This window comes from Coregonus clupeaformis, chromosome 20 (assembly GCF_020615455.1).
Source record: "Coregonus clupeaformis isolate EN_2021a chromosome 20, ASM2061545v1, whole genome shotgun sequence".
Classification (NCBI taxonomy): Eukaryota; Metazoa; Chordata; class Actinopteri; order Salmoniformes; family Salmonidae; genus Coregonus; species Coregonus clupeaformis.
In genome coordinates this window covers 1764013-1835345 of record NC_059211.1, presented here as the reverse complement: position 1 = coordinate 1835345, position 71333 = coordinate 1764013, and the positions used below count along the sequence as shown (strand labels likewise).

The 71333-nt window shown below is 45.7% G+C and overlaps 3 protein-coding genes across 5 annotated transcripts in view; all 3 read right to left on the bottom strand.

Moving 5' to 3' along the window:
- Positions 1-3956, bottom strand: part of myh11a (myosin, heavy chain 11a, smooth muscle) — a 43120-nt gene extending 39164 nt beyond the window's left edge. For 2 of the 3 annotated variants that reach the window (XM_041838920.2, XM_041838921.2), the window contains exon 1: positions 3834-3955. The gene's annotated coding sequence lies outside the window, so the exon portion shown is untranslated. Of the gene's footprint in view, positions 1-3833 lie in introns of all 3 variants that reach the window. The other variant, XM_041838922.2, reaches the window with a different exon arrangement.
- A 15482-nt stretch (positions 3957-19438) lies between these two features.
- On the bottom strand, positions 19439-20763 carry cep20 (centrosomal protein 20). Its single transcript, XM_041838417.2, has 4 exons — positions 20686-20763; positions 20225-20422; positions 20005-20089; positions 19439-19868 (listed from the first exon to the last, which is right to left on the bottom strand). Exons 1-4 carry the CDS (start codon positions 20711-20713, stop codon positions 19733-19735), a joined length of 447 nt encoding a protein of 148 aa, XP_041694351.1. The 5' UTR covers positions 20714-20763; the 3' UTR covers positions 19439-19732.
- A 682-nt stretch (positions 20764-21445) lies between these two features.
- abcc6a (ATP-binding cassette, sub-family C (CFTR/MRP), member 6a) lies at positions 21446-59765 on the bottom strand. The gene is made up of 31 exons (XM_041838919.2): positions 59239-59765; positions 49702-49878; positions 48713-48838; positions 45717-45854; positions 41438-41560; positions 40203-40264; positions 39864-39995; positions 39095-39301; positions 38006-38183; positions 37552-37713; positions 37333-37425; positions 36307-36510; positions 35963-36109; positions 35781-35868; positions 35056-35125; positions 34832-34958; positions 34486-34662; positions 34201-34368; positions 33786-33981; positions 33585-33666; positions 33305-33422; positions 32890-33097; positions 32275-32585; positions 27738-27937; positions 25353-25479; positions 24980-25081; positions 24535-24681; positions 24178-24336; positions 23910-24076; positions 23282-23476; positions 21446-23128 (listed from the first exon to the last, which is right to left on the bottom strand). The coding sequence occupies exons 1-31, from the start codon at positions 59278-59280 to the stop codon at positions 23020-23022; spliced, it is 4542 nt and encodes a 1513-aa protein (XP_041694853.2). The 5' UTR covers positions 59281-59765; the 3' UTR covers positions 21446-23019.
- Between the last annotated feature and the right edge of the window lie 11568 nt (positions 59766-71333).

Sequence of the window (71333 nt, the reverse complement as noted above, 5' to 3'; positions counted from 1 at the left end):
GGAGGGGAGGAGAAGAGGAGGAAGGGTACAGTAAAATTCTGGTGAAATGCTCAGTAGCAAAGTCAGTCTTTCCAAGAAGCAAAGACAGAAGATAAGAAGGAATCACTTCCTTTATCATCTGATAAGAACTCATTGTCGTATCTAACCCATTTAATAATGATATGTAACCATTGATTGTGTCACGCCCTGACCTTAGAGATCCATTTTATTTCTCTATTTAGTTAGGTCAGGGTGTGATTTGGGCGGGCATTCTAGTTTTTCTATTTCTTTGTTGGCCGGGTGTGGTTCCCAATCAGAGGCACCTGTCTATTGTTGTCTCTGATTGGGGATCATACTTAGGCAGCCCTTTTCCCACCTTAGTTTGTGGGATCTTGTTTTTGTATAGGTGCTGTGTAGCCTGCAGAACTTTACGTTCGTTTGTATTTTTGTTGTTTTGTCGGTGTTCATTTAATAAACTAATATGTTCGCCTACCACGCTGCACCTTGGTCCGAGCCGTCTATCAACGAGCGTGACAGATTGTTGAAGAATATAACTTAAAAATGCCTCATGAGCTTAGTTCAACTGTCATACCCCATCAGAAGCCAACATATAAGCTTGTTATATTCCATTGTTTGTAAACAAAGTAAATGTTAACAAACACTGTATAGCCTCAAAGTACGGTTAAAACTATACTTTTGATATCATGGATGGTCAGTCCTTGCATCTCTGTCTATGAATTTGAGAGTGGTTACATTTTTACCGAAACAGGGGCAGGGAGTCCTTTGTTTCTACTTCTGATTGCCGCTTTAAAGCCTCCATAGGATAATCAGATAATAACACTGAGTGGCGCAGTGGTCTAAGACACTGCATCGCAGTGCTAGCTGTGCCACTAGAGATCCTGGTTCGAATCCAGGCTCTGTCGTAGCCGGCCGCGACCGGGAGACCCATGGGGCGGCGCACAATTGGCCCAGGGTATGGGAGGGAATGGCCGGCAGGTATGTAGCTCAGTTGGTAGAGCATGGCGTTTGCAATGCCAGGGTTGTGGGTTCGATTCCCACGGGGGGCCAGTATGAAAAAATATTAAAATAATGTATGCACTCACTAACTGTAAGTCGCTCTGGATAAGAGCGTCTGCTAAATGGCTAAAATGTAAATATTGAATCAATGTTGTTGAAGCTGTATTTATTATAGGGGAACTATAGATCCTGGTTGCATCCCAAATGGCACCCTATCTAGTGCACTACTTTTGACTAGGGCTCTGGTCAAAAGTCATGCACTACAGGGAATAGGGTGCCATTTGGAATTATAGATCCTGTTTTTCATCAAATAAATAAATGGTGGATGAGAGAGGGATGAAATGATGTCCTTGTGCTGTGTATGAATGGGCTGGTTGCCCAGGAGACCACTTGCCCTTTATTTTTAGGGGCTGAATGGTGACCCCTGGGCCTGTGAAAGGTTTTACCCCTCTCCCTCATCATTCCATCCCTTCCCTGATTCCTGGCTTCATCGCAAAAACTAATTTCTTAGTAGTTACTGTACTGTTACTAAACACTGTATCATCAAGCCTTGACGACTCTAATGGATTGCGCTCAGCTATGCCAGGATAAGAGTTAGGCCTAATAATGGTAATTCTCCCAAACTGTCACAGTATCTAACACATTCACTACTCTGGTATATCGGCTGGTATACTGTATCAACTAACACTAAGGCCCTGCTTTTCTTGCCTGATGACTCAAGCTGAATTATTCCGCTGCTCTATGTTCACTACATACTTCAGTCAGACTGCCATCGTTGAAGTCGTTTGTGGTGACATCAAAATGAGGGGTGTTGGACAAAACAAAGTAATCAGCAATAGGATCATTTCTAACCAATCATAGTATCAAACATTTTCTAAACGGGGCAGAGGAACCCATGTGTGTTCTGGCTCTGGCCCAACCCATCGGTTTCTGGGACTAATCAGAACGGTTAGAATGTGTTTGCGTTCTAAAATTGTCGGGGAGGTACTCAGATCCAGACTCATTGCGGAGAAGAAACTAAAGTCTGTGGCGTTGCGTTTGGCCGGAGCAAGGAGTTTGGGTAGCCAGGCAACTGATTTGCTGCACTCCGAGTCCTGATGAACTGCAATAGGCCATATGTAAACACACACACAGTTGTCCTAGTGGGCGAAAACCGATTGTAATGATATCAGATTCAACCAGATTTGCATGCTGAGGTATGTGACGACGAATAAACAACACTACAATCCAGTACGTCCCAAAAAAAAATGTAAATGCCTGGTCCTGAAACATTGAAGAAGAATGAAGCCTATGAGCTCACAATTGTGTTAGGCCATTTAAACACAATTAAGGTTAATGTTGTAACGACCTGCCCAGAGACAGTCAGAGCACCATGCATTTCAGTCTTGGATTCTACTGCTATGGTGTCTCACGTGTTGCTTACTCCAAACATATCTCTTCTTATTAGGCAGTTTGGCCGTTCTCCAACTCTAAAAGTATCTGAAGCCTTTATTTTCTCCTGATGGACCCTCTGACCATGTTGTTTTCACTTGTGCCTTAGAGCAGTGCTTTATTTCACTGAAAAACGAATGAAAGTCAGATGAAAACATCATTTAGATGATGCTGCAGGCTCTCTGTGGTGGATCGACAAAGACCGTCAAAATGAATCTCCAAAGTCAACCAGAGACAATATAGCTGAGCGGTAACAAAGTCCTCAGACTGAGATAGAAAACCACAAGCTTGCTTTACTCAAACTCCCATGCAGCATAACCTTATGATAATCACTTTTCCTGTCAGCAAACTACTAGCTTAGGTTTCAACATCTGGTCAACTTCAGTTACTATGAAGATGACCCCAGTGTCTTTCTGATCACTCACTGACATTTTCCAGTTTGATGCTGGTTTGAGTCACTGCAAACTGGAGAGGATACGACTCTCAAGTCTACCCTGAGCCACCACACCACAAAGTTCAGCATCAAGACAGACAGACAGCTTTAAACTACCATATTAGGAGAACAGGAAACTCCCTGGTTAGCACTCAGCCTGTTTCTTCTTTCAGATACACAAAGTCAACTTCCCCTCACTTCCTATAGCCTATGGCACTACTGGCATAAATCGTTCAGTCAAACTGTTATTCCAAGCTGTTACATAATAAATAACATGGTTACTATATAGATAGCATTACTGGTTAGTGTATAGAAAACATGGTAAAGAAAGGCATTGTTAGGCAATGTTGTGCATCACTGATAAAGTGAAGAATTCTCTGATAAAGATGGCCAACATGCAAAGGTCACAGACTCTTTAACCACATCATCATGTGACTGCATCAGACAGATGTCAGCACTGCAGTTACATTGTATAGGCTACCACTGATAGTAATTTATTCTGGAGTGATTTGGCTTGTTCTGCATTTACATTAGAGTCAGGCAAAACAGCTGTCAAAAGCATGCAATTGTAACAGAGATCAACAGTGATAATTGATATCTGATATCTATTTCCTGGTCATTTTGCTAACTAATACATTGTGAAAGCAGTGTGCGGAATGCCCCCAGCTCATCGGTGCCCTCTGATCTTGCTCTGAAGATGTCTTCTGATAAAACCAGTTTATAACAGGTTTTAAGATCAACTGTGCCATGTTTTCAAAAGCCAAGCAATGGCTGTAGACCTATACACATGAAGGAATGACAATATAGGCTACATTTGATAAACAAAAATGTCAGTTTCAATTGCCATAATCAATGTTGCTAAGCGTGCGTAATGAACACTATAGACGTACGCGCAAAACAACAAGTGCACTCTCACTCTCTCCAACTTGTATCAAAGTAAAACAATGGCCTTGCATAAAAATAAATGACTTACAAATTTGATGAATTCGAATCAGCAGGGGGGTTTGGGATTTGGAAAGTTAGGGTTTGGAGCGTCCTGCGGTTGACGGGGTAGCCTACTCCAAAGACGAACAGTCCAAATTACCCTGGTATAATACCTCGCTTTACCATTTAAACCCGGAGGGTGGAGCCGCACGCGCAGACCCTCCTCTCTCTGATCTGACAGCGCACAGCATCCACTTCTACCGCGGGGTGCGAGAGGTTTGAAAACTCGGTGGTACTGTAGCCTACACGCGTGCTTGACGACTGAAAAGCAGAACGAAGTGCAGATTACTATAAAGCGCACACACTTTATAGTAATCTGGTATGCATAATATACTTAGTACCTCTTCGTATAATGAGCATAATGGAAAACGTTATGCGGTGTGTGTACAGTAGCTATGAATAGCCTACTTGTATAGTTGAAGTCGGAAGTTTACATACACTTAGGTTGGAGTCATTAATACTCGTTTTTCAACCACTCCACAAATTTCTTGTTTACAAACTATAGTTTTGGCAAGTCGGTTAGGACATCTACTTTGTGCATGACACACAAGTAATTTTTCCAACAATTGTTTACAGACAGATTATTTCACTTATAATTCACTGTATCACAATTCCAGTGGGTCAGAAGTTTACATACATTAAGTTGTCTGTGCCTTTAAACAGCTTGGAAAATTCCAGAAAATGATGTCATGGCTTTAGAAGCTTCTGATAGGCTAATTGACATAATTTTTAGTCAATTGGAGGTGTACCTGTGGATGTATTTCAAGGCCTACCTTCAAACTCAGTGCCTCTTTGTTTGACATCATGGGAAAATCAAAATAAATCAGCCAAGACCTCAGAATTTTTTTTTAGACCTCCACAAGACTGGTTCATCCTTGGGAGCAATTTACAAACGCCTGAAGGTACCACGTTCATCTGTACAAACAATAGTACGCAAGTATAAACACCATGGGACCACACAGCCGTCATACCGCTCAGGAAGGAGATGCGTTCTGTCTCCTAGAGATGAACGTACTTTGGTGCGAAAAGTGCAAATCAATCCCAGAACAACAACAAAGGACCTTGTGAAGATGCTGGAGGAAACAGGTACAAAAGTATCTATATCTACATAACCTGAAAGACCGCTCAGCAAGGAAGAAGCCACTGCTCCAAAACCGCCATAAAAAAGCCAGACTACGGTTTGCAACTGCACATGGGGACAAAGATCGTACTTTTTGGAGAAATGTCCTCTGGTCTGATGAAACAAAAAAGAACTGTTTGGCCATAATGACCATTGTTATGCTTGGAGGAAAAAGGGGGTTGCTTGCAAGCCGAAGAACACCATCCCAACCGTGAAGCATGGGGGTGGCAGCATCATGCTGTGGGGGTGCTTTGCTGCAGGAGGAACTGGTGCACTTCACAAAATAGATGGCATCATGAGGAAGGAAAATTATGTGGATATATTGAAGCAACATCTCAAGACATCAGTCAGGAAGTTAAAGCTTGGTCGTAAATGGGTCTTCCAACTGGACAATGACCCCAAGCATACTTCCAAAGTTGTGGCAAAATGGCTTAAGGACAACAAAGTCAAGGTATTGGAGTGGCCATCACAAAGCCCTGACCTCAATCCAATAGAAAAGTTGTGGGCAGAACTGAAAAAGCGTGTGCGAGTGTCACACCCTGGCTCTGGGACTCTATATGTTGAGCCAGGGTGTGCTCATTCTATGTGTTGTAGTTCTATGTTGGGAGTTCTAGTTGTGTTTATTTCTATGTTGGCTAGAGTGACTCCCAATCAGAGGCAACGAGTGTCAGCTGTGGCTGGTTGTCTCTGATTGGGAGCCATATTTAAACTGTCTGTTTTCCCTTTGTGTTTGTGGGATCTTGTTCCGTGTTGGTCTATGTTACCTAGGACGTTACGTTATCGTTTTGTTGTTTTTGTATCGTGTGTACACTTTAATTAAATAAAGTATGTTCGCTCAACACGCTGCGCATTGGTCTACTCCATACGACGATCGTGACAGAAGATCCCACCATACCAGGACCAAGCAGCATGTCCAGGAGCAGGCAGCCTGGACGTGGGAGCAGATCTTAGACGGGCAGGGGTCCTGGACCTGGGAGGAAATCTTGGCCGGGATGGATCGCCGGCCATGGAGTGAGACGGTAGAGGCGCGACGGAGAGAGGAGCAAAGGCGTGATCAGTGTCGGTCGCCGGACGGTCGAGAGGCAACCCAAACATTTTTTAGGGGGGGGGGCACAGGGCATGGACGACGGGGTTGACTGGAGGCAGAAAAGGGGCGTATTCAGAAGGCCACAGGTTAAGGGGGCCACTGGCCAAAGTAGGGAAGGAAGGTGTGGAGGCACGGCGAGAGGTACTGGGGTGTGTTACCAGTCCGGTCCGGCCCGTTTCCAGATCCCGGTGTAGAGCCAGTGGTGTGTGTCCCCAGTACGTCCGGCCTGTTCGGCCCTCGCACCAAGTGTACGGTGCGCGTCGCCAGCCCGGTCCGGCCTGTTCCGGCCCCCTCGCACCGAGTGCGACGGTGCGCGTCGCCAGCCCGCCGGCCTGTTCCTGCCCCTCGCACCAAGCCCACGGTGCGGGCCGCCAGCCCGCCCCGGCCTGTTCCTGCCCTTTCGCACCAAGCCTCGGTGCGCGCCGCCAGCCCGGCCCGGCCTGTTCCTGCCCCTGCACAGCCTACGTGCGCGCCGCCAGCCCGGCCCGGCCTGTTCCTGCCCCTCGCACCAAGCCTACGGTGCGCGCCCCCGGCCCCGGCCTGTCCTGCCCCTCGCACACACAAGCCTACGGTGCGCGCCCAGCCCGGCCCGGCCTGTTCCTGCCCCTCGCACCGAGCCACGGTGCGTGTCGCCAGCCCGGCCTGGCCTGTTCCTGCCCCTCGCACCAAGCCTACGGTGTGCGCCGCCAGCCCGGCCCGGCCTGTTCCTGCCACTCGCACCAAGCCTACGGTGTGCGTCGCCAGCCCGGCCCGGCCTGTTCATGCCACTCGCACCAAGCCTCACGGTGCGGCCCCAGCCCGGCCCGGCCTGTTCCTGCCACTCGCACTCAAGCCTACGGTGTGCCCAGCCCGGCCCGGCCTGTTCCTGCCACTCGCACTAAGCCACGGTGTGCGCCGCCAGCCCCCGGCCTTTCCTGCCACTCGCACCAAGCCAGGGGTGCGAGTCGTCAGCCTGGTCCAGCCCGTTCCTGCCACTCGCACCAAGCCAGGGGTGCGAGTCGTCAGCCTGGTCCTGCCTCGCCCTGCCACTCGCACTCAGCCAGGGTGCGTAGTCGTCAGCCTGGTCCAGCCCGTTCCTGCTACCGCACCCAAGCCAGGGGTGCGAGTCGTCAGCCCGGTAAAGCCCGTTCGGCTCCACGCACCCAGCCAGGGGTGCGGTCGTCAGCCTTCCAGCCCGTTCCTGCCACTCGCACCAAGCCAGGGGGTGCGAGTCGCCAGCCCTGGTCCAGCCGTTCCTGCTACTCGCACCAAGCCAGGGGTGCGAGCCGCCAGCCCGGTAAAGCCCGTTCGGCCCACGCACCCAGCCAGGGGTGCGAGTCGTCAGTCCGGGGTGAGGCCCGCTCCAGCTCCACGCACCGCCAGGAGTGCGCATCGTCAGCCCGGTCCAGCACGTTGCTGCTCCACGCACCCGCCAGGGGTGCGCACCGTCAGCCCGTCCGGTCCGTTCCCTGCCTCCACGCACCAAGCCAGGGGTGCGGCCGTCAGTCCGGCCAACCCCGTGCCTGGGTCACCGGTGCCTAATCAGGTACCGGTCAGCGCTCCACAACGGAGCTGAAGCTATCCGCCTCACTACGCCCAGTTCAGCTCCAGCCAGCGGGGCCAGACCGACCAGGGGCGCCATGGGGGGTTTATTGGAGGGTGGTGGGCAAGCCCGAGCCAGAACCGCGCCGAGGAGGAATGCCCACCCAGCCCTCCCCTGTTTTGTTCTAGTGGAGGCGCGGTCGCAGTCCGCGCCTTTAGGGGGGGGTACTGTCACACCCTGGCTCTGGGACTCTATATGTTGAGCCAGGGTGTGCTCATTCTATGTGTTGTAGTTCTATGTTGGGAGTTCTAGTTGTGTTTATTTCTATGTTGGCTAGAGTGACTCCCAATCAGAGGCAACGAGTGTCAGCTGTGGCTGGTTGTCTCTGATTGGGAGCCATATTTAAACTGTCTGTTTTCCCTTTGTGTTTGTGGGATCTTGTTCCGTGTTGGTCTATGTTACCTAGGACGTTACGTTATCGTTTTGTTGTTTTTGTATCGTGTGTACACTTTAATTAAATAAAGTATGTTCGCTCAACACGCTGCGCATTGGTCTACTCCATACGACGATCGTGACAGCGAGCAAGGAGGCCTACAAACCTGACTCAGTTACACAAGCTCTGTCAGGAGGAATGCGCCAAAGTTCACCCAACTTATTGTGGGAAGCTTGTGGAAGGCTACCCAAAACGTTTGACCCAAGTTAAACAATTTAAAGACAATGCTACCAAATACTAATTGAGTGTATGTAAACTTCTGACCCACTGGGAATGTGATCAAAGAAATAAAAGCTGAAATAAATCATTCTCTCTACTATTATTCTGACATTTCACATTCTTAAAATTAAAGTGGTGATCCTAACTGACCTAAGACAGGGAATCTTTACTAGGATTAAATATCAGGAATTGTGAAAAACTGAGTTTGAATATATTTGGCTAAGGTGTATGTAAACTTCCGACTTCAACTGTATTAAATTAATACTTTTATATTCATATCTTCATAGAAACTGTTGAAAATGTGGGTGATGAGTCATCCAAGGACCATGACCCTCCTATGGACCTACTGTGGGAATATGGCCCAAGGAGCTCAAGGATGCAACAAAATGTATAGTAAACAGTAGTTATAAGTGTCAGTCGTCCGTTTTTAAGGATGATGTTTAGGATTGACACTGCCACTGTGTTTCCCAACTGTCTCTTTCCGAATGGCACACTGCCATCATCAAGAGCCCTTCTCACACATCATATCACGCAGAACATCCTTCTGAAATGACATCAATTCAACTCAAACTTTGCTCCTTTTTCTCTAGTTTGAACTCTAAATCATGGGAATCTCAGTATCTCCCATGGATATACACTGCTCAAAAAAATAAAGGGAACACTAAAATAACACACCCTAGATCTGAATGAATGAAATAATCTTATTAAATACTTTTTTCTTTACATAATTGAATGTGCTGAAAAAATTATCAATGGTAATCAAATTTATCAACCCATGGAGGTCTGGATTTGGAGTCACCCTCAAAATTAAAGTGGAAAACCACACTACAGGCTGATCCAACTTTGATGTAATGTCCTTAAAACAAGTCTAAATGAGGCTCAGTAGTGTGTGGCCTCCACGTGCCTGTATGACCTCCCTACAATGCCTGGGCATGCTCCTGATGAGGTGGCGGATGGTCTCCTGAGGGATCTCCTCCCAGACCTGGACTAAAGCATCCGCCAACTCCTGGACAGTCTGTGGTGCAACGTGGCGTTGGTGGATGGAGCGAGACATGATGTCCCAGATGTGCTCAATTGGATTCAGGTCTGGGAAACGGGCGGGCCAGTCCATAGCATCAATGCCTTCCTCTTGCAGGAACTGCTGACACACTCCAGCCACATGAGGTCTAGCATTGTCTTGCATTAGGAGGAACCCAGGGCCAACCGCACCAGCATATGGTCTCACAAGGGGTCTGAGGATCTCATCTCGGTACCTAATGGCAGTCAGGCTACCTCTGGCGAGCACATGGAGAGCTGTGCGGCCCCCAAAGAAATGCCACCCCACACCATGACTGACCCACCGCCAAACCGGTCATGCTGGAGGATGTTGCAGGCAGCAGAACGTTCTCCACGGCGTCTCCAGACTCTGTCACGTCTGTCACATGTGCTCAGTGTGAACCTGCTTTCATCTGTGAAAAGCACAGGGCGCCAGTGGCGAATTTGCCAATCTTGATGTTCTCTGGCAAATGCCAAACGTCCTGCACGGTGTTGGGCTGTAAGCACAACCCCACCTGTGGACGTCGGGCCCTCATACCACCCTCATGGAGTCTGTTTCTGACCGTTTGAGCAAACACATGCACATTTGTGGCCTGCTGGAGGTCATTTTGCAGGGCTCTGGCAGTGCTCCTCCTGCTCCTCCCTTGCACAAAGGCGGAGGTAGCAGTCCTGCTGCTGGGTTGTTGCCCCACGGCCTCCTCCACGTCTCCTGATGTACTGGCCTGTCTCCTGGTAGCGCCTCCATGCTCTGGACACTACGCTGACAGACACAGCAAACCTTCTTGCCACAGCTCGCATTGATGTGCCATCCTGGATGAGCTGCACTACCTGAGCCACTTGTGTGGGTTGTAGACTCCGTCTCATGCTACCATTAGAGTGAAAGCACCGCCAGCATTCAAAAGTGACCAAAACATCAGCCAGGAAGCATAGGAACTGAGAAGTGGTCTGTGGTCACCACCTGCAAAACCAGTCCTTTATTGGGGGAGTCTTGCTAATTGCCTATAATTTCCACCTGTCGTCTATTCCATTTGCACAACAGCATGTGACATTTATTGTCAATCAGTGTTGCTTCCTAAGTGGACAGTTTGATTTCACAGAAGTGTGATTGACTTGGAGTTACATTGTGTTGTTTAAGTGTTCCCTTTATTTTTTTGAGCAGTGTATATACAGTCTGTGTCTCTCTAGTATGTCTGTTTACTTGATGTTACTTTGGCCTGTCAAAATAAATAATATGAGCAATTCATCTCCATTGGCTGATTTGCTTTTGGGGGTTTGGGTGTTGGCTGTGTCCATGGCACTTCTGATGATGTTTCATGGTACTTTGCTGACATAACCGAGGTGGTTTGGTCAGGGTGTGCTAAGCCTTTAGCTCAGTGGGCTAACACTTCAACCACACTTCGATTCCAGCTGGGACAGCTGTGTTGACCTGATGGAGCAATGGAGGACTTGTCATTATCACACATTAGTTAGTCTGGTGGTACCAGACCTCAACATCACATTTTGGAGAAACCTAGAATGGCTGGAGGTGAGAACAGTAGAAAGGTGTCCTGATGTAACATGTACCTCTTCTCTTCCTGTCCCAGAGGTTCTGTGGCCTAGTCCCATTGGCCCACAGTACTACTGTATATACAAGGGACCAGTCCCACTCCCAACAAGGCAGCCCATCTGTTACCAAATCCATCTTGCTGGACTTCAGAGGAGGGGAAAGAGAGAGAGAGATTCCCCTTGATACATACTACTGGAGGATGGGGATGCATCACCATCCCTCGTGTCTGTTTGTCCCCACATTGTTACACACATCGCATTCCCCTCTTCTTCCTCTTTCCAGCTCCTCTATCTCTAGTCCAATGGAACGTCCTATATAAGGACACCTCCTGATTGGCTCAATAAATCACCTTGCTTTGTGATGCCAGGACTGGAACTCTCTCCGGTGCCAAACAGCACATCGCCATTGGTGTGTGTGCAAAATGACGATAACAGTTCAAGGGACCAAGATGGAGGGGGATGACTGGGGGTTGGAAACCTGCTGGCTGGGTCTCTGGTCAACATCAAGATCAGGGAGGATGGTGTGTAGTAAGGAAGCAGAGAGAGAGGGGAAGGGAGGAAGAAATGCAGAGACTCACTGTGCCATATAAGGACTGTGGGGTCTGGATGGAATCTGGGCAGCTTAAAAGTCTTGCGCAGGTGGCCTGGGCCCCAGTGACTAAATATGGTCCAGCAGCAATGGTATTGTTCAAACAAGTCGGGGTGCTTCTATGGGGATAACTCTGCGCAATCTACTTGTAGCATCTCCCTCTGATGACATCTCAGTGTTTTTCATCATAACATAAATCATTAGATAATATATCAGTCTTTGTTATGAGAGTCTTGGTGATCAGTATTGGTTATTATCAATATAAATGTACATACAGTGGGTGAAAAAAGTATTTAGTCAGCCACCAATTGTGCAAGTTCTCCCACTTAAAAAGATGAGAGAGGCCTGTAATTTTCATCATAGGCACACGTCAACTATGACAGACAAAATGAGAAAAAAAATCCAGAAAATCACATTGTAGGATTTTAATGAATTTATTTGCAAATTATGGTGGAAAATAAGTATTTGGTCAATAACAAAAGTTTCTCAATACTTTGTTATATACCCTTTGTTGGCAATGACACAGGTCAAACGTTTTCTGTAAGTCTTCACAAGGTTTTCACACACTGTTGCTGGTATTTTGGCCCATTCCTCCATGCAGATCTCCTCTAGAGCAGTGATGTTTTGGGGCTGTCGCTGGGCAACACGGACTTTCAACTCCCTCCAAAGATGTTCTATGGGGTTGAGATCTGGAGACTGGCTAGGCCACTCCAGGATCTTGAAATGCTTCTACGAAGCCACTCCTTCGTTGCCCGGCGGTGTGTTTGGGATCATTGTCATGCTGAAAGACCCAGCCACGTTTCATCTTCAATGCCCTTGCTGATGGAAGGAGGTTTTCACTCAAAATCTCACGATACATGGCCCCATTCATTCTTTCCTTTACACGGATCAGTCGTCCCTGGTCCCTTTGCAGAAAAACAGCCCCAAAGCATGAAGTTTCCACCCCCATGCTTCACAGTAGGTATGGTGTTCTTTGGATGCAACTCAGCATTCTTTGTCCTCCAAACACGACGAGTTGAGTTTTTACCAAAAAAGTTTTATTTTGGTTTCATCTGACCATATGACATTCTCCCAATCCTCTTCTGGATCATCCAAATGCACTCTAGCAAACTTCAGACGGGCCTGGACATGTACTGGCTTAAGCAGGGGGACACGTCTGGCACTGCAGGATTTGAGTCCCTGGCGGCGTAGTGTGTTACTGATGGTAGGCTTTGTTACTTTAGTCCCAGCTCTCTGCAGGTCATTCACTAGGTCCCCCCGTGTGGTTCTGGGATTTTGCTCACCGTTCTTGTGATCATTTTGACCCACGGGGTGAGATCTTGCGTGGAGCCCCAGATCGAGGGAGATTATCAGTGGTCTTGTATGTCTCTCCATTTCCTAATAATTGCTCCCACAGTTGATTTCTTCAAACCAAGCTGCTTACCTATTGCAGATTCAGTCTTCCCAGCCTGGTGCAGGTCTACAATTTTGTTTCTGGTGTCCTTTGACAGCTCTTTGGTCTTGGCCATGGTGGAGTTTGGAGTGTGACTGTTTGAGGTTGTGGACAGGTGTCTTTTATACTGATAACAAGTTCAAACAGGTGCCATTAATACAGGTAACGAGTGGAGGGACAGAGGAGCCTCTTAAAGAAGAAGTTACAGGTCTGTGAGAGCCAGAAATCTTGCTTGTTTGTAGGTGACCAAATACTTATTTTCCACCATAATTTGCAAATAAATTCATTAAAAATCCTACAATGTGATTTGCAGGATTTTCTTTTCTCAATTTGTCTGTCATAGTTGACGTGTACCTATGATGAAAATTACAGGCCTCTCTCATCTTTTTAAGTGGGAGAACTTGCACAATTGGTGGCTGACTAAATACTTTTTTCCCCCACTGTATATGATGTTAATGATATCACCTCTACAGATTATCATAAAATGTGTGTGTTTAAAGGGTTAGTGCACTTTTGTGAAATGTTATCTTATTTTTGACTTAGCGGTCCTAAGGTGTTGATTCCTTGAAGTTATATTTCATGACGTACTTGCTCTGACTCGCTTCAAAGCGCCATCAGTTCTCCAGCACACACCACAGTTAGGAGTTATTTAGTCTGTAGAGACTTTCCACTCCCTAAGCCCTGCTCAGCCCTCCACCTCTCCCCTTACTGCGCTGTGTTTGTTTATAGGCTTATTCATTGCCCTTTAATGACAATGTAACAGGCTGTATCTCAGGCCGTAGACCTGATGTATGACCCAAGAAAAGAGGGGGGGGGAACCCTGACGGGATCAAGTGCAGAAGTCAGGACGAGGCAGCAGTCTATGCACATCCTGTGGACAAGAAAGAAGCCCTTCTGATGGGTCCGAGCCAAGACATACTCCCCTCCTCTGGTTCTCCAAGATGCCTGCCCCATACAGCCTCAACTCATCCCTGACAGAAAGTTTCTGACTGGGGCTATGTGGAGGAGGTGGTGATGAGGGTGGGTGTCCACATTTCTGACTGGAAGTAGGTTACTTACAGTAGAAGAGGAAATTCCAGACAAGGGTGTTGTTGTTGATTACAAGGATGTAAAGAGAGATGAAGGGTTTTGCTATGCACAAGTACAGTACATGGTGATTAAATGGGGATGAACCCTAAGTGGCTATCAATCTCACTGGCTTTGTCCCTCACCTCCAAAAACTGCGTAAACATTTAATGATTTACTGACATGAGTATTAGTCCATAACCAAATTCTCCTTATACAGCACAATCTATATGGGATCTGAAAACTATCCAAGACAAATACACATTTTCTGAGTTCTATAAATCATTTACCATACATAAACGTTATATCCCCTGCGTAATGGTTCTACAGTAAGGAAAGGTTTTAACAATCAATTTGAGTTTGTTTGCAGATGTAATGCATGTAATTGCATTTTGATGTGCAGTCACACAAACACGATGTGTAAGTACACCAACTGGAAAAAATACATTACTCTACCGGTACGTCAATACCATTTGTAGCCATAGATGGACAAACAGTTGACAGAGTCATATGTTTGTAGATATATTTGACCCCATAGAAATGTAATTGCATTCTAATTTAAGCTCAGAACAAACAACGCTGCTCTCTGGTGCAGTGTGAAGCAGCACTGTACTCAATCGTATTTATACAGATGTTTCACACACTTCCAATTTATTATATAAATGGCGGAACAATGCTACCTATGTTCAGGCAATCTGCCCAGCGAATAACAACAGTCATTGTTCAATTTCCTCTGCATATATAGCTATGTATCTGTCTGAGAAAATGTTTGGACACACTGAGCAGAGGTGCAAGCTAGGCAAAGGCTAGGGAGATCCACAGAAAGAACTGTAGTTCTAAGAATGAGCTAGAGTTCTAGGAATGGTGCATGGAATCCCTCCCAGGGATGCCAAAGCAGGTTGCTTCTGTAAAGCATCTTTGTAGTTTTTATTGTCGCCATTGATACTGTATCTACAGGAGCAGGAAAACTAACATCTCAATGAATTAACACTCAGTAAACAAACAGGTGCAGGAACACCTGTTCATCTTATAGAATATGGTTAGCCATCATATTCATAACTATTGTCTCTTTAGATTACTTGCCAACGCAATGGCAGGCAATTCAAGTCATGTCTTTGCTATAGTACAGTTCAAGACAACAACCTGTAACACTACAGTACAATATATTATCTGACTGGGGAAAAACAGGCAAGGTAAAGAAAGATGTCTGACTCTGGGTATAGACTTGAGTTTCCAGGGCTCAGAGTAAGATAAGAATGTCAAGTTCCCTTTTATGGCGAAAGAGGAAATGAGGATGGGGGAGACGGGTGAGAGAGGGGGGAGAGAGGCCGGGCCCACGGCAGCAGCAAGCAGATGTTTGTGTGATCTGCGCTGAGTCTAGGCCACACAGGGACGTCACTAGGGTTCTCCAGCTACGGTTCTGTACTCCCCCAATGAACACGAGGAGGAGGGAGGGATGAGAGGGAGGGAGGGGGGAGGGAGAGTGAGATAGAGAGAAAAGGAGAGGAAGGAGGGACAGGGGGAGGGAAGGAGGAGGACATTTCCCACTTCATAATCAGTTTAGGTCAAGGATCATCAACTAGATTCAGCCGCAGGCCGATTCTTTTGTTGAGCGGATGGTCAGTGGGTGGAACATAATTACAAATAACAGACTGCAAATTGACCGCAAGAAGCCCAAACAGATATATATATATATATATATACAGAAAAATATTTGATTAAAACAGAATCATTTCAAACCTTGCTTACATTTGTATACGATCACATACACTGAGTATACAAAACATTAAGAACACCTGCTCTTTCCATGACATAGACTGACCAGGTGAATCCAGGTGAAAGCTATGATCCCTTATTGATGTCACTTGTTAAATCCACTTCAAGCAGTGTAGATGAAGGGGAGGAGACAGGTTAAAGAAAGATGTTTAAGCCTTGAGACAATTGAGACATGGATTGTGTATGTGTGAATGGCCAAGACAAAATATTTAAGTGCCTTTGAAAGGGGTATGGTAATAGGTGCCAGGCGCACCGGTTTGTGTCAAGAACTGCAACACTGCTAGGTATTTCATGCTCAACAGTTTCCTGTGTGTTTCAAGAATGGCCCACCACCCAAAGGACATCCAGCCAACTTGACATACAGTGGGGAAAAAAGTATTTAGTCAGCCACCAATTGTGCAAGTTCTCCCACTTAAAAAGATGAGAGAGGCCTGTAATTTTCATCATAGGTACACGTCAACTATGACAGACAAAATGAGGAAAAGAAAATCCAGAAAATCACATTGTAGGATTTTTTATGAATTTATTTGCAAATTATGGTGGAAAATAAGTATTTGGTCAATAACAAAAGTTTCTCAATACTTTGTTATATACCCTTTGTTGGCAATGATACAGGTCAAACGTTATCTGTAAGTCTTCACAAGGTTTTCACACACTGTTGCTGGTATTTTGGCCCATTCCTCCATGCAGATCTCCTCTAGAGCAGTGATGTTTTGGGGCTGTCGCTGGGCAACACGGACTTTCAACTCCCTCCATAGATTTTCTATGGGGTTGAGATCTGGAGACTGGCTAGGCCACTCCAGGACCTTGAAATGCTTCTTACGAAGCCACTCCTTCGTTGCCCGGGCGGTGTGTTTGGGATCATTGTCATGCTGAAAGACCCAGCCACGTTTCATCTTCAATGCCCTTGCTGATGGAAGGAGGTTTTCACTCAAAATCTCACGATACATGGCCCCATTCATTCTTTCCTTTACACGGATCAGTTGTCCTGGTCCCTTTGCAGAAAAACAGCCCCAAAGCATGATGTTTCCACCCCCATGCTTCACAGTAGGTATGGTGTTCTTTGGATGCAACTCAGCATTCTTTGTCCTCCAAAAACAACGAGTTGAGTTTTAACCAAAAAGTTCTATTTTGGTTTCATTTGACCATTTGACATTCTCCCAATCCTCTTCTGGATCATCCAAATGCACTCTAGCAAACTTCAGACGGGCCTGGACATGTACTGGCTTAAGCAGGGGGACACGTCTGGCACTGCAGGATTTGAGTCCCTGGCGGCGTGGTGTGTTACTGATGGTAGGCTTTGTTACTTTGGTCCCAGCTCTCTGCAGGTCATTCACTAGGTCCCCCCGTGTGGTTCTGGGATTTTTGCTCACCGTTCTTGTGATCATTTTGACCCCACGGGGTGAGATCTTGCGTGGAGCCCCAGATCGAGGGAGATTATCAGTGGTCTTGTATGTCTTCCATTTCCTAATAATTGCTCCCACAGTTGATTTCTTCAAACCAAGCTGCTTACCTATTGCAGATTCAGTCTTCCTAGCCTGGTGCAGGTCTACAATTTTGTTTCTGGTGTCCTTTGACAGCTCTTTGGTCTTGGCCATAGTGGAGTTTGGAGTGTGACTGTTTGAGGTTGTGGACAGGTGTATTTTATACTGATAACAAGTTCAAACAGGTGCCATTAATACAGGTAACGAATGGAGGACAGAGGAGCCTCTTAAAGAAGAAGTTACAGGTCTGTAAGAGCCAGATATCTTGCTTGTTTGTAGGTGACCAAATACTTATTTTCCACCATAATTTGCTAATAAATTCATTAAAAATCCTACAATGTGATTTTCTGGATTTTTTTTCTCAATTTTTCTATCATAGTTGACGTGTACCTATGATGAAAATTACAGGCCTCTCTCATCTTTTTAAGTGGGAGAACTTGCACAATTGGTGGCTGACTAAATACTTTTTTTCCCCACTGTAACTGTGGGAAGCATTGGAGTCAACATGGGCCAGCATTCCTGTGGAACGCTTTCGACACCTTGTAGAGGCAATGCCCCGACAAATTGAGGCTGTTCTGAGGGCAAAAGGTGGGCATGCAACTCAATATTAGGAAGGTGTTCCTAATGTTTGGTATACTCAGTATATCTCTCTATTATGCGTGGGAATACTTTGGAACAGATTTCCAAAATTAAATTCACTTGGAGCTGATTTGCTGGTGTTTTTACAGTCTTGGGTGGCCAAATTGATTCACCGCCAGTTGAGGAACCCTGGCTTAGGTAAATATAGGGATTAGTAGAAATATTCTTATTTTTCATTCAACTGTTATGGATATGTCTCAGAAATAATTTAGTTGAGAGGGAGAAGAGTACGTTTCCCATTTTATAATTTATTAGTGAGTATTTCATAAATTGATATAAAGGAGGTGGTAATTTTGGTTGAAAAAAAGCTGATCTCTGTGGTAATTCTATTAATAGACCTTCTCCTTGTGGAAATGTGAAAGCAGATTGGAGGTGCATAGTAAAGGGCTATGTCTACTTGGCTTGTCAACAATATATTGATTTCAAGAGATATAATAATACTAAAAGGGTGAATCCATGCTGATTCTGGGCTAAAGCGTCTCTGAATCTCCATCCACTACACTGTTATCAGTTGTTTGAAATCTCCATCATAACTTTCCTAATACCAGAGAGGTAGACTTTGTAGATACATCAACATAAGTCTACAGGGGACATTGTTCCAAGACAACTTCAACCTTTTAGATTTTGGCAGCACTGGGAGAGCATTGCTCAAATCTTTCCTTATACAGCAACAGTACGGTGCTCTGACTGTTAACGTAGAAAAAAGGGTTCCAATAGGGTTTTTCGGCTGTCCCCATAGCATAACCCTTTAAGGTTCCAGGTAGAACCAAAAATTGTTATTTAAAGGGTTCTCCTATGGGGATAGCCGACGAACCCTTTTAGATTCTAGAGAGCACCTTTTTTTCTAAGAGTGTATGGTCATCTGGCCTTAGAGATAGAAGTTATAGCAGCCATTTATCAAGTGAGAGAAATCAGCGCTTGTAAAGGAGTTTTATGCACTCGACTAGTTAGATTACATGAGAGACGTGATAGCAGGCAGGCCTACGGCCTCTGTCCCAAATGGCACCCTATTCCCTATAATAGTGATAAGGAATCCCCATAGGCCCTGGTCAAAAATAGTGCACTATAAAGGGAATAGGGTGCCATTTGGGACGATCACCAGGATAGATGTGATAGCAGGCAGGCCTAAGTCTTTCTTTACATGTGAGCTACAACATATGTATATGTTATGATCTACAGTACATGCCTATTTGCTAAGAGCATGAGATAACACTTGTATAAACATTCTATACTGACTTCATAAATGTAGTTTTTATTTGTCGTGACCACAATAGATATTCGAGACAGTTTATTGCCTCTGTGCACTTCTTCAGTGGAAGGTGTTTATCTTGGGGTTTTATGAGAATGTGGGAGTGAAGATACACTGTAAAGATGCCTGAATACTGTATACAGTACATGTACTGGTCTCCAGGCAAAATTATTTTGTGCTACTACTGCCACTGTGTGATGAAACATTAAACAATTATAAAGTGATAAACCCATCGGCACCAAAAATAGGCCTAATGCCAAAATAGAAAAGATTAGCTGTAGATCCACATCAACAAAATGAACATGTGTAGCCTATACCTAAAATCGAATAATTACAAATTGCTAAAAATGCTTTATTTAAAAAAATCTACAATTTATTTTACATACATCTTTATGAGCAATTTGGCACATCAAAAGCTTACTATGTACAGCTATGCTGACATAGCAGTAGTGAAGAACTTACTACATTACAGACACTCAGGGAACGAACATTTGGCCAAATAAAATAAAATCCAGACCTGTTTTGGCAACATTAACACACACTACTAAGGCTTTCTTGACATCAACTGCAGAAAGAATGCTCAACACCCCCAGTCCCAGTGCAATCTGGAGTGACAGACAGGACACACCTGTGTTAAGACTCAGGACCAAGGAGTGTGTTACTACGGTCTCTGGTCATTGTAGCAGGTGCTGAGCCCCTGAGAAACAGCTTCCCTCCACTGTCTCCACTGCTGCTTAGGAAGTGGGATAGCAAGCCGTACAGTAGAGGCCTGAAAATACACAATATGTATGTCTTTAGTAGGCCTAATAGTAGTCTTTACAGTATTCAATCAATATAGGTAAGACTCTCAGGTCTGGAATCAGTTTCCTGTGGCCTTTTTTAAAATCATTTCTAGATAAACTTACACAGATCTGGAACTGGGGTCCTCCACCACTTTCAGCTCATTCGCCATGAACTGTCTGTCCAGGGGTACCTCAGGTTGACCGGATTCTGAAAAACATTGATTTCATATAGTCATAAAATCAAACTTATAATTGAATAACGGTGAACCTACCAATGGCACTTATATTCAGTTCTGAAATGGATTGTCATATGGTTGACTTGAATGCAATGCATAATATTCACCTGCTGTCAACACTGACGCTGTGTATCGATACTTGTTGAATTCCAGGTACTCGCGGATGAGCTCGTTGATTAGAAGGTTCTCGTGCGACAGCTCGGGACGCGGCTCGCTTTGATCATCCAGCGCATTGAACACCTCAGCTCTGATCCGAGCCTTCAGCTGACCCAACACACCTCGAGACTCCAGGCTCTCTCTCAGAGCTGGGAGAGAAGATAAGTTGTTGAAAAACGTAATAAAAAAACCTCTGCAACTTGTGGGGACCTATTGATAACATATACTTTAAGGTGTGTTGTTCTGTGCGATGGCCAGGCAAACGTTGATAGTTAGCTAGCTTGCGCTACCTACTTTTCCAACTGTGTCGTCTAAAACACTGTGCGTTACACGAACTATGAAATAGTTGCAATTCGCTTGAGTTCAATAAATGTAATATAGACTTTAAAGTGAAAGAAAGGGCAGTGCTTACCGCATTTCAGTTCCGTTATGGTCGCCATTGCAACAGGTATAAACAAATGACGTTCGTATGCCTCACCGAGTTCAAAGGGTAAACTGGTAGCTGCACAAATTAACTTTTGCTCCCACCTAGTGGTCTGAATGGGTTACTTGCCTCGGTCGTTTTCCACTAGTTACTACAGCCACAAAGGCAAAATAGTCTATGTCGTAAACATTTATGAAAACAAAAATGAGCTTTTTGTTCTTAATTTAAGGTCAGGGTTAGGCATAATGTTAGCAGTGTGATTAGGGTTAGGTTTAAAATCACATTTTAAGAAGAGAAATTGTAGAAATAGGTGGGTTTTATGACTTTGGCTGTGGTAACTAGTGAAGACCAAGCAAGTCCTCCAGACTGATTACTGTAAGCAAATTATGCCTAATGTTTGCATCACAGGAGGTTGGTGGCAACTTAATTGGGGAGGACGGGCTCGTGGTAAAGGCTGGAGTGGAATCGGTGGAATTGTTTCAAATACATCAAACACATTCCATTTGCTCTGTTCTGGCCATTATTATGAGCCGTCCTCCCCTCAGCAGCCTCCTGTGGTCTGCATACTCTGTCAATGACAGGCTTTGGAAAATGTGATCCCATTTATATTACAGTCCTTACATTACCCAACTGCCTGCAGTCATACTTGACTCATACTTAAATAAGGCATAGAGGCATAATTGTATAAGGTTTCACAGACCAGACTCACGAAAACATTATTTTCAAAACAGTTTTATTATTTCCAGCATGAAGTATTGTACAGTACAATTCTCAATCAAAAAATTAACAGATTGAATATAAAAAGTATAAATATAATACAATCTCTTAGAATTTGAAGCCAACTTACATGTTCATTATATCACATAAATATTTTTTAGTTTCTTCTTAGCATATTGTCTAAACCAGTAAGACAAAAATATTAAGATCCTTTGACTTCTCTTGGAAAAGTCCATATTATGGATCTGTAAAATATATCTAAACAGGAAGGAATGTCTATTTACAGTCAGTCATAACCAGAACCAAAGGAATAACAATATCACTGACATTGAATGGTATGTGATGACAAAGTCTGTTACCTCAATATTTCACCCATAGCTTTGAGAACTAGGGTGTGTGTGTTCATGCGTGTGTGTGGGTGGGTGGGTGGCACGCCTGGCAGATGTAAAGTGGAGAAACACATTCTTTTTTTTTATTTTAACAAATTTGTTCCATTGTTTTGAAAAGGCATTCTCTTCATTCATGTCGGTTTTCCAGTCACCACTGTAACAGTTGAACGCCCAGGTTTTTAGGCCTACATATCCGACCATACAGATTCTATTGACCGTTTTATGTGTTTACTTAGGACTGAAATAAACAAATACCGCAGAATAGTTGGACGCTAGGCTAGCTAAGCACCTTGGCTCGCTGCAGTATGTTTCTTCTTTGACCAGACTCATAAAACACTGAAATGGCTGGGTAGGAATCAGACTGATGAGTGTGTTTGTGCGTCTGAAATGGCACCCTATTCCCTATATAGTACAAACCTAAGAAAGTGCACTATATTCTATGGAATAGGGTGCAATTTTAAATTGATGACTGTGAAAAGCTTTGTTTTCTGGGTTGTACAGGGTCAGCCCTTTAAGGCTAGTTTTGGGTCAGAGGATATTGCTCCACTTTCTCTAGACTTACCCTGTGGTCGGTTGGTATGAGAATAGAGATGGATTTATTATTCACATGTTTTCTGTCTGATGAGATGATTTGAATAAAATAGTTGGATTTGGTTGCCTGAGATTTCAGCTCAACATCAACAAAGGTACCTAAGTGTTCTTCATAAAAACACTTCATAAAATGTAGCAGATCTACAAAAATAATTTGGTTCACATTCAGAGACTGAACCAAAGTCCTATGGATTTTGCACTCAATCTGACTTTCAACTCCATAAGTGTCATTGGCACACTTTACATCAAATATTTAAAATGTTTGTGTACCCCTGACAAGCCTAGCAACAACCATTTGAGTCCAATACGTTGCATAAATTACAGTCTTTGTGGCTTGATGTCTCTTTCCCCTTCCGAGCACTGGTTTGAGTGTGCGTAGGTTACATGTCTTTATCATGACCAGAGAGCACATACTGTTCACTAAATCGTCACCACATTCACTTCTGGGTCGTCCTTGGTTTGCATCGACATTAGTTCTGGGTCGTTCTAAAAGCATTGCTCTCAGGAAGAGTTTGTGCTGCCTGGATCGTGGAGCTTGGAATGGCCGATTCGACATGTGTTGGTTTGGAAGAGCCAGAGCCATCAGAATTTTCCCCTGGCCAGAGCCCTCAGAGCTGGGCAGCTTTTAGACTAGCCCAGCCTCTCGGCACATATGGTAGAACTGTCCCCTGTTTGAGATGAGGTTGGCTGGGGAGTCCATCTCCGAGATGTGGCCTTTGTCCATCACTATCACTCTGTGGAACGAGGAGAGAGAAGATGTGTCAGATTCTGTGACTGAACCATTGATTTTGAGATGTTGCGACATCATTTGACTGGGGCGTAGTAGCTACTAGGTGTAGGAAAGGAATTGATATGCACATCCCAAAAAGTAAAGCAGAGAGCCTTACCTGGTATAGTCCATGATGGTGTTGAGGCGGTGGGCGATGGTGAGCACGGTGCAGTCCTCAAACTGTTGTCTGATGGTGGACTGGATCAGGGTGTCTGTCTCCAGGTCCACGGCTGCCGTGGCCTCGTCCAGAACCAGGATCTTGGTCTTACGGAGGAGAGCGCGGGCCAGGCAGACCAGCTGGCGCTGTCCCAGACTAGAGAAGGAGACAAATGAAGGAAGGTTGAATATTGGCACTTGAAAACTTTTGAGCACCAGAGCACAGAATATATAGGTTGGCAGATGATAGAACCAGATATAGTAGACCAGATGAACCAAAAATAATGCTCAATAGACTATCTTAATTGAAAGGTTTTTTTTTGTCCAGGACTAGGCTTAATCAGGATGCAGGAAACCATTCCTAGTCTATATGCTTAGTGTTTGGTCTTTGGTGGTCCTTTGTAGCTCATTTGGTAGAGCATGGAGCTTGTAACGCCGTGGTAGTTTGTTAAATTCCCGGGACCACCCATACGTAAAATGTAGGCACGCATGACTGTAAGTCGCTTTGGATAAAAGCATCTGCTAAATGGCATGTATTTATATACAGTATACTATTATATTATTTGGTCAAATATATCAATTGTCCGTACCTGAGGTTCTCTCCTCCTTCCGAGCACTCATAATTCAGTTTGTCAGGCAGGTTGGACACAAAGTTCTTGAGGTGAGCAAGCTCTAGCGAACTCCATATTTCCTCATCACTATACGTGTCAAAGGGGTCAAGGTTCATACGCAGAGAGCCAGAGAACAACACGGGGTCCTGTTGGAGGAAGAACCAAATGTCAGTTACCATCACTGTAGTAAGAAATGTTTTGGGGGATTATCAAATAAAATCAATAGATCAATCAATAACTGTAGTACCTGTGGGATGATGGTAATGCGTGATCTGAGGTCGTGGAGTCCGATCTCTGCGATGTTGACTCCATCGATGTAGATCTCTCCCTTGGCTGCCTCTAGGATTCTGAAGATCCCCAGGGCAAGAGAAGACTTTCCAGCTCCGGTTCTGCCCACAATGCCAACCTAAGAATGACAAATGAGACCGTTCGTTAGATAGGATTAAATAGATTTTACTGGTCAGGTCACATGGGTGGGAAAATACCCATTGTCCTAAGTATCATAAAACTGTGAAAGGAGTATGTTGCTTCAGATAAAACTGAATTTCATAAACAAAGCATTATGGGTACTGTAGAAGGCTACATCATTCTAGATTGTAGTGACCTTTTCTCTGTCCTGGATTTTCAGGGTGATGCCCTTCAGTGCCCAGTCCAGGCCCTTGCGGTACTGCAGTCCGTAGTCTTGGAACTCTATGGTGCCAGTCTGAGGCCAGGCCAGAGGCAGGGAACTGCCCTCCACGTTCCACGCAGCCTGGTGAGTATAGAGAACATTTTAGATTAAATGGATCTGTCTCTCTATATCTATGTTCTTTGTCCCTCTATGTCTATAGTTCTAAACAGGTTAGTTTCACAACACTTCAGATACTGTAAACCTGGCTAAAGAATGGTTAGTTTGTCAACACTTCAGTTACTGTAAACCAAAAAAAGAGAATGAATAACAGTCATGAACCAGGAACTGCCAACATAACTTACAACTTTAATGTCATGACTTATATAACAGCTCATTTCATTGGGGTATTAGCTAATAGAGAGGGTATGTAGATGCTTACCTCTTTCGCAGTGTCAGCGTACTCCTTCACCCTCTCAACAGACACAATGTTGTTCTCTACGTCTGTCCATGATCTCACAATCCAGCTCAGAATGCCAGTCACCTACACAACACAATTGCGAGGTTCAAATGAAAACAGGGCTCTCTCATTTGAGGTAATATGCAGTTAGGATTGTGCAACACATAGGTAGGCTATTGTTCTGCTTTCTTTTCAGTTTGGTAAACCACACATTTTCTGATGCAATAAAAGGGATTGCCTGTAATGGGTTTTGTATGATTGTAGCCGGGTAGAAAATATAAAAAGGACTGTTCTTCTTTGTTGCTGAATGAGTCGGTTATCTATAATGACTACGGTATAGGGTATAATATCTTACCTGGAGGGAGTGTGACACAGCCAAACCAACAATGCCAGGGCTCAGGGTGTCTTTCCCTATCACAGAGAGAACAGCTGCAGCCAAGACCACACCATTACCGACGAACTCAAGATTAACTGCCAACCACCTGCGGATATCAGGAGATGAAAGTCAGATTAGTTGTGGAGAAAGTTTTTGCCTCCATCATTCATCATGGAGGTGTTTTGATTATATTCTGACACAATCACAACAATTAATTAATTAATAAAAATAACAAATCGTGTCAAATCGCCAGTTGGCAACCCATCCCTTGCGGGATTAATTGACAAATAAACAAACATTACAATGATTCACAGTGATAGTTCACAGTGATAATTCGTCAGGTGTTGTGCGTACCGCATAAAGAAGGAAAAATAAATCAATACATAATAGTAGATAAGGTTATCCAAGCAATAATAATAACCCTAGAGTAGTAAAAAAAAAGAAAGAAATACAGATAAATAAATACAGAAACATTTAACGGAAGGCGTTTAAAACCGGTCTGTCACAAAAAGAAGATTGAAGTGTGAGAGATATAGGCCTACACACAATCTATATACAGTGAGGGAAAAAATTATTTGAGCCCCTGCTGATTTTGTACGTTTGCCCACTGACAAAGAAATGATCAGTCTATAATTTTAATGGTAGGTTTATTTGAACAGTGAGAGACAGAATAACAACAAAAAAATCCAGAAAAACGCATGTCAAAGATGTTATAAATTGATTTGCATTTTAATTAGGGAAATAAGTATTTGACCCCCTCTCAATCAGAAAGATTTCTGGCTCCCAGGTGTCTTTTATACAGGTAACGAGCTGAGATTAGGAGCACACTCTTAAAGGGAGTGCTCCTAATCTCAGCTTGTTACCTGTATAAAAGACACCTGTCCACAGAAGCAATCAATCAATCAGATTCCAAACTCTCCACCATGGCCAAGACCAAAGAGCTCTCCAAGGATGTCAGGGACAAGATTGTAGACCTACACGAGGCTGGAATGGGCTACAAGACCATCGCCAAGCAGCTTGGTGAGAAGGTGACAACAGTTGGTGCAATTATTCGCAAATGGAAGAAACACAAAATAACTGTCAATCTCCCTCGGGCCTGAGGCTCCATGCAAGATCTCACCTCGTGGAGTTGCAATGATCATGAGAACGGTGAGGAATCAGCCCAGAACTACACGGGAGGATCTTGTCAATGATCTCAAGGCAGCTGGGACCATAGTCACCAAGAAAACAATTGTAACACACTACGCCGTGATGGACTGAAATCCTGCAGAGCCTGCAAGGTCCCCCTGCTCAAGAAAGCACATATACAGGGCTGTCTGAAGTTTGCCAATGAACATCTGAATGATTCAGAGGAGAACTGGATGAAAGTGTTGTGGTCAGATTAGACCAAAATCGAGCTCTTTGGCATCAACTCAACTCGTCGTGTTTGGAGGAGGAGGAATGCTGCCTATGACCCCAAGAACACCGTCAAACATGGAGGTGGAAACATTATGCTTTGGGGGTGTTTTTCTGCTAAGGGGACAGGACAACTGCACCGCATCAAAGGGACGATGGACGGGGCCATGTACCGTCAAATCTTGGGTGAGAACCTCCTTCCCTCAGCCAGGGCATTGAAAATGGGTCGTGGATGGGTATTCCAGCATGACAATGACCCAAAACACACGGTCAAGGCAACAAAGGAGTGGCTCAAGAAGAAGCACATTAAGGTCCTGGAGTGGCCTAGCCAGTCTCCAGACCTTAATCCCATAGAAAATCTGTGGAGGCAGCTGAAGGTTCGAGTTGCCAAACGTCAGCCTCGAAACCTTAATGACTTGGAGAAGATCAGCAAAGAGCAGTGGAACAAAATCCCTCCTGAGATGTGTGCAAACCTGGTGGCCAACTACAAGAAACGTCTGACCTCTGTGATTGCCAACAAGGGTTTTGCCACCAAGTACTAAGTCCTGTTTTGCAGAGGGGTCAAATACTTATTTCCCTCATTAAAATGCAAATCAATTTATAACATTTTTGACATGCGTTTTTCTGGCTTTTTTTGTTGTTATTCTGTCTCTCACTGTTCAAATAAACCTACCATTAAAATATAGACTGATCATGTCTTTGTCAGTGGGCAAACATACAAAATCAGCAGGGGATCAAATACTTTTTTCCCTCACTGTACATATGTGCTCTTTGCTAGAGGCCTATGTCTGGAGCTAAATATTTGTATAATTTAATTATAGGTCACCCTTTTTTCTTTTATTCCAGGCTTTATCAAAAAATTCAGAAAACGGAAATACACAATGTACACCAGTCACCACATAAACTGGATATTTATTTTTGCCAGAGCATGTACTGCAAGGTGAATTTGTTGTTGCTATCAAACCTTACCTGGTGGCCACAAAGCGAGGGAAGTAGGAGGCCTGGTTGAAGTCGACCCTCTTGTTAGCCTGCACAATGAAGCGGTGCTGTTCTCCGAAGGCCCGTATGACACTGGCTCCCTGCACGGTCTCGTTGAAGTGGGTGTAGATGGGCGAACGGCTCACCGACTCCAGCCTCCGCAGCTGGCAGGATGTGGCCACGTAGAAACTCTGTAATGCACAACGGAAAAATAAAACATTAGGTTTTAATGAACCGAAAGTACCAAGAGGTGGTGTATGTGTGTGGAAGGGGGTGTCACGCTCTGGCTCCGGGACTTTGTATGTTGAGCCAGGGTGTGTTCGTTTTGTTGTGTTTTGGTTGGTTGTCTTTGGGTGTGTTGTCTTGGTTGTTCGTGTGACTCCCAATCAGTGGTAACGAGTGTCAGCTGTCGGCTCGTTATCTCTGATTGGGAGCCATATTTAAACTGTGTGTTTTCACCTTGGGGTTGTGGGTTTTTGTTCCATGTTCGGTCAGTGTCACAGAGGACTTCACGTATCGTCCTTTGTTTTGTTGTTTCGTGGTTGCTTTAATTTATAAAGTCAACATGTTCGCTCAACACGCTGCGCCTTGGTCCGCTTCCTTAGACGATCGTGACAGAAAAACCCACCACAAAAGGACCAAGCAGCGTATACAGGAACACCCGCAGGAGAGAACGCTGGTGGATGTCCTCCTCGGCTGGGGACATATTACGCAGGAGGAGGCCGTCCGGTACCGGAGGGCGATGAAGGGGGAGACCCAGGATGGAGAGGAGCAACGGCGTCAGCAGGGCCATAGTCGGATGGAAGAGAGGCAACCCCAAAGAAATTTTGGGGGGGGGCACATGGCTTGGGCGGCTGGGCAGCAGGCGGCTGCTACAGGACGTTTTGGAGAGGTGGTCACCGGGTGTTGGGAGGCAGAAGGCAGGTTGGCGAGGCCTGGAGGTAGAGCGGAACCAACTTCCCGTACTCAGGCATGGCAGCATGAGACGGGGCAGGTTCCGCGGTATGCGGAGCAGCGTACTGGGCCACGAGTGGTCCGGCACAGTCCTGTACGTCCTGTGCAAGCACCCCGCACGTGTCGTGCGAAGGGGGGATGCAGCCAGGACGGAGTGTGCCGGCTCTATGCTCGAGGTCTCCAGTGCCTCTCCGCGGTCCCGGATATCCTGCTCCCGTATCGCGTGCTGTCATGTCGGTACGGGTTCACAGCCCTGTACGTCCTGTGCGGATGCCTCACGCAGAGTGTGTGAAGGTAGGCATCCAGCCAGGACGGGTGGTGGCCGCTCTTCGCTCCAGGTCTCCTATCCGTCTCCACAGTCCGGTGAGGCCTGTCCCAGCTCCACGCACTAAACCTACGGTGTGCGTCGCCAGCCCAGCCCGGCCTGTCCCTGCTCTACGCACAAAGCCTACGGTGTGCGTCGCCAGCCCAGCCCGGCCTGTTCCTGCTCCACGCACAGAACCTACGGTGTGCGTCGCCAGCCCGACCCGGCCTGTTCCTGCCACTCGCACCAAACCAGGGGTGCGAGTCGCCAGCCTGGTCCAGCCCGTTCCTGCTACTCGCACCAAGCCAAGGGTGCGAGTCGTCAGCCTGGTTCAGCTCGTCCCTGCTACTCGCACTCAAGCCAAGGGTGCGAGTCGTCAGCCTGGTCCAGCCCGTTCCTGCTACTCGCACCAAGCCAGGGGTACGAGTCGTCGGCCTGGTCCAGCCCGTTCCTGCTACTCGCACCAGGCCAAGGGTGCGAGTCGTCAGCCTGGTTCAGCTCGTCCCTGCTACTCGCACCAAGCCAAGGGTGCGAGCCGTCAGCCTGATCCAGCCCATTCCTGCTACTCGCACCAAGCCAGGGATGCGAGTCTTCAGCCTGGTGAGGCCTGTTCCGGCTCCACGCACCAGGCAAAGGGTGCGTATCGTCTGCCAGGTCCGGTCCATTCCTACCTCACGCGCCAAGCCAGGGGTGCGCGTCGGAGGTCCTGATCCAGCAAGCGGGGTCAGATCGGACCGGGGGCACTACGGGGGGAGTGAAGTGGGGTGGTGGTCAAGCCCGGAGCCGGAGCCGCCTCCGAGGAGCAACACCCACCCAGCCCTCCCCTGTTTGGGGTTTTTGAGGCGCGGTCGCAGTCCGTGCCTTTAGGGGGGGGTACTGTCACGCTCTGGCTCCGGGGCTTTGTATGTTGAGCCAGGGTGTGTTCGTTTTGTTGTGTTTTGGTTGGTTGTCTTTGGGTGTGTTGTCTTGGTTGTTCGTGTGACTCCCAATCAGTGGTAACGAGTGTCAGCTGTCGGCTCGTTATCTCTGATTGGGAGCCATATTTAAACTGTGTGTTTTCACCTTGGGGTTGTGGGTTTTTGTTCCATGTTCGGTCAGTGTCACAGAGGACTTCACGTATCGTCCTTTGTTTTGTTGTTTCGTGGTTGCTTTAATTTATAAAGTCAACATGTTCGCTCAACACGCTGCGCCTTGGTCCGCTTCCTTAGACGATCGTGACAGAAAAACCCACCACAAAAGGACCAAGCAGCGTATACAGGAACACCCGCAGGAGAGAACGCTGGTGGATGTCCTCCTCGGCTGGGGACATATTACGCAGGAGGAGGCCGTCCGGTACCGGAGGGCGATGAAGGGGGAGACCCAGGATGGAGAGGAGCAACGGCGTCAGCAGGGCCATAGTCGGATGGAAGAGAGGCAACCCCAAAGAAATTTTGGGGGGGGGCACATGGCTTGGGCGGCTGGGCAGCAGGCGGCTGCTACAGGACGTTTTGGAGAGGTGGTCACCGGGTGTTGGGAGGCAGAAGGCAGGTTGGCGAGGCCTGGAGGTAGAGCGGAACCAACTTCCCGTACTCAGGCATGGCAGCATGAGACGGGGCAGGTTCCGCGGTATGCGGAGCAGCGTACTGGGCCACGAGTGGTCCGGCACAGTCCTGTACGTCCTGTGCAAGCACCCCGCACGTGTCGTGCGAAGGGGGGATGCAGCCAGGACGGAGTGTGCCGGCTCTATGCTCGAGGTCTCCAGTGCCTCTCCGCGGTCCCGGATATCCTGCTCCCGTATCGCGTGCTGTCATGTCGGTACGGGTTCACAGCCCTGTACGTCCTGTGCGGATGCCTCACGCAGAGTGTGTGAAGGTAGGCATCCAGCCAGGACGGGTGGTGGCCGCTCTTCGCTCCAGGTCTCCTATCCGTCTCCACAGTCCGGTGAGGCCTGTCCCAGCTCCACGCACTAAACCTACGGTGTGCGTCGCCAGCCCAGCCCGGCCTGTCCCTGCTCTACGCACAAAGCCTACGGTGTGCGTCGCCAGCCCAGCCCGGCCTGTTCCTGCTCCACGCACAGAACCTACGGTGTGCGTCGCCAGCCCGACCCGGCCTGTTCCTGCCACTCGCACCAAACCAGGGGTGCGAGTCGCCAGCCTGGTCCAGCCCGTTCCTGCTACTCGCACCAAGCCAAGGGTGCGAGTCGTCAGCCTGGTTCAGCTCGTCCCTGCTACTCGCACCAAGCCAAGGGTGCGAGTCGTCAGCCTGGTCCAGCCCGTTCCTGCTACTCGCACCAAGCCAGGGGTACGAGTCGTCGGCCTGGTCCAGCCCGTTCCTGCTACTCGCACCAAGCCAAGGGTGCGAGTCGTCAGCCTGGTTCAGCTCGTCCCTGCTACTCGCACCAAGCCAAGGGTGCGAGCCGTCAGCCTGATCCAGCCCATTCCTGCTACTCGCACCAAGCCAGGGATGCGAGTCTTCAGCCTGGTGAGGCCTGTTCCGGCTCCACGCACCAGGCAAAGGGTGCGTATCGTCTGCCAGGTCCGGTCCATTCCTACCTCACGCGCCAAGCCAGGGGGTGCGCGTCGGAGGTCCTGATCCAGCAAGCGGGGTCAGATCGGACCGGGGCACTACGGGGGAGTGAAGTGGGGTGGTGGTCAAGCCCGAGCCGGAGCCGCCTCCGAGGAGCAACACCCACCCAGCCCTCCCCTGTTTGGGGTTTTTGAGGCGCGGTCGCAGTCCGCGCCTTTAGGGGGGGGTACTGTCACGCTCTGGCTCCGGGACTTTGTATGTTGAGCCAGGGTGTGTTCGTTTTGTTGTGTTTTGGTTGGTTGTCTTTGGGTGTGTTGTCTTGGTTGTTCGTGTGACTCCCAATCAGTGGTAACGAGTGTCAGCTGTCGGCTCGTTATCTCTGATTGGGAGCCATATTTAAACTGTGTGTTTTCACCTTGGGGTTGTGGGTTTTTGTTCCATGTTCGGTCAGTGTCACAGAGGACTTCACGTATCGTCCTTTGTTTTGTTGTTTCGTGGTTGCTTTAATTTATAAAGTCAACATGTTCGCTCAACACGCTGCGCCTTGGTCCGCTTCCTTAGACGATCGTGACAGGGGGGTTTTCCACTCCAGCATTCCTAGTAGATTTACAGTATATAGCCTGCAATTACTTAGCACTACTATGTTAGCAGGTGGAATAAATCACCATGCAAAACAACAACTTGCAAAATCAGCTATTTTAGTTTTCAAGAGTCTAAAACTATTATTTTCCCACAAAATGGTGGCTCAGCCGGTTAGAAACATACCTGAACGAAGGCGTAGAGAATGGCAAGGGGCAGGATGACGACCGCCGCAAAAGGTGTAGCCAGCATGACGATGATACAGACTTCCATCAGCTTGAAGAGGTAGCCCAACATCATTTTGAGGCCGTCGGGGATCATGCAGTCGATAGCGTCAATCTCCTTGGCAAAACGGTTTAGGAGGTTCCCGCTGGGGGTGGTCTCAAAGAAAGACATGGGGGAGTGGAGAACGTTCTTCAGGAGGTCCATGTGGAGGTGCCGGGACGCGATGATACCTCCGACCGAAATGGCCACCGTGGTGCCGAAAATAGCGATTCCTGAAATATAAAATAAACTGCTGTTAGGATCCCTGCTGTTTGGCAACTGTGGTTTATATCATATACTGAAACTCTCAATCTCTCAGGACTCTTGGAGGACTAGTACAATGGAGGGTTACAACAGATCCAAATAAACAAACGTTAGTGGGATCAAAGATGGAATCCGCATTAGGGGAAACAGGGGCAGTTTCACCATGAAGGATTCCAGCTCAACTGTAGCCTATGCTGTTTCTCTTCATCCAAGTCAAAAGGACCTACTTTTATCTTTGGTGTCTTTTCCCAGTAAAATGCATTCGCCACTGACCTTGTGCGAAGCCCAGAGCCCCGTAGACGGCCAGCTTCATGTCTGTGTCGACCTGGGTGCCGTTGACGATGGGTTCGTCGGCCCACAGGCTCAGCCAGTAGTTGTAGGCCAGCGAGGCCCCCTGCTGAAAGGCATACAGGAAGAGGATGGGGATGATGAAGGCCATGCCGATGGTCTTGAAGTACTCCATGTACATCTCCAGCCTCACCTGTGGTAAAAAGACAGACAATCAGTTGCTAGAAATTGACAAACACCTGTTAATATGTGAAAGGTGAGAAAGAAGCTATGTTTGTTTTAAAGACACAATGTGCTGGAGCACTCAAATAGGTAAAACCTGTATGGCTATGGAGGCTTTATAGTGTTGTTTTTAACCATAAGAGGTGCAGTCAAAAATCAGCTCTTGTTCTAGACTCACCCTCCCAGTGCGTGCCTTGTCAACCTCCATCAGCTTTCCCAAGTCCTCAGGAACCTGCTCCTCGTCTATCTCAGACATGGGCTCCATACCCTGCAGGTTAGTACTGTTGGTGTCACCCCTAGAGAACATAGAGGGGTTTCAGTTTGGTTTTTATTTTTAAGATGCTTGGCATGCTCAATGTGACGTTTTCTCCAATATAACTTTAGTATACCATTGAATCAATAAGAACCATGATATTATCAGGAAAAAAATACGTAATGTGTGCTGGAAATTCACTTACCCAATGAGCTGCTCTTGGGATAGATCTCTTGAGAATGGCATGAAGTCGGTCACACTCAGCCGTGAGCTGGCCCTCCTGGCACCTGCAGCATTGGCACAAAATATTAATTTACATGGTGAATAGCTTGTTGGTGAGAAGCAAACGTTTGTTCATCAATGGCGATAATGACTTATCCCAAATGTCATCACAAGGAGGTCCTACCTTTCTGTGCGGCGGTCTCTGTGATGCTCTCTTTATGGTCGTTGCTGGCGAAGGTATGGATGAAGTCTGCAAAGGCCCCGTGGCGGCTCAGCAACTCCAGGTAGGAGCCACTCTCTGTGATCTCCCCGTCCACCAGCACCAGGATGAGGTCCGCCTGGGGCAGGAAGCTCATCCCATGGGTTACTAGGACACGGGTCTGGTAGCATAAACCACAGGAGGAGGATTAGTCAAAATAGACGATCAGCGGAACTAGCCTAATACAAATGGTGGATTTGATTTGAAGAATCTGCAAAATCATGCTTTTTCATCTCAAAACCACACAAGAAACAGTCGGTTACGTGTAAGCTTTTAATATTGATTTCTACAAGTATCACTCTGACTGCTAACAGAGATCATATTTTGGTCATATTTTTACCTTATCTCTTAGCACTCCCTTGGGTCCGATGACTTTGTCAAAGATGTGTTGCCCCACATGAGCGTCCACAGCAGACAGGGGGTCATCCAGCAGGTAGACATCAGCCTTCCTGTACACGGCCCTTGCCAGGCTCACCCTCTGCTTCTGACCACCCGAAAGGTTCAGACCCTGTCAGGGAGAACAATCAAGAAGAAGACATGACTCCAGATTCCAGAACATTCTAGAAGACCATTTGATTGACCATCTAGTGAAAGGAGGTGGAATTCTAGAAGATTATTTTCACACCTTCTCCCCAATCTCTGTGGAGTCTCCAGCAGGCAGGATCTCCAGGTCAGGCAGCAGGGCACAGGCGTCCAACACCTGCTGGTACCAGGTCTTCTGCTTCTCACGACCAAACATAACATTGTCCTGGACCGTGGCATTCTGGATCCAGGCCTGCTGGGGTACATATGCCACTGAGCCCTGTGGAGACAGAACAAGAAATAGAGAGACATTAGCATTGAAGAAGAAGAACATTGAGTTCAAACCACACCCTCACAGACAGATTGTAACACTGAAACTGAAAACCTTAGATTCAATATATTCAACTTCTGTTGCTTCCTTGTGACCTATTTTAAGAGAACTTGTTTACCTTAATGGAGACACTGCCACTCCTCTTCTCTGTCTCTCCAAGCATGGCAGACAGCAGGGAGGACTTCCCGCTACCCACATGGCCCACCACCGCCACCAGTGAACCCCGGGGTACACGTACATTAATCCTGGAAACAGAGGAGTGGAGTTGTGTGAGCCTCATGTCTCTTAACGTAAACTTCAGACCGTTTTAAAGTGTGAAATGGGAATACTGTTGTGATTTACCTTTTCAGACATGGAGGACCTTCTTTAGTCCAACTGAACGTTCCATTGTCTATCAACACACCTTCCCCATCTGAGAAGAAAAAATTTAAAAGAGAGGGAGATAAAGAGAGGAGAGAGAGAGGAACAGTTGAACAGGCGCCAATATGTCCTCTGCATACAGGCATAACAGTTTATGCACCCGTGCAACAACTACCCAACGTTAAAAATATAATGTCCTTTCAAGTGACATGTCAAATTGCAGAGTCTACATAATTACAAGAGGTCTAGTTAGCTTAATCCTCAAAATTACAGTGTGTTCTTTTTACGAGCTGTCTTAAGGAAGTGTTGACGGATTACAGGCGAAGGAAACTGCTATTATTTATCCCCGAATCATACATCTGACTGTCTAGAAGTGATTTACATTCAACCACTGGATGGCAACATCCTATCATTACTCAGTCTACCCAGTCGACCTCGATCACAGGAAGTGACAACATAACATTACCCATTAAGGGTTCTGGATGGAATGCCATGGATGTAAACAACAAATCTTCGGAGGCTTGTTTTTATTGGTTACAACAGGCAGAGGCAGACCACAGTTCCCAGTGGGTAAGAGTTACTATGAGAGTGTTGTTGTTGATCAATTGCTATAGGCTGATACAAGGCCCTTTGCTCCACTCTGAGACAAAAGTTATAGGTCAAGTATGTCAACATACATGGCAACCAGTAGGTGTAGGTGTTCTTACCAGTACTCAAAGGGGCCTTGGCTACATTGTCGTCTTTCAGCTCCTCAGAACACAGGTATTTCCCTAAGCGCTTCAGCGAGACTATGGCCTGAAATTCAAAGAGAAATCCATTGATTTTTAACAGTTCCACAAGACATTATACATTGGTTTGGTCTCTTGAATACTGGACATTGTATTTTCACCTGCATGGTAGTGCTCATGGCAAAGGGGAGCTGGCTCAGTGGGGTCTTCAGAATGTTGATGAGAGCCATGGAGACAAAGACCTTCTGGGCATCCAGGACATTCTTGTCATCAATCAGCACATAGACACCAAACATGGCAAAGGCAATCTGGGGGAAAAAAACAAATAAGCACGATTGGGACACAGTGACCTGAAGCTGTAACTGTAACCACCACACACAGAATTCAGCCATGATACATTTCTACTGTGAGACTTGAAGCTATGAATAGAAAAGAGTAGGTTGAGCTATCCTCCGAAGACGAAATAACTACTACTACTAGTTATATTGAATTGTATTGCAAATACCAGAAAAGTGGATGAGTTGAAGGAGGCGATGGAGATGGAGTAGAGGATCTGGGACTTCTTGAGGGCCTTCAGTTCTTTCTCCCTGTATCCCAGGACCTGCTCCAGAAAGGCTTTCTCCCATGCATAGAATTTCAGGATCTTGATCCCGTTCAGGATCTCGTTCATCAGCTTGATCCGCCCATCCATAAACTTCATCTGTACCTCCTAGGGAGAAGCATTCAAAGACATGGTTAAATACATGTATATAGTAAGCCCTTCTAAAAAGAGGGAAGAGGACAGCAACACCACAAGAGAACAGCACAATAAAAAACCTACAGAAGCGTGGTTGGTCCAGCATACCTGGATATATTACTGATCTCAAGATGGCGCTGCAGTGGATAGTAGCTGTCTGACGGGCTCCTGACCAATTCTGCTATTTTGTGTGTTTTTTTTGTTGGAAGAGGACCCGTAAGTAAGCATTTCACTGTCAGTTTTACAAAGCATGTGACAAATAAAATGTGATTTAATTGGATTTTATAGACATAGTGTTGTCAGTTACAGCTGCAAATACTTGTCAAGTAACAGCTAATGTTTAGCACTATACAGAAGTATGTACTTGTTTAATTTAATTAGAATTTTACTGTGTTACAGTATTGAACACAGTTCTTAACACTTAGCAGTTTTATGACGAGGAAACAACAAAGCGGCCAGGAAAGCGGTCAGTGACATTCTACGACTGTAAGTTCAATTAAATCAGCCATTATTGCCAAAAACAGAAATGAAAAATATAGCCTTTTATAGCCCCTTTCTTCTGTGGTTGTTTTTCATAAGCATTACATGGTGGAGACATCCATCCAACCCGCACGCCCACACAGCTTTCCCTCGGCTATCTAAACCAGCTGTGGCATCCCTGACCAAACATGCAAAATCACATTCTGATTCAGCTACTGCCTGGGGTCAAAGTAGCCTGGCAAGACAGTGCAAAAAGATCTGGGACCAGACTGGGGTCGATGTGCATATGAATCTCATCATAAGACCAGTCCGTACCTGCAGTTTGCTCCTTTTCTTGGCAATGAATCCGTTGAGTGGGAAGATGAGGATGACGGTGGCAATTCCGGCTAGCGCAGATGGGCCTAGGTGCTGTAAGATGGCATCGTTTTACACAAGTCATCACAAGCAATGTTTGTTATAAATGAGTACCAAAGAAAACAAATGTCCGTCATCAATGAGTACCAACAAAAACAGAAGTTACTGTGCCATCCATACCTGCCAGAGGAAGAAGAGGCAGAGGGCGATCTCGATAGGAGCCAGCCACACTGCGTTGAAGTAAACCACAAAGTCCATGAGCTTCTGAGTGTCGGCTGATACCAGGTTGACGATCTCCCCCACTGTGCACGTCCTCCTGGATGCACTGTTTATCACCAAAGACTAGAGGAGAAACAGAACAACCTCAAGTTAAACCGCCAGTAAATGAGGATTATGTAACACTTGGTTTCAAGGTTTCTTAACATCCAAAAACCCTATTTCTAACTTAAATAAACCCTAACTCGACAATTAAAATTTATTTTTCAAAGTTTTTTTCTTGGGCCTTGGAAAAATAATATGTTAATTGTCGAGGTATAGTTTATTTAAGTTTGAATTTCAAGCCTGCCATTAAGAGCCAATGTTTACAACATCACGCCCAGTCACCCACTGTCTACTGGTTGGCACGACGATGTACCTTTCTGTAGACCAGGCCCATCACGGCTGTCTTCACTCTCATGCCCACAGTGAAGCAGGTGTACATGTACTGGTGGTTGAACAGGGACTGGAGACAGGACAGCAGGAACATCAGGGTAGCGTAGAAGTAACCCTTCCACAGGGGGGCGTCTTCTTCGTTCATGAAGCCCAGAAGAAGACTGTTGGAGAGGGGATAAGGGTGAAAGAGAGAACATGGTGATATCATTCAGTACTTCCTGTGGATACATTCTGCTTCATGTTTCTGGAGACTTTGCAGCATACTCAACTCAACAGAGGCTTATTCACACTATAAAACATAAGCCTATACACTGAACATGGACACTGTGCCAATGTAGTGCATTTAATGGAGACATAAGCAGAGACAAGTTACTGTTCTCTGTCAGCTTTGTGTATCCCTGTCATGTTTCCTTCACTTTCACTGCTTTGCCATGCAGCCCTATATGGACTATGATCATTAGTGTGGCCGCAGGGCCTGCTGGTCGACACAAGGCAGGCTCTAGTTGCACAATAGTGCTCCTCTTGTGGCTGGGCTGGCCTCAACACTTGGCTAGCGGCTCTCTTATTGTGGTCCACCAGTGCAACCTCAGCATTTCTGCCATTTAGAGCGTTCTCTTCACTCTCTCCTTCTTTCCTTCCTTTCTTCTCTTCGCTACCTTAAGCTTAGCTAACGTCCTGGACTCTCCATGTCGGGGCAGAAAGCTGTGGTCTCGGACTCCTTTCTCTTGACCGTAATTAACACTTCCACCAAGCCATGGTTGTGCAACAACAACAAGATTCCTGTCTAGACTGGCATTGGGTGCCGGAGATGGGGTCAACCATGGCGGGCCCAGTTTTAAGGTTGCCAAATTCAGTCGTTTTAGTATGTATATCAATGTCAAGGGCATTGGAAATAGACGTGGAAGCTGTCTGACTTGCAAGGGATTGTTGTGTCAAGTGCTGCCCAGTTTACGATGGCTTTGTTTACGATGTGATACCATGGATTTTTGGGAGTTCCTTTCTTTATAAAAGCCTTCGCAATGCTTCAGAGTCTCCTATGTAGAATTGACGTCAAACCCTTAGCCGTTTTTACCTGAGCACCTGAGGGATGGCAAACATAAAGAAGTCGTGGAAGATGATGCACATGGTCCCAGTAAGGAAGTAAGGTCCGAAGTTCCTGGCCAGTGTCCTCAGCAGACAGAAGCCGGAGCTCTGCTCCTTCTGCAGCTTCCTGAGTATCTGGGCCTGGTCGGGCAGTCTGGTGCCCTGCGCCACGCCTGCCGCCATGGCCTTCTCCTGCCTGGAAAAACAAAGAGACAGAGAGGACATCTGTGTAAGATGACCCTTAATGGCACCCGTTTTTTTAAATGGGAAACAGATAGACAAAAGGATGAAAAAAAATCAACAACAGTCGTTGTTGTTAATTTGACACATCTCCGATGCAAAAAAGGGAAGACTTTTCAGCAGCTGTAATAGGCATTATCCTGCTCACACGTGAGTAGAGGAGCACTTAACGCAAGGTTTTGGAATTTAACAACGGGATCTTCAAAGCTTGTGTGTGTTAACAAGCGTTGGAATTGACACAGGGCTAGTGTCTTGACGTTACAGTATGCTGTCCTTAGGGGACTTCTTTTGACATATTTTCGGACTTAAGTGTCCCTTAGTGAGACTGCTTGTTTTTCGATTACAACTACACAAGCTCCTCAAGGGACCTTGATCATCTAGAGTTCTAGGCAGACACTCTTCTGAAGTTTAACCACAATGTCAATGTCAATGTCATAAAATTAAGTTGATTGATTCCTGAGCCTCTGAAGCTACAGAATTAGTTTGGCGAGAGTATGCATATTGTAATTGGTTCTTACTGTTGCAGTTTGGCACATTCTGTTGTCCACTCCTCTTCCAGATCAGAGATGATCTTGTCCGATGTGTCCTCTTCCCTCAGGTTCCACAGGTCTTCAGCTTCCAGAGGGGTACGATAGCCTTTAATCACCAGCCTGAGGGAGCATAGATGATACACTGAGTGTACAAATTGACTTGCACCTGGTCAGTCTATGACTTGGAAAGAGCAGGTATTCTTCAAGTTTTGTACACTCAGTGTATAAGTTACACACAAACACACACGTACATTATAGGATTTACAGTATACAAGGTTTTTCAAACAAGTCAACATGTTGTTTGAGAGTTTCATTAAACCATCTTACCCAGTAAACCACCAGAAGAGGATCTTCGACAGGAAAGAGGCATCCTTGACTGGACATGGGTTCTGAAACAGATTAGAGGGTGAATGTCACTGACTTTGACCACCATGTAAACCTCGCAATGGTTAAAGGCTTTGGTAAAACATAGGACTCCTCTGTGGCTGACTGTAATGGTTCTATGATGTACTTGTGGAGTCTATTTACTGGATGCTAATGAGTTTAAACAGCATGATACAGTGAGTTTGTCCTCAGTGGAGACTGCATGTGTAAATAGCTGAAGACTGTGGACAGGAGTAAAGAGTTAGTGTTGGAGCTAGGGTTGGGAGGAGAATTTGAGGTCCATGCTGGATGGAAATGTGTCGTCACTGTGGCACCACGCTGAACACACACACTACCAATTTGTGCTCTCACTCGATCTTTGACCACCTCTCTTCCCTTTACCGCCCCCTCACCGGAGGTCTCTCTCTCTCTCTCTCTCTCTCTCTCTCTCTCTCTCTCTCTCTCTCTCTCTCTCGCTCTCTCTTTCTCTCTTGTTGTGACTGACTATGAGAATCTCTGACCAAGATGTGGGTAGAGCAGAGAACACACTAGGGTGTGGCTCTTGCACCAGGCTGTGGCTTCCGGTCCTCTGAACCTCACTACCGCTGGCTGACCAGGACAGATGCTGAGCGACATTAGGAGTTTTTTTGCGACAGTTTGTTTTCTTGTTTTTCTCTCAAGACACAGTATCATGTCATATCATGAACTATATAGGCTTCACTGTAGCTACCAATACCAAAGTCAGGTTGATTAGAACTGGAGTTGTTATAGTCGCTGTGTTTTTTTGGTCGGAACATGATTCTTCAGTCTTTTTTTGTTATTGGACCGACCGTGAGAGAGTATGATTCCCTAAACCGCATAAATACACAACTGCGTTGGTGTAGTAGTGGTGTAATGGTCGTAGCATGGTTCATGTACAACGGTGGTGTGTGAGTCATATGTATGGAATGGACAGAGTAGACAACACACACACATTCATTCATTCACACTGTCCTCATAGGAAAGTGGGCAGAGAGAGGAAGTGAATCACTTGAGCTTCCACCAAAAGGGAGAGTGTGTTGACAACGAAAGTCGAAAACCACAAGATGGCTTCTATTCTCAATCCCAGTCTCAGCCCAAGCATTCTCTCATGTTGTTTTGGAAGGAGAGAGCATTTTGACGGAAATGAAATATAGCCCACGTTCTGATCTAATGCCTACCTTGACGAGGACGGTTTTTCCCTCTGGAGGCTGGTCAGCGAAACAACACAGGAAGAGCTGGGCCAGTTGGAGTGAGAAGTAGGAGAAAAACGCTATGTATCTCACGATATCGGTGGTGATACCCTGTTAAAAAAGAAAACAGTCAATATTACATGATTGGCAACATTATCATTGTCATTGCATTTCTCCTGCAACATATAGTTGTGTAACTATTTGTGGGTTACTGAGACATGCATGTCTTAAGTTTTAAGACATAGGGAAATGGGTTGGTTACACACGACATTGTAACTGTGGCAAACCTATGTCAAAAACAAAACTAACATTTTCTTTCATCAAGGAAATCATGTTTCAATTGAAATGCTCTGTCACAACTAGGAAACAATGTATCATTAATTGCGTTAGTTGAAAAGTGCATTGCTGTGGCACAGGAACTTTTTTTTTCATCAGTGTGGGTTCGCTTGAGTTTGTCAACATGCAAGCTTTTCTTCCCAGATGAAGATTTCAAGATTTCCCATACTTGAACTCAACATAAGGCACACTATATAGGACAGGATATGGTTATATGCCACGATCACAGACAGCCTCAATAAAGCTTATTTTGAACCGTAAAGCCAAATGGTGAAAAACCAAAGTCTTTAATATGTCGCTTTATATAAATGAAGCAATAGTAAAAAGCTCCCTGCAGTCACGCGACGACCCATATCTGTAAATAGAGAGATTATGGGTGAAGCAGAAACAAACCAACAACCCTCCCTCACTCTCTCACTCTCAATGGAAGACAGCCAAAACAGTGATATTAACCACGTATGTCAAATGTGGTTTTCACATGTTATTCTTAACTTATAAGAGACCAGCAGGGATGCAGCCAGTCAATATGCTCTCAATGGTGCAGCTGTATAACTTTTTGAGGATCTGAGGGCCCATGCCAAATCTTTTTTGCCTGCTGACGGGGATGAGGCATTGTCGTGCCCTCTTCATGACTGTGTTGGTGTGTTTGTACCATGATAGGTCCTTAGCGATGTGGACACAAGCTCTCGACCCGCTCCACTACAGCCCCGTCGATGTGAATGGGGGAATGTTCGGCCCTCCGTTTCCTGTAGTTGTTGATGACAACCTCACACTATGTTTCGCCCAGAGTGGAGATAGGGAGACCAAACTAGATCCGGCCGCACAGTGAAAACAGGGTCAGGATGGTATGGGGCTAGGAGTGGGTGGTAACATAGGTCAGTTGGTCTGACCAACGAGCCGAGGGAATTGGGTCTGCAAAACCAAACCAAACATGAACTCTGTACACTCAGACTTTTTAGTTTTGCACTAAAATGTCTCTGCGCTACATTGAGACACTTTATGTTGAGATACAGGAACTGTCTTATAATGTTGTTGCTAGTCTACCAGAAGACCTGTATCAAAGTTTGTCCAAATGATCAGTGCTGGTGGTGGCCACGTGTGTGCACGTTTACACTATATGTGTGCTTCTGTGTATGAAAATGTGTCTGTCTATACACTGAGTGTACGAAACATGCTCTTTCCATGACATAGACTGACCAGGTGAATTCAGGTGAAAGCTATGATCCCTTATTGATGTCACTTGTTAAATCCACTTCAATCAGTGTAGATGAAGGGGAGGAGATAGGTTAACGAAGGATTTCTAAGCCTTGAGACAATTGAGGATTGTGTATGTGTGCCATTCAGAGGGTGAATGGGCAAGACAAAATATTTAATATTTGAACAGGTTGTATGGTAGTAGGTCCCAGGTTTGAGTGTGTCAAGAACTGCAACGCTGCTGGGTTTTTCACGCTCAACAGTTTCCTGTGTGTATCAAGAATGGCCCCCCACCCAAAGGACATCCAGCCAACTTCACACAACTCTGGGAAGCATTGGAGTCAACATGGGCCAGCATCCCTGTGGAACGCTTTTGAGACCTTGTAGAGTCCATGCGCTGACAAATTGAGGGTGTTGTGAGGGGAAAAGGGGATGCAACTCAATATTTGGAAGGTGTTCTTAATGTTTTGTTCACCCGGTGTATGTGTCTGTGTTGAGTGGATAATACACAGACACTACATTACCAAAAGTATGTGGACACCTGCTCGTCGAACATCTAATTCCAAAACCATGGGCGTTAATATGTAGTTGGTCCCCCCTTTTATGCTATAACATCCACCATTCTTCTGGGAAGGCTTTCCACTAGATGTTGGAACATTGCTACGGAGACTTGCTTCCATTCAGCCACAAAATAATTAGTGAGGTCAGGCACTGATGTTGGGCGATTAGGCCTGGCTCGCAGTCGGCGTTCCAATTCATCCCAAAGGTGTTCGATGGGGTTGAGGTCAGGGCTCTGTGCAGGCCAGTCAAGTTCTTCCAGACCGATCTCGACAAACCATTTCTGTATGGACCTCGCTTTGTGCACAGGGGCATTGTCATGCTGAAACAGGAAAGGGCCTTCCCAAAGAAGCACAGAATGGTCTAGAATGTCATTGTATGCTGTAGCGTTAAAATTTCCCTTCACTGGAACTAAGGGCCCTAGCCCGAACTATGAAAAACAGCCCCAGACCATTATTCTTCCTCCACCAAACTTTACAGTTGGCACTATACATTGGGGCAGGTAGCGTTCTCCTGGCATCCGCCAAACCCATATTCGTCTGTCGGACTGCCAGATGGTGAAGCGTGATTCATGACTGCAGAGAACACATTTCCACTGCTCCAGAGTCCAATGGCGGTGAAATTTTGACCACTCCAGCTGACGCTTGGCATTGCACATGTTGACCTTAGGCTTGTGTGCGGCTGCTCGGCCATGGAAACCCATTTCATTAAGCTCCCGACTAACAGTTTTTGTCCTGACCTTGCTTCCAGAGGCAGTTTGGAACTCGGTAGTGAGTGTTGCAACCGAGGACAGATTATTTTTATGCGCTACGCACTTCAGCACTCTGCGGTCCCGTTCTGTGAGCTTGTGTGGTCTACCACTTCGCGGCTGAGCCGCTGTTACTCCTAGACGTTTCCACTTCACAATAACAGCACTTACAGTTGACCGGGGCAGCTCTAGCAGGGCAGAAATTTGACGAACTGAGTTGTTGGAAAGGTGGCATCCTATGACGGTGCCACATTGAAAGTCACTGAGCTCTTCAGTAAGGCCATTCTACTGCCAATGTTTGTCTATGGAGATTGCATGGCTGTGTGCTCGATTTTATACACTTGTCAGCAACGGGTGTGGCTGAAATTGCCGAATCCCCAAATTCGGAGGGGTGTCCACATACTTTTGTATATATGGTGTATTTCCCAGTAGGTCGGTCCGTCCCTATTAAAACAATTTAATCCATTTTAGAAGAAGGCTGTAACATAACAAAATGTGGAAAAAGTGAAAGGGTCTGAATACTTTCGGAATGCACTGTATAGTGTATTTCCCAGTAGGTTGGTCCTAGACAGTGTTTGCTGGCTGCTCCTGCCCATAAAGGTGGTGCTGACGTGCCTCTGGTCTGACCCTGGGCTGCCATGTTGTGTTTCTGTCTCACCATCATTATTGGTTTTACCTCAGAGCTGTCGTTAGCTCTGGCCTAAACACTACGTGTGGTAATGTCATACTGGAGGCGATAAGGATGTGATACGGATGTTTCTAGAAATGCAAATGCTGTTACCGCTAGGACAAATATGAGGACAATGATTGCGGTGTCTGGAAGGAAGAGACACCGGATGAGAGGAGGGGAGTCTAGCAATCTACACAGGCTTTAGGGAGTTGGCGGTGTCTGTCATCCACCCTGCCAAAACTGCAGGGTTTCCTCTGTCGATTTTGGGGAGGCAATGCGTCTATACCCAAGTAATGCAAAGTCTAGACTAGAAAACCCTTGGTTAATTTTGTGGAGTTACGAATAAAGCATAGCAGACACAACAGCATCTCTATATCAAGCTATGCGATCTCTAGTCTCTAAATCTAGACTATGGGTAGACAACCCTAGACCCTAGACAACCCTTCAGGCAAACTCTGGTTCTGCGGGGTCACTGAGTACAAACCTAAGCAGACATAACAGTCAGGATGTAGAAGTAGCATATCCATCCAAGTAAATTGTTTCCTATGTTACAAAATGACTGTGTGTCATGACTATTTTGACAATAGTCTCTATTAACCTACATTCATATTCGGTTATAGCTTGTGAGAATAATTTTGACTACTTGTAACATCAGTCATGCAGATATTGAGTATCTTAGTGCCTGTGTCATTACACATGCTATTTCTCCTATAGACAATGGACAGTAAAGTAATCTTCTACTACTACTACTACTACCGTACCTCGTACATAACCAGCTGGATCTTTGCCCTTAGGGGCACCAGGGAACACACCACCGCCAGGACCCAGAACAGGAAGAGGAAGACGGAGGAACGACAGCCTCGTATCCTCTCCAAATGGATGATGCAAATGGCCAGGACCTGAGGAGAGAGTGAGAGAGTGGGAGAGTGAGAGAGTGGGAGAGTGAGAGAGTGGGAGAGTGAGAGAGTGGGAGAGTGAGAGAGTGGGAGAGTGGGAGAGAGGGAGAGGGAGAGTGGGAGAGTGGGAGAGTGGGAGAGAGGGAGAGGGAGAGGGAGAGGGAGAGAGAGAGAGAGGGAGAGGGAGAGGGAGAGTGGGAGAGTGAGAGAGTGGGAGAGTGGGAGAGTGGGAGAGAGTGAGTTTCGCATGACTTGCATTACAATGGACAGTAAAAGTCAAGCGAGTGCTTTGAAAGGAGAGACCCCCGACTGCGGACTGGCAAGCAAGTCTACTTTGAAACTGAACTACTATTACTTTGAAGATGAAAATTAATCCCTCAATAAATCCTCTGTATCAGCATTCACTATCATTCCCAGTAGTCTCTCTGGGGCTGAGAAGAACACTGAGAAGAACCAATGGCTAAATAGAAAACATTTGTAAGGATTGGATTTGGCTTTTGTTGGTTTTGGAGAAAGAGGTTAGATTGGGATTTCCCTGACCACAGACGCAGCTGTTATCCTGCTGACTTCCTTCAATAAAACAACAGATGTATAATACTATGTCCTCCACCTCTCCTTCCTTCCATCCCTCCATCTATGCATTGCTTTTTGCCTTAATTGCACTATATTTATTTTCTCTCATTCAAAAACGTCTTTGAACTGTTCTATTTTTGTTCGAAAACAGGCCGTCATTGTAAATAAAATACAATTCTTAACTGACTCGCCTGGTTAAATAAAGGTTTAGTAAAATAAGTAGATAAAACAGGACTGATTCCATGTTTTGGGGCACCACTGTCTGTCCGAAAAAGCCCTTGTCTTTCCACGGACTGTGTTTTGGCTGTAATTATCTCTGACTGTCTGTAGTTTGGTCAAGTTGAGACTTCATCTTGCCTCGCCAGCTCATCACTAAAAGGAGAGTGTGGTTCTAGAGTTGCATAAAAGATACCATACTGGTTGCATCGGATCGGGATGGATGAGCCATCAAAACCACTGAACTGTCCTGTTTTTAAGCAACCAGCCGTGATTATAATAACGTTTGATAGATCAACAACACCATAGAAACACTGTATATAGTAGAGATAAATATGGTGGTTGTTGTGTTCATTTTCAGTTGCTACGCCTATTGCCTGACTAGCCACATTGCAGGCAAAGAAACAGCCACCAGCCTCATAATTCCCAGTATAAAACTCTTGATAGATCAACGACACCATAGAAACTAGCCTGGTCCCAGATTGGTTTGTGCTACCTTGACAACTCCTAAGGTCATAGTGTGGCAAGACTGCACAAACAGATCTGGGACCAGGCTAGGTAGAAACACTGTATGGAAAAATATATATGCTGGCTGTCAGGTTCATTTTCCAGTTTCTATGCAGCTTGGCCTGTTGCCTAACTAGTCACATTGCGAGCAAGAAATGGCCATTCCCTTCTGAGAGGAACCCATTGCCTTGAATGGAAGTCAGTGGGTGGAACTAAGTCCATTACTAAAACCTAACTCAATGCCCTACCTAGTAATTATACTGGAAGTCTGGGGCATTGGGGCGGAAAAAGAACTCTGCGTCATGGTGTCGCTGATTACAGCAGATGGCGTGCCTTGCAAGCAGCTCTCATGGTAGGAAGGGAGAGCGACCATGACCACGAACTGGGGTGAGTCTGGTGAAAAAGTTCCCGTACATTGACTGTATATGGGTCAAGAAAAACAACTTCGTTTCTTTCGGACACAGTGTTCCTTAGCTTTACGTATGGGAAACCAGGGGGTGGTGGCGGCCATTATGGTTCTATGTCCAGAAAATGATTGGACTTGGCTTTTTATTTATTTAGCAATCAACGGTAAATATCATGGCTGGTTAACTGTAGCAAGGTCTTGGATTTCAAATCCGGGTCCATAATATGATAATAAGTGACCTTTTCAAAATGGATGCCTGGTATACCTGGTACAAGAGATGCTTTCAGTATTTCTTCACCCAAACAGTCGCTGATATTGACCTAAGAGTCTGAGGTGACCACAGGTGGGCCAGGATGTCTGATTTGGAGGGACTGAGTCTGTGCAGCACTTGTGTTCGGCCTCTGAGGGAGAGGGGAGTTGTGGGTAGGGAGAGGGGGTTTGTGGGTAGGGGGGGTCATGGCTCTGTGAGTCAGCTACAGGAGGCACACTGCCCTACATCCGGCCTCCTCCGCTCCTCCCTTCCTCTATCCCCAACCCCTTGATATACTCCCCTTCACAGTAGTAAACAGGACTTTATTCTATCTAGCTGGGCCACCCATAGTGCACTGCACTGCTCTCCACCGACGTTCTTCTCATCCTGATCCCAGTACTGTAAATCTTAGTGGGGAAGATGATTTGAGAGTAGAGTACAGTATGTCTTTGTAATCATGAGTCATTAGTAAAAGCTGTCACGCAAGTGTTTATCGACAGAGGTCATGGAGTGTGTTACTTAGTCCCTGCCCTCTCAGAGTAAATCAGGAGTAAACGACTCAAGCTGCTACTATACGCATCCACCCCCCAGGATCTGCTGTCAAGGAACCCTCTTTGTTCACGATTGCTCTCTCCATCTACAATGTTTCAGTATCGCCGCTTGACTTCTCTTCCTTGACAGCAGATCCTGGGGGTGCATTAAAAAAATATATAATGCATTTCACCTGCTTAAATAAAGGTGGGGGGGGGGGGGAAGCACCCTGCCCAGGATCTGCTGTCAGGGAAGAGAAGTCAACAGCAGATACTGAGAGGTAAACAGTAGATAGAGAGAGAGAGCAATGGTGAAGAAAGAGGGTGAGACAAGACAGAAACTGATACAAAGACATTGGCTGATAGTTACAGTACTTACCACAGTCACGCTGCGTATGATGGGACTGAGGAGGAAGACCATGTGGTTTTGGATCTCATGACTCCGCTCCAGAAGAATGTAGAAGAACTCCACGAAGCCAAAGGAGGCCAGGAGGAACCCCAGCACCTGGAGGATGAACAGACACAGGGAGGTAAGAAGGAGAGTGAGTTCTACAGTACTGTCATTGTGATCGATTTAAACGTTTTGGTTACTGGGGAAACCAGAAAAATGCATCTTCAGCACCTAAATGACAATCTGGACATAGACTCTCAAGAGATTCTGGAACTGTCAATCCATATTGTCAAGCCGCATGTCTCCATATTGTAAGTATTTTATATACTTTATACAGACTGAAGTATAACCACATGGAACATAGCAGTGAAAAGTGAGAAGGGACCAAGACATTTAAATGTACATGTAACCCTCTTGGAGTGCCATGTATGCCATCCTATAAACTCTTACGTCCGTCCTGTAAACTCTCCATGCTTTCTTGATTAAACTCTCTAAACCTTCAAGGCTGATTTCCCCTCCTCTTGCTCGCTGAGGCATGAAATTGTCCCCGGCCGGCCCTATATAAACACACCACATGGTGCTTGATTTTCACAGTACTTCACACTCATATTATTTTATGGCAGATATGGTCGCTGCACTCGAACACTCGTCTGGTCTTGTATAATGTTAATGTCTACTCTTGCAGTTTGGTTTAAGGCTGGTCTTAAGGCTCAGGACTGGTTGGCGCAGGCTGGTTGGACTTTCGGGTCGAAACGTTGCACTGAATAACACTACAGGAGCATCCAACGGTGTGTGGGTACTGGGTATCTATTTTTCTTTCATGACTTTACTTTTTGTACCCTGCATCTGGATGTGCTTATAAACTCAGGCTGGTTTGGCTCATAGAGATCGAATGACTAGAATGGACAATTCAAGTCAATGTTCTGTGATTATTGGACCGACCGTTGACCATATTGGGATTCTATTGGTTGGCTCACCATCTTGGCGGTGCAGAGAGTAGAGATTCGGATGCATCCACAGTCATGGCAGTAGAGTTGGAGGGCATAGAAGGGCGCCAACAGCCAGAGGTAGATGCACGGGAACCAGACCAGCACCGTGTTCTGGAAGCACTCTGTCAGGTCCGGTTTGTCCGTGTACCACGTTCGATTCCAGTCCTGGGAAAGACAAAGATAGACCCATTAATGATATGCAGTGTAAAATTAGGATGGTAGAGAGAGGAGGAGGAGGTTTCTGCACCTTTCTCTGCACTGAGTAGAAGTCATTTCTTTCTTGACTCAATACAGATTTACATTTATGAAATGGAGGATTGTCCATTGTTCTCATGAGTTCATTTTAGGTACAGAATTTCTCATTCAGTCTCTAAATTGGCTGTGTTCAAATAAATAGAACTCAACCAATTTTCCTCCAAGCTTTGCCTACTGTATTGTCAACTTGATGAACGTCAATTTGATATATTAGTCTAACAGTTTACTCCTGTCAGGGTATTAGCCTAGTGACACATTATTGAGGGAAAGGATTGTTACATAAACTGCTTGAAGCAGGGCTGAGTCCAGTCCAGAGAAACTGGACGCTGGCTTCAGTATAATGTCCCAGTCTGTGTATCTAGGCAATGGAGAGTGAAACCACAGCAAGTCAACATAATCTGTGTGTGTTGGTTGAATGGTTGGAGCTTGGGAGTTTTTCTTCTTTTTTTCTAAAGAGCTGAGTCAGTCCTGGAATTTTTTTTACCCAAGGCTCCAGCACGTTAAAAAAACTTTCCCCTTTGGAAGGGCGAAGTCAGTCAAAATATTACAGTACATGATGACGATACAAATCCACTTAGACGACAGTGGGATGTATCCTGTTTGTGTGTACTGTTGGCCGAAGTTGCCAAATCCACATGCATCATGCCAGCCTGCAGCCCCGGCGACGGTGGACTGAAAAGGAAAGAAGTCTGACTGTAAAAGCACCAAAATACTCTTAGCCTCTAAGTGCTCTGTAGTTCTCTCACCTCTCCCTGTTTATCACCTCTAAGCCCACTAACGAGGGGCTGGGTGTCTGGCTGCAGTCTGCAGTTTGGAGGAGCTAGAGGGGCCTGCAGAGTCGCGAGAGGAAGTGGGTTTAACTACTACGGTCGGTTGGACTTGTTGAGCGGCGGCACTGCAGACTCTGAGCATTGTGAATCATCCACACACACAGTAGCTTGTAGCAGCAGGGCAAGGCAGACTCCCAAGGGTATAAAGGAGAGTAACCACAATTCATAACAGATGCATGTAGGGTCATTACGCAACAACAACACCAAATGTGGTACTATACTGTAACAAATGTGTTATTCATTTCAGTTTCGTTTATCTATCCCACAAGGGGAAATTCTGCTCCTACTACATAAAATACTCCAGATCATGCGTGAGGAAATTCATCCAGCTACTGTATATTTTCTCTGTGTAACAGATATTCTTCTGAAGTGAAGTGAAATGCTAGATGGCTATTGACCCAATGAGTGGGAATTTTTTTCACAGTCTCTCCTTGGCTCCTGTTGTCAATTTAGGCCTGTGAACAAACGCTTTTACAACTTTTATATAAGAATCGTAAGTTGTCAAACAAACTCCAAAGGTTTTTTTGGGTCACCTTGCTCACCATTTTGGTTTGGATGGAAATGGAAGGTCTATTTTTACCTATCAAACGTAGTGATGTGAACTGAGCAGAGAGAGCCTGCATGGACTGTGTTGTGCACCGTTCAGTTATCTGAGAGAAATTATACATTCTGATTCCTTTTTTATATCATTCAATTCTTTACTGTAATACTTTACGTCACCGCAAGCATACATCTGTCCAAAGATCTCAACCATTTGGCATATGGAGTGTATGTGTTAGCTAAATTGGATCTGTCCAGAGTGAAGATAGATTCTGCAAAAACATTGTCATTTAGAGAACTGTTCATCACTGCCTTTGTCACGTCTCCCAAATTGCAGAGTAGTTTTGATTCAAAACATGTTGAATTGCAAGGTTTCAATACAATCCCTCCAGCTTGCAGGGTAGGTGTTGTCTGAACCACACCTCTCTTGCTGAATGCAGGATTCTATACGTTAAATTGCCGTTATCCACAATGTAAGATAATAACATTTGATTGATAGGGGATAAAATAATTATATTTTCACCATTCAGCTCTTTGAAAAGAACTGTTACCAAAGTAAGATGATGTTTTTGATGTAACCGCACTACTCTGAAGAGTAAGGGCCCCGGGCCCAGGGACATACGTTGCCATAACATTACTATATATCCATTATGTGTGCTAACTGTCACCTTCTGTAAATGTTTTTATCTGGATGTTCCAGAGTTCCCCATTCACAACATTTTATTTTATGTTCTGAACATCTTGTCCCACGTTGGAAACTTTGTTAAAGATGCTGCTGGCACGAGACTAGGTAGGCCACCGTTGTATATAAACTCAGTAAAAAAATAAACGTTTACTGCATTTATTTTCAGCAAACTTAACATGTGTAAATATTTGTATAAACAAGATTCAACAACTGAGACATAAACTGAACAAGTTCCACAGACATGTGACTAACAGAAATTGAATAATGTGTCCCTGAACAAAGGGTGGGTCAAAATCAAAAGTAACAGTCAGTATCTGGTGTGGACACCAGCTGCATTAAGTACTGCAGTGCATCTCCTCCTCATGACCTGCACCAGATTTGCCAGTTCTTGCTGTGAGATGTTACCCCACTCTTCCACCAAGGCACCTGCAAGTTCCAGGACATTTCTGGGGAATGGCCCTAGCCCTCACCCTCCGATCCAACATGTCCCAGACGTGCGCAATGGGATTGAGATCTGGGCTCTTCGCTGGCCATGGCAGAACACTGACATTCCTGTCTTGCAGGAAATCACGCACAGAACAAGCAGTATGGCTGGTGGCATTGTCATGCTGGAAGCTCATGCCAAGATGAGCCTGCAGGAAGGGTACCACATGAGGGAGGAGGATGTCTTCCCTGTAACGCACAGCGTTGAGATTGCCTGCAATGACAAAAAGCTCAGTCCGATGATGCTGTGACACACCGCCCCAGACCATGACGGACCCTCCACCACTAAATCGATCCCGCTCCAGAGTACAGGCCTCGATGTAACGCTCATTCCATGTGAGACAAAACGGCGACTCATCAGTGAAGAGCACTTTTTGCCTGTCCTGTCTGGTCCAGCGACGGTGGGTTTGTGCCCATAGGCGACGTTGTTGCCGGTGATGTCTGGTGAGGACCTGCCTTACAACAGGCCTACAAGCCCTCAGTCCAGCCTCTCTCAGCCTATTACGGACAGTCTGAGCACTGATGGAGGGATTGTGCGTTCCTGGTGTAACTCGGGCAGTTGTTGTTGCCATCCTGTACCTGTCCCGCAGGTGTGATGTTCGGATGTACCGATCCTGTGCAGGTGTTGTTACACGTGGTCTGCCACTGCGAGGACGATCAGCTGTCCGTCCTGTCTCCCTGTAGCACTGTCTTAGCCGTCTCACAGTACGGACATTGCAATTTATTGCCCTGGCTACATCTGCAGTCCTCATGCCTCCTTGCAGCATGCCTAAGGCACGTTCACGCAGATGAGCAGGGACCCTGGACATCTTTCTTTTGGTGTTTTTCAGAGTCAGTAGAAAGGCCTCTTTAGACCTTAATTGCCTACTGTCTGTAAGCTGTTAGTGTCTTAATGACTGTTCCACAGGTGCATGTTCATTAATTGTTTATGGTTCATTGAACAAGCATGGGAAACAGTGTTTAAACCCTTTCCAATGAAGATCTGTGAAGTTATTTAGATTTTTACTAATTATCTTTGAAAGATAGGGTCCTGAAAAAGGGAAGTTTCTTTTTTTGCTGAGTTTAGTATCAGATTGGTGAAATCTGAAGGTACGTAGACTGATAATGGTCATGTTCTTTTGGCTTTGCTGGCAATATAACGGTTATGGCATGTTACTTGGTAGCAGATTGTTCTAGAAGTAGCAGACTGTTCTATGGATGAAATCTCAACTAGTGTATTCCTGAATAAGACTGATATGTGAATATCAGAAAGAAAGAAAGAAAGAAAGAAAGAAAGAAAGAAAGAAAGAAAGAAAGAAAGAAAGAAAGAAAGAAAGAAAGAAAGAAAGAAAGAAAGAGAAAGAGAGGGGGGAATAGAGAGAATGACAGGAAAGAGCAAGAGAGGCACCGAGAAAGAGAGTGAGTGATGACAGGCGATTGACTGATGCCTTTCTTCCTGGATCAATGCCATTCTCCAATTTTCGAATAAAAGTACACTTACATCAACGATAGTTCACGTGTATCTGAATAAGACTGGCATGTGAATAGCAGGTCTGAGTGATAGAGAAGGGGGGGGGGGGAGAGAGAGAGGGAGGACAGGGGGATTGACTAATGGATTTCTACCTGGATCAGGGCCATTCTCCAATTTTCCGAATCAAGGTGCAGAATGTGGAGCTTTGCTCCTATTCAGTACTATTAGGGATTACCGGCAGCTGTCCACATACTGACTGATTCACATGCATAGCATCACATAGGATCCTTACACGTTTGCGACTCCAATTCTTGTACTCAGTGCTGTTTCAATATCCATGCCAGCACTCTACTTAGATTAGAGCCAGCACTCTACTTAGATTAGAATGCATGTCCAATATTGTTTCATTAAGTGGTATGCTAGTATGGACATTGGAACCTCCTAGCCTAAGGTCTTTCAAGGGTTATTCCTGTGTACCTATGTGCCCAAAGTGCACGTACATAGGTACCTACGGCTCTAATGTCATTCGAGAAAGGTCAGTGCCGACACTGTGCAACTGTACCTTCCTTGTACCGCAGAGAAGTCTACCTGGAAAGGCTTCAGTAACCTAACTTTGAACGTAACCTTTCGGAAATGTATGCCGGAACTCTGAACTTACTCTACGCCCTGTACGTTTGGACGTGTCAGTGTGTGCTGGGTCAGTGTGAACTGAACTCTTTCAGGACAATAAAGTCAACCACCAATGAGCACCTTATAGTAAGTTGGCAGAACGTTAGTCAAAAAGACAATCCTGCACAGTACACATTACTCTGCCAAGATGCATTTAGCCCTGTAGAACAATACATCGTCCTGCCACAATAATTGCATGATACACTATATATACAAATGTATGTGGACACCCCTTCAAATTAGTGGATTTGGCTATTTCAGCCACACCCGTTGCTGACAGGTGTATAAAATCAAGCACACAGCCATGCAATCTCCATAGACAAACATTGGCAACGTGGCACCGTCATAGGATGCCACCTTTCCAACAAGTCAGTTCGCAAATTTCTGCCCTGCTAGAGCTGCCCCGGTCAACTGTAAGTACTGTTATTGTGAAGTGGAAACGTCTAGGAGCAACAACGGCTCAGCCGCGAAGTGGTAGGCCACACAAGCTCACAGAATGGGACCGCTGAGTGCTGAAGTGTGTAGTGCGTAACAATTGTCTGTCCTCGGTTGCAACACTCACTACCGAGTTCCAAACTGCCTCTGGAAGCAACGTCAGCACAAGAACTGTTCGTCGGGAGCTTCATGAAATGGGTTTCCATGGCCGATCAGCCGCACACAAGCCTAAGATCACCATGCGCAATGCCAAGCTTGGCTGGAGTGGTGTAAAACTCGCTGCCATTGGACTCTGGAGCAGTGGAAATGCGTTCTCTGGAGTGATTAATCACGCTTCACCCTCTGGAAGTCCGACGGATGAATCTGGGTTTGGCGGATGCCAGGAGAATGCTACCTGCCCCAATGCATAGTGCCAACTGTAAAGTTTGGTGGAGGAGGAATAATGGTCTGGGGCTGTTTTTCATGGTTTGTTTGTTCCAGTGAAGGGGAATCTTAACGCTACAGCATACAAAGAGATTCTAGACAATTCTGTGCTTCCAACTTTGTGGCAACAGTTTGGGGAAGGCCCTTTCCGGTTTCAGCATGACAATGTCCCTGTGCACAAAGCGAGGTCCATACAGAAATGGTTTGTCGAGATCGGTGTGGAAAAACTTGACTGGCCTGCACAGAGCTCTGACCTCAACCCTATTGAACACCTTTGGGATGAATTGGAACGCCGTCTGCGAGCCAGGCCTAATCACCCAACATCAGTGCCTGACCTCACTATTGCTCTTGTGGCTGAATGGAAGCAAGTCCCCGCAGCAATGTTCCAACATCTAGTGGAAAGCCTTCCCAGAAGAGTGGAGGCTGTTATAGCAGCAAAGGGGGGACCAATTCCATATTAATGCCCATGATTTTGGAATGAGATGTTCGACGAGCAGGTGTCCACATACTTTCGGTCATGTAGCGTATATTACAGTACCAATTATAGCCTACTACCTGAGAGTAATTGGTAGAAGCAGTCATCCTTTCAGAGTATTTTTGGTTTCAGACCATATCGAGAACAGTTACAGTGAGGTCCAAAACTAATCAAATCAAATTTTATTGGTCGCTTACACATATTTTGCAGATGTTATCGCAGGTGCAGCGAAATGCATATGTTTCTAGCTCCAACAGTACAGTAATACCTAACAACACAAAACAATACAGACATATCCAAAAAATAAGAAGAAAGGAATTAAGAAATATCAAAACGAACAATGACATAGTCCGAAATATACTATGTATATGATGGTGTGTATAGAGTAGACCATATGGTCTGCTAAATGGAATATTATTATATTATTATATGAACAGAAAAAGTGTGTACAGCAGTAGTTATATAGGATGAGCCTTGACTAGAATACAGTGTATACATACTGTATTCAATGACTATGTACATAGTGTAACAGTCTTTTTAAGGTGCAGGGTAGAGTACCGGGTGGTAGCCGGCTAGTAAGTGATTAAGTTCAGGACATGGTACTGGGCGGAGGCCAGCTAGTTGTGACTATTTAACAGTCTTTATGGCCTGGAGAAAGAAGCTGTTTTTCAGTCTCAGCGTTGATGCACCTGTACTGTCTCCGCCTTCTAGATGGTAGCAGGGTGAACAGGCCGTGGTTCAGTTGGCTGAGGTCCTTGATGATCTTCTTGGCCTTCCTGTGACACCGGGTGCTGTAGATGTCCTGGAGGGCAGGCAGTGTGCCCCCAGTGATGCGTTGGGCTGACCACACCACCCTCTGGAGAGCCCTGCGGTTGCGGACGGTGCAATTGCCGTACCAGGCTGTGAAACAGCCCGACAGGATGCTCTCAATAGTACATCTGTAGAATTTCTTCAGCCTCCTGAGGTTGTTGTGCCTTCTTCACCACACTGTCTGTGTGGATATACCTTTTCAGGTTGTCAGTGATGTGCACGCCGAGGAACTTGAAGCTTTAGATCATACCCCAAGACATGCTAACTAGAGGTCTTCACTGATCCACCTGTACCCGAATACCTGAGACCCGATCCGGGACCCAAGCGGGTCCGGATCCAGAATTCTAAATAATGTCACAGGTCTGGGTCGGATCTGATATGATTGTCACGGGTCTCGTGTATGTGTAATTTTAACTGACTTGTCCGGAAGCGCCCGTACAGATCCGAACGCGACTGCTGCAGTGGAGAGAGAGAGAGAGAGAGAAATGTTCTAATTTATGCTGCTGCTCTTGCTTTTCACGAGAGTGGAGCGTGTAGCTTGTTGTTGTTGTTGTTGGCCACTCATAAGTCAACAAAGCAGCAATAGGCTACAGTCATAGAGCCTCTGTGTGTGGCAAAAGTTAGGCAATATCAAATCAATGGAAGAATTACAAGTTAAAGGAGAAGGATAGGCTACAACGACCAAGAGCCAACAGGTAGGCTGCTACTTATTCTGAATGGAGTTGTTGTTATTTGTAACTGTAAGATGAGAAAGCGCATGCACTGCAGCCTCAATTAGCCTAGCTAGCTAACGTTAGCTATCTTAACTGGCTTCTCCCAGTTTGATGCAGTCAAGACAGATATTACATAATCATGTTTGATGATAACTGACATAGCTATGGCAGCTATTATTCTACTATAGTGCGAGTCGGCTTGTTGGTTGGTTGCTGACTCTCGTCTCTCACTCCCTGCTCCCTGTGTCACTCGCTCACAGTAAGTCTGGTAGAGCTGCACCACTCTCTCCCTCCTCTCGCGCTTTATCAGCTCCGATTAATAAAGTAGCTTAACAAAGGACTTTCTGCTGCTTCCATCACTCGGATTGGACCGGTTCAGGATTCTACCAGGTCTATACGGAACGGGTCTAGTTGTCCTCAGGTCAGTTCGGAACGGATCTCTATATGATATATTTTTATTTATGCATATCGGGTCCGGGTGGGAAATCCCCAGGTCCATTTCGGAACGGGTCCAACGTTTTGGACCCGTGAAGACCTCTAATGCTAACCTCTCACCGTTACCAATAACAGGGAAGGTTAGCATTTTTGATGTAGTCATTGTGTGCTAGGAATATGGGACCAAATACTTAACTGTTGACTACTTTAATAGACTATGTCCAAAAAGTGCTGTAATTTCTAAACGGTTCACCTTCCGATTAAAGCTGACATTCTACACTTTAACCTCCATGGTCATTGTATCAAATCCAAAGTGCTGGAGTACAGGTTTTTCAATGCCTCGCAAAGAAGGGCACCAATTGGCAGATGCTGAATATCCTTTTGAGCATGGTGAAGTTATTAATTAGGTTTTTTATGGTGGATCAATATACCCAGTTAGGGATTGCTCAGGTATTTCACCATGAGGCCAACAGTGATTTAAAAATAGTTACAGAGTTTAATGGTTGTGATATGAGGAAAATGAGGATGGAACAACAACATTGTAGCTACTCCACAATACTAACCTAAATGACAGAGTGAAAAGAAGGAAGCCAGCACAACACATCATTGAGTACCTTTCTTCATATTTTCAAGCATGGCGGTGGCTGCATCATGTTATGGGTATGCTTGTCATCGGCAAGGACTAGGGAGTTTTTTAGGATAAAAAGAAACGGAATACAGCTAAGCACAGGCAAAATCCTAGAGGAAAACCTGGTTCAGTCTGCTTTCCAACAGACACTGGGAGACGAATTCACCTTTCAGCAGGACAATAACCTAAAACACAAGGCCAAATCTACACTGGAGTTGCTTACCAAGACGACATTGAATGTTCCTGAGTGGCCTAGTTACAGTTTTGACTTAAATTTGCTTGAAAATCTATGGCAAGACTCGAAAATGGCTTTTTAGCAATGATCAACAACCAACTTGACAGAGCTTGAAGACTTGTGCAAAAAGACACAGCTGTAATCGTTTCTAACATGTATTGTCTCAGTGGGGTGAATACTTATCTAAACATTAGTGTTTTATTTGTCATACATTTTTTATCAATGTTACAATTTTTCTTCCACTTTGACATTACAGAGTATTTTGTGTAGATTGATGACCAAAAATGACAATTAAATCCCTTTTAATCCCACTTTGTAACACAACAACATTGTGAAAAAGTCAAGGGGTGTGAATACTTTCTGAAGGCACTGTATTCTAAATAGTTGACTACCGGTACTTTCTCAAACAAGGGTTGAGTCTGTAGTTACTTTTGAACATGAGGTCCATCATGCACTCACCCATAGAGGATCCAGGCCGCTGAGTTCACAAAAGGCATCCATCCACTCCCCTTTTCCTCCTCCTCACTTCTCTCTGGAGTACAATATCCCTTCTCAGGATGGGCACAGGTACTGTATGAGTGAGAGAGAGTGTCTCTGTGTAAGACTCCTCTTTCTGAGGTAAAATATCGCTGCTCTCAGGCTAGGCAGGTGTAGGCTAGTCACTCAGTGTGAGCCAGTGTGAGACTTCTCCTCAGTGAAGGCACTCTGCAAGTGTGTCTGTGTAAGAGTTCTCTCTAGTGAAGGCACTTTGTGTGTGTCTCTGTGTTAAAGTACACTGTGTGTATCTCTGTATTAAGGTACACTGTGTGTGTCTGTCTTTGTAGAAGGCTTCTTCTGTTAGTGAAGCCACTCAAGTGTTCTAGTGTTCAAGTCAAGTGTTCCTCTCCTCGCTCTCTCTGACACCTTGTGCTCTCTCTGTGCTCCTCCAGCAGTTCTGAGTCCCTCTCTGTGTCTCTGCTGTTTATGAGTGTGTCTCCCTGTTAGGTGGGTGGAAATATTTCTCTCTCTCTCTCTCTCTCTCTCTCTCTCTCTCTCTCTCTCTCTCTCTCTCTCTCTCTCTCTCTCTCTCCCCTCCTTTTCTCCAGCGTCTGCTGGATCTTGATCAAAACACCACAACTTGCTACTCCCCCCTCGATAGGATGGCAGTCTGTTCCACACCCAGAAACACTCCTCTCCTCCCTCTCTCCCTTCTCCCTTTCTCCCCTCGACACCCGTCCTCTCCCTGTTGTGACCACGAGGAGTTTGTTTTTGCATTGACACAGTTAAGTAGGTGCGATTTGCAGAGTTCAAAGTTCATTCCTTATCCTGGCCCCTTGCTTGTCCTAATAACCTAGATATGTATGTCCAGCTGTGCGACATCTATGTAAACAAAGGTCCATGGGAATGCTATGCATTTCCTACCAGCATGGAGGTGAGGAACACTGAGCAAGAGCGGACACCTACGTACAAAGTATGAGACACACACACACACACACACACATATAAACACACACACACACATATATATATACACACACACATATATATACACACACACACACCTATATATATATACACACACACACACACACACACACACAAACACACAGTGATTATTTATTTGAGTGTAGTTCATAGCCGTGCTATGCCACTCTAGCTGACCACACACACAGGCAACACTAGGTTCTCAGTGCCCCAGCCAGCACCATGGAGTTGACACACAGAGAGAGAGAGTGTCATTTCTGAGTTATATAGCAGTCCATGATGTAGTGTGGAATGCAGCAACTCACTGATTTCTTTTTGGGGTGTGGATTGTGAATTCTGAGAGGAGATTATGGAGAGTGTGTGTGAGGAGTTGGAGAGTGTGTATGGGGAACTTGGGGGAGTGTGTGAGTGTATGTGCACGTGTGATTGTTCATGCATGCGTCTGTATGTGTGTGTGTGCGCGTGCATGTGCGTCTGTGTGTGCGTGTGCGTGCGTGCATGTGTGTGTGCATGCGCGTGTGTGGGCAGTGTGTGGGACAGTTGTTGTGTGAGGAGAGTGCCAGATGTGAGGATGAGTAACCCTGCAGCACTTCACTTTCCTCCGAACCTCAGCCAAGCCTTCAAGAAACTCACCACAAACTCTGACCCCAACAGACATCCATCCCCATCGGAACCTCATGGAATATTCTACTAAAACCCAATAAAAACACTGTCTGTGTCTCTCGCTCTTTAAGGGTCTTTGTAGTCTGCTAATAGGTACAGTAGTTTAACATCAGACCCACTAACTGATGACCATCACCCTGGTCAAGACCCAAGGGAAAGTTCATCTGGTGCACGGGGAAAGTATGACAGTGTCTGGTGGTAATACCGACACCACAGCAGAGAAACATGGAAAGAACGGAGGGATGGAGGGAGGGATGGTATGGTAGAAGCAACCCACCATGCCCTCTGCTGTGTCTAGCCACGTGCAAAGAGCGTGAAAGCAAATACGACTCTATTTTTCTTCAAAGTGAATCATCATCGTCATAAACATATCAGTTCTTCTCAAGATCACTTGTCTGTCCATGGTGTGAAACTTGGGGGTAACATAACCCAGTAGTCTCTCCCTTGGAGTCTGTGTAGAATCCAATTGAATATCTAATTCAATTCAATATTGAATTAGATATATTCTATTAAATGCAACTTTAGGTGTTAAGACGTGTTCTGGCCTATAGAATAAAAAAGAAATATACGAAATGTATTGAGTGAAACTGACATAATGCTCATATTCTTCATTGGCCCCCTTTTCAGTGTCTTCCTTAACCAAGGTCAAAGATGTGTCATAGTTGTTGTGCTTGAGATCCCTCCTCTCATATGTGACTCGTTCCACTCTGGGTTGCTCTGTGACATCGCTGATAAGGCAACAGCATGATAGTGACAGGGGGAGGGGTTTAGAGGAGAGTGATATCTCCCTGACCACCAGTACCACTACGGTAAATGCTGAGAAGTTTGAGCTTTTATCATGAAAGGCCATCTTCCTAATTACTGGGTCATCCCTGTTTTGGTGTGTGTGGGTAACGTAGTCTATGGTCACATATGCTATATGCTTTCTGTTGTCACATACAGGTACAGTAGTAAGATGTAGCACTACAATTCTCTAAAACATGACAAAGTAGTTAGTGGCATCCAAATGACTCCATGGAATGAGGATATTGTATATATAGACAGGACAATATGGTGTTAATACCATATACAGTACCAGTCAAAGGTTTGGACACACCTACTCATTCAAGGGTTTTTCTTTATTTGTACTATTTTCTACATTGTAGAATAATAGTGAAGACATCAAAACTATGAAATAACACATATGGAATCATGTAATAAACCAAAAAAGTGTTAAACAAATCAAAATATATTTTAGATTTTAGATTCTTCAGTAGCCACCCTTTGCCTTGATGACAGCTTTGCACACTCTTGGCATTCTCTCAACCAGCTTCACCTGGAATGCTTTTCCAACAGTCTTGAAGGAGTTCCCACATATGCTGAGCACTTGTTGGCTGCTTTTCCTTCCCTCTGCAGTCCAACTCATCCCAAACCATCTCAATTGGGTTGAGGTCGGGTGATTGTGGAGGCCAGGTCATCTGATGCAGCACTCCAAAACAAATGATAGTCCCACTAAGCGCAAACCAGATGTGATGGCGTATTGTTGCAGAATGCTGTGGTAGCCATGCTGGTTAAGTGTGCCTTGAATTCTAATTAAATCACTGACAGTGTCACCAGCAAAGCACCCCCACTCCATCACACCTCCTCCGTCATGCTTCACGGTGGGAACCACACATGCGGAGATCATCCGTTCACCTACTGTGCGTCTCACAAAGACACGGCGGTTGGAACCAAAAATCTCAAATTTGGACTCATCAGACTAAAGGACAGATTTCCACCGGTCTAATGTCCATTGCTCATGTTTCTTGGCCCAAGCAGGTCTATTCTTCTTATTGGTGTCCTTTAGTAGTGGTTTCTTTGCAGCAATTCGATAGGGCCTGATTCACACAGTCTCCTCTGAACAGTTGATGTTGAGATGTGTCTGTTACTTGAACTCTGTGAAGCATTTATTTGGGCTGCTATCTGAGGTGCAGTTAATTGCCGATTTCTGAGGCTGGTAACTCTAATGAACTTATCGTCTGCAGCAGAGGTAACTCTGGGTCTTCCTTTCCTGTGGTGGTCCTCATGAGAGCCAGTTTCATCATAGCGCTTGATGGTTTTTGAGACTGCACTTGAAGAAACGTTCAAAGTTCTTGAAAGTTTCCGTATTGACTGACCTTCATTTCTTAAAGTAATGATGGACTGTCGTTTCTCTTTGCTTATTTGAGCTGTTCTTGCCATAATATGGACTTGGTCTTTTACCAAATAGGGCTATCTTCTGTATATCCCCCTACCTTGTCACAACACAACTGATTGGCTCAAACGCATTAAGAAGGAAAGAAATTCCACAAATTAACAAGGCACACCTGTTAATTGAAATGCATTCCAGGTGACTACCTCATGAAGCTGGTTGAGAAAATGCCAAGAGTGTGACACAGCATCAGTGAGATTTGAACCTATAATCTTCTGTTCTCCATCAATGGAATTAGTCCACTATGCCACCAGAATGGAGCTAGCATGCCATGTTTTTTTATACATACAAAGCTGTTCATTTTAGTCTATTCAAACAGACCCCATTTCAAAGGAAACAAGCTCTCATTAAGATCAGGTGTGGCCAATTAGTGGATGCAGCCAACACACCTGAACATATTTAACAAGATAGAGGATAGAGAGAGTTTTGGTGATGCTGAGAACGGAATGTATATGTTTTTAAATAACATTCTTGGAACGTTCTTAGAACGTTATTACGTTTTCTTGTGGTTTTTATGGAAAGTTTTCTTAACGTTCTCGGAACAATTTGAGATAATGAAATAATTATAGGACATCCACGCTCTCACCAAGCTGTAAGAAACATATGGTTGTCAGAAGGTTTTATGTGCTATCTGGGTATAGTGTAGTTTAATCAGTGTGACTAGGGCCAACATACCATTATCTCTGACAGGACCATCAAGCAAAGAGAGACAAATATATGCTCAACCCTAAAGTTCAACCCTAAACCCTACCAGCCGTTGAACCCACCAGACAGACCAGTACCAAACAAGAACTAAAAACGACCTGTCTCAGTTATGTCTCAGAGTTCCAGAACTCAGAGTTCTAAGTGGAGTGTTCTTACTGGGAAAGAAATGGCCCGAGTCAACCAATGGCAATAACAAGGCACACACCACCACAACTAGGGGGGCCTGGAGAGAGACCATAACACCGGTCTGTCTGATGTTTATTTCCCTGTTCTCCACACTGGCAATTGCTCAGAAGTGATACTTATGGAGAAGTTAGGCCTCAACCTGTGTTTGGCCCCATCTGTGATTAAAAACACACTCATCCGAGGGAATAAAAGAAAAATGGTGGCTAAACTTGTCAACTAATCAACTCCAGACCAGACAGAGGAGTATGTTCTGGTAATTTAACAGTAGCAAAAGAACGTCTGGTACATTGGACAAATCGGGGAATATATTTTCTGGGGGATTTGTGCAACTTTAAGGGGCCCAATATGTAGTGTATGTAGCTGACTGCCACTTCACTTTCCAAGTTCACACATACCGCTTGTGTCTCATGGGCAAGCAGTGTGAAATTGGTCTGTTGTCTGTCTGTAACTGCCCTCTATAAAAGTTAATTGGTCAACGTTAACAACGTTAACTCTCATTCTCGGCCAATCATATTGGAGTCCAGAGGAATGCTTAATGCTACCGTTGTGTCCAAAATAAACTCTATGGTCTGTAGACTTGGCTTTATAGCAAGACGTTGCAGCTGGAGAGAGACGGGAAAGTGGAGGAGGTCAGGTGTTGGAGGTGTTGCAATCCTGCGAACCGAGTGTGCACACAAATCAAATCAAATTTGACACACACACACCACACACTTACACAATCTTCATGATATATGCCAGACTGTGTAAACCAACCACTGAGCCCCACTGCCCAAGGTGTATGTCTGTACACAAACATACAATACACCTCTATAATGACCGTCTGGTCCAGAAAAGAGAACACAACACCAGACAGAAAACAGCACCAACCAGCTGTTTACATCAATGGGGAGAGACTGAAGGTCGGGACGAGCCAATGGTAGGCTGTCGCTGGACTGGGGCCACTTGCGGTTACGGCGTATAGTAGCTATGGGGTTCTAGCAGTCGGAGGCGGAGGCCAAGCGAGAGATGAGGAGGAGAGGAGGGAGGGAGGAGGCGGAGGAGAGGGTGGCCCTGCTAGTGGTAGTTAACCTCTGGCCTCTCCTCCTCCTCTCCGCTTCTCCTCCTCCTCCTCTCCTCCTCCTCTCCTCCTCTCCTCCTCCTCTCAGCTTCTCCTCCTCCTCCTCTCCGCTTCTCCTCCTCCTCGCTTCTCCTCCTCCTCCTCTCCTCCTCCTCTCCGCTTCTCCTCCTCCTCCTCTCCTCCTCCTCTCCGCTTCTCCTCCTCCTCCTCTCCTCCTCCTCTCCGCTTCTCCTCCTCCTCCTCCTCCTCCTCCTCCTCTCCTCCTCCTCTCTGCTTCTCCTCCTCCTCCTCCTCCTCCTCCCTCTCCTCCTCCTCTCCACTTCTCCTCCTCCTCTCCTCCAGAGGGAAAAGAGTCTAGTCTAAATAATGGTGTAATTTTGGGCTCTTACGTTGGGGCTGGAGCGCTAGGCTAGGGGGATATATATAGCATCCGACCAGCAGCATCAACCAGGGGAGGGGTTGGCTTTCGGCTGCTGAAACCGATTAAGAAACCAAAATATGTTTTATTTTTCTTGTCGTTTTTTTATAAGCGGTGTTAAGATGTGTGGCTTGACTCCAGCTGCAGGCTGTAAAATAAATTCAGATGTGTCAGCCGACGCAAGCTATTATAACAGGGTTCTGTCTTCCGCTGCTTGCTCGCCCTTCCTCCATCTCTCCCTCCCTTCCTTTCCTCCCTGCTGCCACTCTCTGCCTCCCTCTTTCGTTGAGTTTGGACTCCGTCCCTCCCTTTCCCTCCCTCTGCGTGCAGTCGGCTGGTCCCTGAAGATGAGACAGGGGGGAGTGTGTGTGTGTGTGTGTGTGTGTGTGTGTGTGTGTGTGTGTGTGTGTGTGTGTGTGTGTGTGTGTGTGTGCGTTTGTGAGGCTTCTGTCCGTCTCAGGCTCCAGACTCTAGACCTGTCTCACATGCCACTGTGAGTGTCATTCTCCAAAAGTATTTACCACCCTGCTGTCCTGGCACCTGCAATAGAGCCTTGCCTATTCAAAGAGACTGCACTTACCTGTGTGTGTGGGTGTGTGATACTATATAAACCCAGGAGGTTGGTGGCACCTTAATTGGGGAGGATGGGCTCGTGGTAATGGCTGGAGCGGAATAAGTGGAATGGTATCAAATACATGGAAACCATGTGTTTGATGCCATTCCATTTGCTCCGTTCCAACCATTATTATGAGCCGTCCTCCCTTCAGCAGCCTCCACTGTATATAACCATATATACTGAACAAAAATATAAATGCAACATGCAACAATTTCAAAGATTTTACTGAATTACTGTTCATATAAGGAAATCAGTCAATAGAAATCAATTAATTAGGCCCTAATCTATGGATTTCACATGACTGGCAATACAGATATGCATCTGTTGGTCACAGATACTGTACCTTAAAAAAAGAGGTAGGGGCGTGGATCAGAAAACCAATCAGTATCTGATGTGACCACCATTTGCCTCATGCAGCGCGACATCTCCTTCGCATAGAGTTTATCAGATATTAGCGGGAAATGGAACACGTCGATCCAGAGCGTCCCAAACATGCTCAATGGGTGACATGTCTGTGAGTATGCAGGCCATGGAAGAACTGGGACATTTTCAGCTTCCAGGAATTGTGTACAGATCCTTGCTACATGGGGCCATGCATTATCATGCTGAAACATGAGGTGATGGCGGCAGATGAATGGCACGACAATGGGCCTCAGGATCTCGTCACGGCATCTCTGTGCATTCAAATTGCCATCGATAAAAAATGCAATTGTGTTTGTTGTCTGTAGCTTATGCCTGGTCATACCATAACCCCACCGCCACCATGGGGCACTCTGTTCACAATGTTGACATCAGCAAACCGCTCGCCCACACGACGCCATACACGTGGACTGCGGTTGTGAGTCTGGTTGGACGTACTGCAAAATTCTCTAAAATGACGGAGGCGGCTTATTTAACATTAAATTCTCTGGCAACAGCTCTGTTTAATCAGCTTCTTGATATGCCACACCTGTCAAGTGGATGGATTATATTGGCAAAGGAGAAATGCTCACTAACATGGATGTAAACAAAATTCTGCACAAAATTTGAGAGAAATAAGCTTTTTGTGCTTATGGAAAATGTATATGATATTTTATTTTGGTTCTGTGTAGATACTATAACCATGACCATAACCTATACACTTCCTGTAGAATGGGTCTCCAGACTATAGCATCAACTAGGGGAAAGGGGTATTATGCAACCAGTACAAAATTAATAGTTTCTTCTCTCAGAACAAAATCCCAGTATTCTTTATGGAGGAGTCACTAATAAATGTCACTGCGTTCTTGCCTCCCCCTCAGTTTTCAGCAACGCTATTCTTAGGTGCCATTCATTGAATAAAAACCATTGGGTCGTCTGTGTCAACAGAGTGTCTCACCACCACACCACCGCGTTGTGACTCGTTGTGACATTGTAGAGCCTGTCTACGTCAGGGAAACCCGGTTGAGTGGGTGGAGGGGCTCCAGCCCGCATTAGGACAAGTGGAGCAGAGTCCAAAGATATTGGGCATTATGACGGGGAGACCATCCCCATCCTGCGGATTTCCATACCGATGCTATTTTAGGTTGGACCTGTGTCTGTTTTGAGTTTTCTCCCAAAGCCACAGCATTGTTAAAGTAATTGAACAATGTTTACAAAAAGGCTTGCCTGCCTGAGTCGAGGCAGATGGGCGAAGAGGCTGATAGTAGGGATGTGACAAATGGAAAACATTTCTTAACATTTAAACTGCCATTTTTTCTTCTGTTTTCCGTTAAAAATATACAAAAAATTAATAAAATTCCACGTGAATTAACAATGCAGCTGCGCTGCTGCCAGCAACGGTTTGGGTCTCACGGTGCAACCCTGGTTAAGCATTGCACCTGTATTACTGTACCTCAATTCCACCTCACAAAGTTTGCATTTGCTTGTCATTTAACTTGTCAAAGTATTGCCATACAGGACTTCGCTGCTGTCGCTGGCCTTTCTCTGCCATTTTTCCAACTGTTAACGACGATGACGTAGTGGTGGAGAGTCGACTCCAAAATAATTGATTCCTCGACTCCTTGCGTGTCAACTCCTAAGATTCTGTAGTTTTGGAACTGAGGAGACTGATTAGTTGCCGTACTTCCGAGAACACAAACATTTGCATCTGTAATATCAAATCAAATCAAATGTTATTTGCCACATGCGCCGAATACAACAGGTGTATACATTACCGTGAAATGCTTACTTACAGCCCTTAACCAACAATGCATTATTTTTTTTATAAAAAAGTAAAATAAAACAACAACAACAAAAAAGTGGACAGTAGGGAGGCTATATACAGGGGGGTACCGGTGCAGAGTCAATGTGCGGGGGCACTGGCTAGTTGAGGTAATATGTACATGTGGGTAGAGTTAAAGTGACTATGCATAAATAATTAACAGAGTAGCAGCAGCGTAAAAAGATGGGGTGGGGGTGGGGGACAGTGCAAATAGTCCGGGTAGCCATGATTAGCTGTTCAGGAGTCTTATGGCTTGGGGGTAGAAGCTGTTGAGAAGCCTTTTGGACCTAGACTTGGCGCTCCGGTACCGCTTGCCGTGCGGTAGCAGAGAGAACAGTCTATGACTAGGGTGGCTGGAGTCTTTGACAATATTGAGGGCCTTCCTCTGACACCGCCTGGTATAGAGGTCCTGGATGGCAGGAAGCTTGGCCCCAGTGATGTACTGGGCCGTACGCACTACCCTCTGTAGTGCCTTGCGGTCGGAGGCCGAGCAGTTGCCATACCAGGCGGTGATGCAACCAGTCAGGATGCTCTCGATGGTGCAGCTGTAGAACTTTTTGAGGATCTGAGGACACATGCCAAATCTTTTCAGTCTCCTGAGGGGGCATAGGCTTTGTCATGCCCTCTTCACGACTGTCTTGGTGTGTTTGGACCATGATAGTTCGTTGGTGATGTGGACACCAAGGAACTTGAAGCTCTCAACCTTCAAGCTAGCGAGGGACTGAGAAAAAGGGGAGGGGCGCAGTATAGGCAGGTCGGCCACTAGGCATACAGTCGGAACCGTGCACTAGGCCTATCTATTGGCAATCAAACCCACTGGGCACACACTGGTTGAATCAATGTTGTTTCGACATCATTTCAATTAAATAGATGTTGAATAGATGTCTGTGCCCAGTGGGAAAGCTGTATCTCGCAATGAAATGCTGTATCTCGCAATTTCTTGGATATTCTGAATCAAATAACATTTTATTTGTCACGTTTTGTAAACAACAGGTGAAATGCTTACTTATGGGCCCTTCCCAACAATACAGAGAGAAAAATAGGAAAGGAATAGAAAGATAAGGAATAAATACACAATGAGTAACGGAAACTTTGCTATATACACGGGGTACCAGTACCTAGTCGATGTGCAGGGGTACGAGGAAATTGAGGTAGATATGTACATGTGGGTAGGGGAAAAGTGACTAGGCAACAGGATAGATACAGTGAGGGAAACAAGTATTTGATCCCCTGCTGATTTTGTACGTTTGCCCACTGACAAAGAAATGATCAGTCTATAATTTTAATGGTAGGTTTATTTGAACAGTGAGAGACAGAATAACAATAAAAAAATCCAGAAAAATGCATGTCAAAAATGTTATAAATTGATTTGTATTTTACTGAGGGAAATAAGTATTTGACCCCCTCTCAATCAGACAGATTTCTGGCTCCCAGGTGTCTTTTATACAGGTAACGAGCTGAGATTAGAAGCACACTCTTAAAGGGAGTGCTCCTAATCTCAGTTTGTTACCTGTATAAAAGACACCTGTCCACAGAAGCAATCAATCAATCAGATTCCAAACTCTCCACCATGGCCAAGACCAAAGAGCTCTCCAAGGATGTCAGGGACAAGATTGTAGACCTACACAAGGCTGGAATGGGCTACAAGACCATCGCCAAGCAGCTTGGTGAGAAGGTGACAACAGTTGGTGCGATTATTCGCAAATGGAAGAAACACAAAATAACTGTGAATCTCCCTCGGCCTGGGGCTCCATGCAAGATCTCACCTCGTGGAGTTGCAATGATCATGAGAACGGTGTGGAATCAGCCCAGAACTACACAGGAGGATCTTGTCATTGACCTCAAGGCAGCTGGGACCATAGTCACCAAGAAAACAATTGGTAACACACTACGCCATGAAGGACTGAAATCCTGCAGCGCCCGCAAGGTCCCCCTGCTCAAGAAAGCACATTTACAGGGCCGTCTGAAGTTTGCCGATGAACATCTGAATGATTCAGAGGAGAACTGGGTGAAAGTGTTGTGGTCAGATGAGACCAAAATGGAGCTCTTTGGCATCAACTCAACTCGCCGTGTTTGGAGGAGGAGGAATGCTGCCTTTGACCTCAAGAACACCATCCCCACCGTCAAACATGGAGGTGGAAACATTATGCTTTGGGAGTGTTTTTCTGCTAAGGGGACAGTACAACTTCACCGCATCAAAGGGATGATGGACGGGGCCATGTACCGTCAAATCTTGGGTGAGAACCTCCTTCCCTCAGCCAGGGCATTGAAAATGGGCCGTGGATGGGTATTCCAGCATGACAATGACCCAAAACACACAGCCAAGGCAACGAAGGAGTGGCTCAAGAAGAAGCACATTAAGATCCTGGAGTGGCCTAGCCAGTCTCCAGACCTTAATCCCATAGAAAATCAGTGGAGGGAGCTGAAGGTTCGAGTTGCCAAACATCAGCCTCGAAACCTTAATGACTTGGAGAAGATCTGCAAAGAGGAGTGGAACAAAATCCCTCCTGAGATGTGTGCAAACCTGGTGGCCAACTACAAGAAACGTCTGACCTCTGTGATTGCCAACAAGGGTTTTGCCACCAAGTACTATGTAATGTTATGCAGAGGGGTCAAATACTTATTTCCCTCATTAAAATGCAAATCAATTTATACAATTTTTGACATGCGTTTTTCTGGATTTTTTTGTTGTTATTCTGTCTCTCACTGTTCAAATAAACTTACCATAAAAATTATAGACTGATCATGTCTTTGTCAGTGGGCAAACGTACAAAATCAGCAGGGGATCAAATACTTTCTTCCCTCACTGTAATAAGCAATACCAGCAGTGTATGTGATGAGTCTAAAGAGTTAGTGCAAAGGGGGATCAATGCAGATAGTCAGTCTTATGGCTTGGCGGTAGAATCTACCAATTTCATTCACACCCCTAGAGAATAGGTCACCAACAATAGAAGGGATGGAGAAGATACATGTAGACACTGTATGGCTTACGGTGGGGCAAGCTAAAAGCAACAA

What these genes read in the sequence shown, in the direction of transcription:
- abcc6a (XM_041838919.2), bottom strand. Translation starts at nt 59,280, where the DNA reads ATGGATGCCTTTTGTGAACTCAGCGGCCTGGATCCTCTATGG. An exon ending in TGGGCCTGGTCTACAGAAAG is followed by an intron (nt 37,714 to 38,005) that starts GTACATCGTCGT and finishes TTTCTCCTCTAG; the next exon opens with TCTTTGGTGATAAACAGTGC. An exon ending in CAAGGCCCCTTTGAGTACTG is followed by an intron (nt 35,126 to 35,780) that starts GTAAGAACACCT and finishes TTTTCTTCTCAG; the next exon opens with ATGGGGAAGGTGTGTTGATA.
- cep20 (XM_041838417.2), bottom strand. Translation starts at nt 20,713, where the DNA reads ATGGCGACCATAACGGAACTGAAATGCG. An exon ending in CATAACGGAACTGAAATGCG is followed by an intron (nt 20,423 to 20,685) that starts GTAAGCACTGCC and finishes CTTCTCTCCCAG; the next exon opens with CTCTGAGAGAGAGCCTGGAG. An exon ending in GACCCCAGTTCCAGATCTGT is followed by an intron (nt 19,869 to 20,004) that starts GTAAGTTTATCT and finishes GTGTATTTTCAG; the next exon opens with GCCTCTACTGTACGGCTTGC.